Below are 72089 nucleotides of genomic sequence, written 5' to 3'. Positions count from 1 at the left end.
TGATCTTTTGAGAGCCTCAGACCCATTGGGAGAGGTCCAAATTCAACTTGGAAATGGCACTGTCAAAATTTGACTCAGGATAATTAGTCAGCAAAGACCTATTTGTTTCACTACTACTGAAAATTCTTCAGTTTATTCTGCAAGGAAAAAAACTAAAGAAGGATGATTGAACTAAGAAAACTCAATTGGTTGCCTAAAACCTGAAGCAGCCAGTCAGTTGGAGTGTCTGAAATAAAATCATAAGAGGGCAGAGAGTTGCCAAGTCTGCTTAGAGAAATACATACCTTCCTGTCCACCCAACCCCACAGGGCTTTTCTGTTGTCTGATTGATGGAGTTAACTTTATAAAGACAGAATCTTTTTAATTAAGTGACTTTTATTGAGAGTCTGTTGTGTCCTCACAACAGGTGGGCAATGTCATTATCCTCATTTTACAGAACAAAATCGATCTTTATGAACTGATAAGGAAAGGTCTCCAAGACACATCATTGCATGAAGAAAGGCAATTTGCAAAACCACTGATGTAGTGTGACATCACTTACAGGAAAATCCAGCATCACAAAAAAAGATGTCTGATACTTTCCATAGATGTATGTGTAAAGGCTTGCCAATTAAAAATACAAAAGATATTTAAAATAAAAAGCTCACAGATTACGAAGTTTATCAAGGTTGCACCTGTTCATTCATGATGAAAAACCAATAATTATACTGAATGCTTATCACAGCCAGAAAGTTCATGACACATCCTCAAATCTCAGCATGGTAAAACTCATGGATAAAGATGGTTTTGCTAAGGATTACAGGCTTACAGAAAGGGATTAACGTTTTATCATTTGGGAACCAGGACTAGGCAGGGTGGCCCTGTTACATTTGGCTCATCTCAAGGTACATATTAATTACTCTTCCTGACTATGTCATGCCATGAATGTGACAATTTTGCTTCCATGTGTATTGCTTATATAATATACAGTGGTACCTCAGTTTTCTAATGTAATCTGTTCCTGAAGACCGTTTGAGTTCTGAAACATTCAAAAACCGAGGCAGAGTTTCCCCATAGAAAGTAATACAAAATGGATTAATCCGTTCCAGACCTTTAAAATCAACCCCTAAAACTGCAAATTTAGCATGAATTTTACTATCTAACGACACCATAGATCCATAAAATTTACAGCGTTTGTAAACCGACATGTTCGTCAACGGGACGTTCGAAAACCAAGGTACCACTGTAGTTAAAATCTTAAAGAAGAAACAAACTTTAAAAATCCAAAGATATTGATGATTTTAAAGCATATTTCAGAGAGGTTAGAATGCAAAAAATAAAACAAAATAAAAAGTACACCTTAGCATCAATGAAATATGACATATAGATTAAATTATTATAATTTATTCAATAACAATAATGCAGATCTCACAGTAAGAGGCTCATACACATATGGTATTGTAATTATGGGATGGGTACTATTAGCTGGGCTAATTCTACGGATAAGAAAAGTGGGGCTCAGAATTAATGCATTCATTTCCAGATGTGCAAACACAAATTACATCTATTTCTACAGGCACAGATACACACGTAAATGAAAAGGAAAAGTGCCCCCCAGAAAACTTCAAATCCACAACAGTCACTCACCTCTAGAGCAGAGATGAGTTGAACACTGAGATTGGCAGCAAATCTTGCTTTATCGATTTGTTTTGACCTTTGACAAAGAAAATGTATTTACTTATGAACTATTGAGAAATAAAACAAAGTATTAATTTTTAAAAAAAGGAATCAGATAAGAAGGTTAGCCCCCCTCTGAGAGGTGAGATGTGAATTGTTTTGCTCACCGCTGATTCCCAATGGCTGGTAGGCAGCAGGCACCATTCACACAGCCAGTGTGAGCAATCGTGATTCAGACCTGAGACCAACTGGTTCTAAAGCCTGCCCTTGTCCTGCTTCGCGGGCAGGCAGCTGAATTCTGAAGGCTTCTCAGCACCAGGAGAGACATCCCTCCCCATCCCAGTCAGAGATGGGAGCTGGAGGAGGGATTAGGGGGGCAGTATCAGATTCCTTCTGCCGGTTCCCTTGGTGGTCACTGGACTCCTCTTCTCTGAGAGGATCCAGATGCCTTCTAGGGCAGGCAGAACTGTCTCTTCTTAACATCCTTGAGAGATGGTTGATTGCCAGGGAAACTCACACTGCCCTCCTGGGGATCCAGACCACCACCCAGGGGAAAGACAGTCCCACCCTTCCCTGTTTGCTGGCCCTCTTAGGATCAGATGAGATGCATGTGTGTGCACATGTCTGTGTGTGAACACCTACAGCATTTCTTGAAGGCTCCAAAAGAGACTGATAATTGTGGTTGCCAGAAGAGAACCACTTTATTTTTGTCGTATATTATTTTGTCCCTTTTGAGTGCTTTTATGAAATAAGCTTTTAAGTGAATGATGAATAAATAAAGGGGGGAAATGGGTAAATTTTTTAAAGGATAAGGATAAAACAAACAAATGGGAAAGAATTGGGATACAATGTTAACATGAGATGTACAGTGGCTTCAAACTTCTTTTTAAAATCAGAAGTCATGTACCCACGTAGTTAAAAAGAATCAAATAGTTCTGAGTGGTAAACACATGGGAGGCAAGCTGTCTTACTTGCTATACTGTCCTGTAAGCTTGCAATGTTTTGTCATTCCTTTTTGAAAGTTCTCAGTTTCAGGTCTGTTCTGTCTCTCCCACTGAAACATTTCAATAAATTAGTAACCTGTACAGAAGTAGGAGCCAGTCCAAGTAATCACCGACAACTAGCATCCTTTTAGTGATATGTAGGAGGGGACATGGCAGGGGTCAGGGCTTTCAGCCAGCAGCCATTTACCAACTTACACAGAAATATCTCAATAGATTAACAATATACAGAAGTAGTAGTGTTCTTTATACTACTGTGTATGTGTGTGTGTGTGTGTGTGTATAACTTTTAAAGAACACAAATGAGAATGTACAATATATACTGTTGTCAATTGTTGTTTGTTTTTTATTTAATGCTGTAACTCAGAGCTCCTCCCATGTCAGTGTATTAAACTCTTTCTTACCATTTCTTTTTTTTCCTCAAATTTTTAAATTAGTTTCAGGTGTACAAAGCAACATAATAATTAGACATTTAAACCCCTCATAAAGTGATAACCACCCCCCAAGTCCTACCTCTCTGACATCTTCTTACATAGCTGTTACAATACCATCGACCACCTTCCCTATGTTGTACTCCACATTCCACGACTATATATACCTATATATTTAGTTATAGTTGACATTCAGTATTATTCTACTTCAGCTTCAGATGCATAGAGCATTGGACACAGTACATGAAGTGATCCCTGATAAGTCTAGTGCACATATGGCACCTTATATGATCTGTACAACATTGTTGATTATATTCCTCATACTACATTAGCTACCAATGTGTATTTCTTACTACCTTCACTTTTTTCCCCCTGTCCCCAACCTCATTCCCATCTATCACCCTGATAGATCTAGTACCTATCTGGCACCATACCTAGTTATTACAATATTGTTGACTATATTTCTTATGTTATAACCTACATCCCCATGACTACTGTGTAACAAAAAATTCATACTGCTTAATCCCTTCCCCTTTCACCCATCCTTAACCCCCCTCCCATCTTAAAGAAGGCCCTCTAAGAGTCCTTGTAATAACTGCTTTGGTGGTGATGAACTCCTTCAGCTTTTTCATGTCTGGGAAGCTCCTTATCTGTCCTTCAATTCTAAATGATAGCTTTGCTGGGTAGAGTAATCTTGGTTGTATGTCATTGCTTTTCATCACTTGGAATATTTCCTGCCACTCCCTTCTGGCCTGCAAAGTTTCTGTTGAGAAATCAGCTGATAGTCTTATGAGGGCTCCCTTGTAGGTAACTAACTGCTTTTCTCTTGCTGCTTTAAAGATTCTCTCTTTGTCTTTAACCTTTGGCATTTTAATTATAATGTGTCTTGGTGTGGGCCTCTTTGGGTTTATCTTGTTTGGGACTCTCTGAGCTTTCTGGGCTTGTATGTCCATTTCCTTCACCAGGTTAGGGAAGTTTTCTGTCATTATTTCTTCAAATAGGTTTTCATATTTTTGCTCTCTCTCTTCTCCTGGTACCCATGCAATGTGAATGTTGGTACGCTTGATATTGTCTCAAAAGCCCCTTAAACTCTCCTCAAATTTTGAATTCTTTTTTCTTTTTGCTGTTTTTGGTTGGGTTTTTTCTGCTACCTTATCTTCAACATCACTGGTTGGATCCTCTGCTTCATCTAATGTACTGTTGACTCCTTGTAAAAATTCTTTATTTTCATTATTATATCCTTTATTTCTGACTGGATCTTTTTAAGGATTTCCATCCCCATTTTCATGCTTCCTATAGATGCATAGATCTTCTCTTTGCTAGCTGGAGCTCTGCTCCAATGTCACCTGCTTAGAGAGGTCCTCCCTGACTGCCAAAGCTGAGATAGCCTCTCCTTTCACTCTCTACCTCATCACCTTTGATCATGCTCGGAAGTTATTAATAGCAGTGGGAGCTCCATGACACAAGGGGCTTTGGTTCACTCACTGCTGGATCTTCAACACCTGGAACAGTGTCTGGCACAGAGGAGGCACTCACATATTTATTGAATGAATGATTCCCTGTTCACCCTGAAGCCTCTTGTCTCTTGAGATTCCTGCTTCTCAAAGGATGCAGAAATTCTAGGTGTTCACATGTGAGGCATCCACTTTCTTATTTCTCCTCTCCTCACCACTAAGGGGGAAGCCTCTCCTCACCACTTAGGACAGCCTCTCCTCACCACTAAGGGGGAAGAAAAGAAACAACTCAGGCTCCTTGTTGACCGAATTCCCTCCTCCCGCTTTCCTCTCCTCTCCTCACCACTTAGGACAGCCTCTCCTCACCACTAAGGGGGAAGAAAAGAAACAACTCAGGCTCCTTGTTGACCGAATTCCCTCCTCCCGCTTTCCACACATGTCTGTTACATCAACCTCCCTGTGCCATGCTGAACGCAGCAGTAAAAAAAACACCAAGTTCACACCTGCTTCCCTGTCGTGTGGGGGACCCTGCTCTCTGCGCCATTTGTCGTGCGGGGCTGCATGCGGGGTCTCTGTTCCCGCTCCCCACATAAGAATGCAGGACACGGTGAGGCCAAAAAGGAAGACCGACGGAGCCATAGGTAGGGAAGCCATACTACTATACTCTCACTGGAAGTTGGGTTGGAGACACAGGAACCAGCAGCAACACAATCCGCAACCCACCATCCACTTGTCTCTGCCAACCAACCTCACTTGCTAGCTGCAATCCGCCCTGCTAACTGCAATCCACTCTTGCCAGCTCAGCCACCATCTTCTTGCTAGCTCCCATTTTCTGTTAGCGTAGCCACAGCAGTTATATTAGTGGCTAATGGCTCACTAGCCACAGCTGATGGCCATCCAGTCACAATTGATGGCCATTTACTACCTGAGCCAGCACATTTCTACGTGAGGCCGAGAGCCTGGAAACTGCGCTCCTGGCTCTGTCCCCACACTCCCCTTCTCCTCCACTTCTTTCCACCTCTCTGGAAAGCAGATGACCACCTATAAATAAGCATTCTCTCTATCTAGGCAGCTCTTTACAGAAACTTAAGCAAAAGGAAAATTCCGCCTATGAATTTTCATGCCTTGGAAAATGTTTATTGGGCTAAGGAGTATCAATGATGAAGGAGATGGAAAATCTATTGAGACTCCTGGTGGGCTGGGGGGGTGGGGTTAGGGGGAGCTGAATGGATATAATTTCCTGCTAATATTTCTCCCTGGTCTTGGGAGACCAAGAAGCCCCAGGGAAATTTGTTCTGATCACAGGCCTGGAGCATGGTTGTATTTAAACCTCACATCAATCTTAGGAAGTGATTATAATATTATTATAATGATGACGCATAATAGAACTTCCTATGTGCCAAGAACTGTTTTACATGCTTCCATGTATTATTAGTTCATGTGTTCTTCACAAAACACTATAAGGCAGATATTGTCCTTATCCCCATTACACAGATTAGGAAACTGAGGTGCAGAGAACATAAGTCACTTTCCCAAGATTCCGTAAGAAGGGAATGGCCAAACCAGAATTTGGATGTAGCAGTCCACCCCTGAAAGCTATCACCTGGTGCTGCCATTTGCGCCTTGTTGGTCAGGACCTAGTCACATGGCAAAACCAGGCTGCAAAGGAAATGAAGCTAAACTTAGGGTTTCTAGAGCTATGGAAGAAGAGGAGACAAGTTTGGGGGAACGATGAGCCCTCTTCATATAGTTAAGATCCCCAAACTCAGTAGTGTACAGACACTCCCCATGTTGGGCCAGGTAGCAGTTAAGACAGGCTCTTATACATTGGTAATGGTAATGCCAGTAGGAAGATCATCAGGGAAGGTGTATTGGTTAGCTGTTGCTAATAGCTGATGCTATTTCCGGGTAGGTAGTGTCTCCACCACCCAGCTGGTGTTGAAGGATTGCTTAGTGGAATTGGCGTCAGAATCAGAAGATCTAACCTCCAAAATCCTACAACATCACTGCTGCCATATTCTTCTATTCGTCAACACAAGCCACAAGGACAACACAGATTCAAGTACTGGGAAAACAGAGTGCAGCTCCAGAGAGCAGGAGCTGCAAAAAACGCATGATAGTTTTTAATATCCAAAATGAGAAAAAATTGTAAAGTGAAAGGAAAGTGGGGAGGGCGAAAGGAAGAGAAAGGAGTAATGAAGAAAAACAGAACAAAACCAGCTTATACATCGGTGGTGCTGCCCAGGAGGTGGCTGCAGCCTCAGAATACGCACATTCTGCTCTGGCCATCCCTTTTCCAGAAGCTGCATGATTTTCTAGCTCAGATCCAAGTAGAGACAAAAACGCATCCACGTGCTACCCCCATGGTACTGACCCTGTCCTGTGGCCTTTCTCTCCTCCTGAAGTTAAATGACATAGTATGTGAGTCAAGAGTTTCTCAGGGGGCCTGGCACATAGTGCATGCTCAATAAATGCTAGTAACAGTAAGCGTTGTTACATACAGTGAGAGGGCCTGCCGGCCGAGTATTCACAGAACTAATCCACGCCAAGTACTTGGGACAGCCCTGGCACTTAAAAAAGACCAAATAAGTGTTGCTAGTGCTATTATTGTTGCTGTGGCTTTTAAGAGGATGCATCACACTGTTAGAAAATACAACGGAAGCTTAGTATATATAGTAAATAGCTAAGGCTTTAGAGATGCACCGTCCAATGCAGCAGCCAGTAGCCACAGGTAACCATGAACTTTTAAATTAATTAAAATTAAACACAACTAAAAATTCAGTTCCGTGGCCACACTAGCCACATGTCAAGTGCTCAACAGCCACACATAGCCAGTGGCCACCACATTGGACAGTGCTCCTTTAGAGGGTCCCAACTCCTGTTGTAAGAACTTTATGTGAATTAACTCATGTAACCGACACAACAACTCTATGGGACCGGTTTCCTTACAATCTCTTTACAGATGAGGAAACCAAGGATCAGAAAATGACCACATTGGGCCAAGGACACAGAGCTGGCATTGGAACTCCGGCAGAACCGGCGGCAGAGTTTCTGCTCTCAAAGCAGTTCTAATCAATCACCTTCTACTTGCTGATCTTTTCAGTACTGTTTAGGTGATTCCCCTTTCTCATCCCCTCATCTTCCCCCTACTCCTCTTTCCCCTCTCCTCCCTCCTCTTCCCTCCTTGCTTCACCCTCCACCTCTCTTCTTTTTCACCCCTCTCCTCTACCCTATCCTTTCTTGCTTCCCCTTCTCCTTCCTTCTCTCTCCTAGCTTTTCTCACCCCCACCCCCTCTTCCCTCTTTACTTTCCTCCTAGCGTCTTTCTTTCCTCCCACTCCTCTCTCCAAGCTCCTCCCGCCTCCCCTTCCCTCCTCCCCACTCATCCCCTTCCCTCTTCCCCACTCTTTCCCCGTTCTCCCTAGGTTCCCACCCCCTTTACCTCGCCCTCCCCATCCCGCGCTAGTGCGTAGAGGCTTCTGGGAGCACGGAGGTGGGCGTGGCCTCCGAGGCGAGGGGGCGGGGCGGGAGCCTCCAGGCTGCGCAGGCGCAGATTGTGCTCTCTCCGGGACCGACCGCGGTCCGAGTCAAGCTGCAGTTGCGTGGCCGCCGGTGAGTCCGCCCCGCACGCCGGGTTCACTGGCCTGTGGCGTGTTCGTGGTGGGGGAGGGCCACGCATCCCAGATCGCGAGGAGGGCGCTGAAGCCCCGCCCTTTCCCTCCGTGCCTCAGTTTCCCTGCCGGGACAGGCAGGGGTCCGCGGGACTCCACCTTCGGAGCTGCGTTTGCTCTTGCTGTGTTTTAGGTAACAGTAATGGCAGTAACGGCCGTTCGGAGCATGTATCTCCTCTGCGGGAGCTGGACAGGAGCCGGGTCACTGTGTCCACCCCGCGCCCACACTGCCAGCGTCGCCCCAGCTCGTCACATGCAGATTCCCGGGCCGCCCCGGAAAGACTGCTCATATTCACAGGCTGGGCCGGGTGGTGCTGAAGTTGCAGAGACCCCACTCCTACCCCTTCGTTAAACCCTTGCAGGAGCCCCGTCTGGTACGCGCTACGATCCCCTTCCCCGTTTTTGCAGATGAGGAAACTGAGGCACCAAAAAGCAAAGGCCCCACACCTGTGGGAGAGTTAGTGCAACTTAATAAGACCTCACAACAACCCCACAAGCTCTTCACCTTACAGATGAGGAAACCAAGAGGTATAGTGACCTGCTGAGGGACACACAGCGAAGGAGTGGCAGAGCCGGGATTCAAACCCAGTCAGTAGGGATCCACGGTCTGGGCGCTGTCAGAACAGTGGTCACCAAGGCCATGCAATGAGGGGGAACCAGGGAATGTTAGCGCTTGTGATTCTGGGTCTGAACTGAAAGAGCCGTGATTCAACTTTACTCCTTAATTCTGACATGCATTTCTTTCACAGTTTAACATCTCCGAAATTAGGATGTGTCTTACCACTAATGGTATGTTGTGGTTTAATTGGCAGATTATTTTTTCCTTAGTGAGCTAAAATCATGGTTTCTTTCAATCGTTGGTCTCTTGGAGTCAATGAAATAAAGTATTTAGTAGAGGACTCGTATATATCAGTTCTTGGTGTGGTTACGTGTATTAGTGTAATTATGGTATTTAATATGAGTGTATACATACACCTTATATACAGGTATATATAGTATTTAGTATATGTTCATATATATACTTTATTTACAAGGGTACACGGTATTTACTGATTGCACACCTCATATACATTTATATATGGTATTTGTTGTGTGTAAAGTTTGTATGCCCATGTATATAATATCCAGAATGTTAATTTATGTATAATCTGTTTACATATATCTTTTATGCATGTATATATATAGTATTTAGGGTTCAAGACTACACGTTACATCCTGGTATACACTGTGTTTAGTACCATAGCACACAGATCACATATATCTTATATGCACATATATGTGGTATTTAGTGTGTGATTGGGCCACTTATATGCATGATATTTAGTGTGTGTACATCTTATTTACAAGTGATGTATATAAGTTCACATGTATCTTATATGTACAAGTATGTATATACATTTAGTGTGTGATTACATCTCATACACACATGTATATGGCATTTAGCGTGTGTGTACTTGTAAACATGTTATAGTGTGTGTGTGTCCACACATGTGTGCCTTATATACCTGTATATTCAGTATTTAGTATTATCTAGTACATGCATATGGGGTACCCACATTTTATACATAGATATGTTCTCTATTTTGTATCATGAGCATACGGTGCTTTCTACTGTGGTACTTGTATATCACTTGGAAATAAACACCCAGAAGTTGCCACTGGGCTCCATTTTCTTTTTTTAAATTGGGGTGTGTGATCACAGGAGTTTGACGGGAACCTGGAGCCATATCAGGGTCCCTGGCGGGAAGGGGGCATAGTTAAAAATGAAGGTTCTCAGACCCCAAATCTGACTGGGATGGGGCAGGTACCCTAAAAGTTCCTGTCCCCCTCGACTTTTGTATTTCCAGTTTCTTTTTGTAACTTAAAAAGGCCTGTTATCTCTACAGAAACTCAGTTTGGCAGTTCTTTACTAAGTTGACACAGAATTACCACAGGACCCAGAAATTCCACCCAGAGGTCTAGATCCCAAAGAACTGGAAACGGACTCAAATAAGTGCTTGACCACACATATTCATTGCAGCGTTCCTCACAGTAGCCAAAAGGAGGAAACGACCCACATGTCCAGTCCAGCAGCTGATGAATAGACAATAAAATGTGGCCTGTTCACACAGTGGAATATTATTCAGCCATGAAAAGGAAGGAAGCCCTGATATGCTACCACACAGATAAACTTCAAAAATGTGCTCAGTGAGAGAAGCCAGACACAGAAGTCCACAGGTATAAGATTCCATTTGTATGAAATGTCCAGAACAGGCAGATCCATGCAGATAGAAAGCAGACTGGTGGTTGCCAGGGAATGTGGGGGATGGAGAATGGGGAAGGGCAGTGTTTAATGGGTATGGGGTTTCCTTTTGGGGTGATCAGAAAGTTTTGGATCTAGATAGAGGTGGTTATCCAATATTGTGAATGTGCTCAATGCCACCGAATTGCACACTTCAAAATGGTTACAATGCTAAATTTTATGTTATGTGTATTTGACCATAATAGAAAAGAGGGGGGCTTGTCATGGGCCAAATCCCATGCAGAATCTTGAGATAAAGGCTAAAAAAAGGGAACCGGAGTTTAGTGGAGGAAACATCAAAATACAGATGCTGTCAAGTAAAAAATAACAGTAATAATAAAACATGTATATATCCCTTACCATATGGCAGGTGTGGTTTTAAGTGTTTTACTTATACTCACTTGTTGAAACCTTATAACATCCCCATGAGGTGGGTACCTTATCCGCATTTTCCAGGTGTGAAAACGGCACAGAGAGGTTAAGTCAATTGTCCAAAGCCATACAGCATTTAAGTGGCAGAGCTGTGATTAGAACCCAGTTATCTGGCTTCTGCAGCCTCACAGTTCACCAGCCCAGGTGAAAAGTGTCAAAGGATGGTCACAGGCAAGTCACAGGCAAGCCCCAGGTCAGCACAGAGGAAAGAGGACTTTGTTCTGTCCAGAGCCCCAAAAGCTGGGTCAGGGATGACGGTCACCCCACATCTCAACCAGGAAGCTGAGGCATCATGGGGTGGATTCCCCAGCTGGGAATTGGTTTTCCTGTTGCTGGACCTTCGTCTGCAGGGAACTTTTCATCTGGTAGTGGAGCTGGACGCCAAGTGTAAGCCAGGCCCTGGGGCAGTGGCAGGGACTCGGCCACTTGGGCCTGGGGATGGATCCTGTTTCCAGGCCTGGTGGTCTATGTAGGCAGAGTGGGCCTGGGTCTGGTCCCACCTAGGAGAGGCACCCCACTCCCCACTTCCTCAGCCACACTGGGGGTAAGTAGGTGGTGTGAGCCCATGTGGTATGTCTGCTGGTCTCTGTATTTCTGTGGATGAGAACGGTGGGGTGTGGGGGAGGTTGTGTGTGTGTGTGTCTGTGTAAGCATCCAGAGGCAGGGCTAGGCCTGGTCCCTCACTGTCCTTTCTTTCTGTATCTCTCTTCCCTCCTCAGCCGCATCGGCCCCCCCAGACTCGGCCACTGTCTCCCGGTCACCATGGGCAGAGGAAGGATGGCTGTCCAGCTGCTGGCTGATGAGGCTCTGGTGAGTAGTGTCGTCCCCTGGTCCTTCTTGTGGGTGGCTCAGGCTGGAGGCCAGAGAGTCGAATGAGCCTCTTCCTGCCCGAGTTCCCTCCAGGGCCTGTGTCCCTGTCTCTGTCACCTGGAGTGTGTGTGTGTGTGTGTGTGAGTGTGTGTGTTGGTTGTGGTGGGGTTCAGTACAAAACAGCAAAGCCTAAACTTAGAGACAGACAAACATCGGTAAATGTTGATCCAATTGCTGGACACTTCAAGTGTTTTCAGCCTAAAAGTAGAGGAATATCGCAAAATCAAATCACAAGCAGCAGGTTTATAATTCTGAAACCTACTGACTTGAAACAGAAGGTCCCCTCAAAATGGAAAACATTTATCCACAACCAGTGAGGCTGGGTTAACCTCCACGGTACACACAAGTTTATAAAAACGGACATGAAAAGTGGAGAGCACCAAGAGGTCAGTGGGGAAAAGGGCATGGACATGCTGAAAACTCGAATCACATTTGAAAAGAATTTCTTTTACTTCTAATCAACTAAACGTAAGGAAACACACCGGTGTGACCCATTTCCCACTCTCCCGTTAGCCAAGATCTCTGAGAAGGAGATCTGGGGATAATGGAGACAAAAGGTCATTTTCACACTCCATGTGTCAGAAACCCTACTGGCTTTGCACAGCTTTGGGGGGACCTGGGAGAAGGGTACACAGGATCTCTCTGTAATATTTCGAACAACAGTGATCTCAAAATACACATTTAAACAAAAATCTTAACAGCCTTTGTCTGTTCTAACCTGTAATTTCCCTTCTAAGACCTGATGGAAGGAAACCAAAATGCAGACAAGTGTACCAATTAATATCCTAGTTGGGAAAAGTCATCCTGAGACAGGATTCAAGGTCCAAACACAGATCTGTCCTCAGGCAATTTCTCATTTATAGCAATGAGAACCTGGAAATGGTCCAGATGTAAAAAAAAAAATCAGGCCTGGTAAAGCACTGGTGAAGCTGCCTGCAGCAGCTTCCTCCACAGGGACAGAGCAGAGGCGCCTGTTCACTCAGTCATCACATGTGGGACTCTGGGCTCAGCCTCCCCTTTGGGGAGGAGTGCCATATAAAACCATAGGACTGGACTTATCTGCTATTTGCTTTATCTCCTCTCCTTCCTTTCTTACTTACAAATATGATTGTTTAATACTATGCCTGGTTACCCCTTTGTTTAGCTCTGCGCTTCTTTCTTTGCTTTATTTACTTATCCGTTGGTTTAATGTGCATGGACTCTATACACACAGTGTATGCGTATGCCTTTATTTATTTATTTTTGGATTAAGAAGCTTGAATTTAATACACATGCACCACATTTATTAAAGCAATAGAATAATTGAAATTTGCTGCTGCAGCCGTCCAATCTGTTTAAATAATTATGAGTGTCTTGTTGTGATAAAAGATTATCTAGAATTCTATTAAAGGCTGCATATGCCTTTAAATGTCTACAATTTATCTGCTGTGTTTCAAAGTATGGGACATGCCAGCTCTAGTGGGTACTGTTATCCCCACTGAACAGATGAAGAAATTGAGGCCCAAAGAGGCTGGTAGGTATGTCTCCCTGGAGGTTGATGTGTACCTGCTACCTCTGTTATGGGAGGGCTCATGGAAATCACGCAGCCGCTCACCAGGAGCAGAAAGAATGTATGAACAAATGCATGGTGGTCTTTTCACACAAGGGAACGACCCATAGCAACGAGGACCAACAAGCCTCATACACAGTGATCTGGATGGGTATCAAAAACATCCTGTGGAGGGAAGGACATACCACTGCTTCTGGGAGCCTGCGGGTAACCCTTTGTCGGACCATCTGCAGAGAGGTTAGGTCACTAGATTTAGACCCAGGCAGCCTGGCCCCAGAGCTGGTGTTCTCAGCTCCTACATGTCACCATCTTTCTGTGCTTAAAAAAAAAAGAAAAAAAAGAAAATGTGGGGAGGGGCGTCAGGGTGGGCTGCTTTAGCCCACAGATATTTACTCCACAGAGAAGCATTGTAGTGTAGGGGTTCAGAGTATGACTCCGCCCAGACCAGCTGCCTGCCTTTGAATGTCAATGCCACCACCTTCCTGCTGTGGGATTCTGTGCAAGTTAAGCCACTTCTCTGGGTCTATCTGTACAATGGGGAAATTCATAGGACCCACCTGGTAGGGTTGTTGGGAGAATGCAATGTGTTAACGTGTACCTGTGGCCTGGAATGGCACCCAGTGTGGAGGAAGTGTTCAATCAGTGGTAGCTGCTGTTCGCAACATTCATTATTACTTTTCTTGTGCCCTGGTTGATGTCCAGACCTGAGACTGCTTGTCCTTGAGAGGCTGACCCTTGGCTGGCATCTGGGGACCTGGATTTTGGGAGAGTTCCCACCATTCCATTGGGAGAGGATTCTGGTGGCTTTGCCCCACACTTTGTCACTTTGCTAATGGTTCTTTGTATCCTTCCCTGCAATAAGTCACAGCTGTGAGTAGACTTTATCCTGCAAGTCCTCATTGAGAATCACTGAACCTGGGGTGTCTTTGGGGGTCCCGATGCAGCCCTTAAACCCCGAACCAAATCAGACTCAGTCCTGTAAAGTGATGGTCATCATAATCACAGCCGATGTTCCTTGAGCACCTACTATGTGCCGGGCGCTGTGCTGGGGATGGGTGGGGGGTTCTTCCCTGGGGTGACCCCCTGAAGCTGGCTCCCTGCCCTCCTCCTCTGCTCCTTCAGTCCAGGACCTGGGTGATCTAGGCATCTTTGTGGTGGCAGGAGTTGGTGACATTCAGAGATGTGGCGGTGGACTTAACCCAGGAGGAGTGGCAGCACCTGGCGACGGCTCAGAGGGCCCTGTAGAGGAAGTGATGCTGGAGAACTTAGAGAACTTAAGGAACCTGAGTTCGCTGGGTAAGGCGGGGCTCTGGGAGGTCCCTTTCCTGGTTCACAGCCCTAGCCTTCTCCTCTGTCCTCACACGGGGGAAAGGGCGAAAGGGCGAGGAAGCTTTCTGGGGTCCCTTTTGTAAGAGTACTGATTCCCGTCATGATGGCTCCACCCTGATGACCTCCCCAAGGCCCCACCTCCAGGTACCATTACCTGGGGGTTAGGAGTTCAACACATGAATTTGGGGTGGCGACAGAAGTCTGTAGCACCAGGCCTTAGTCTAGAGCCCTGGGGAAGTGCTTGAGGGGCTTCTCTGCGTTCTCAACCTCCAGCCCTCACCTCTCCCAGCTCCGAGAGCAGGCGACGAGGGTTAAGTCCTGTTTTTTGTCTCTTTCAGATTTGGAGTCCAGGCCTGAGTGGGACCACCTACCGGAATCTGTTCCTGCAGGAGCTCCCCGTGGGCTGGCCCTGGAAAAGCCCCTAGGTGGCTGCCCCTGGCGCTCTGCGTCCGGAAAGGCCGGGAGGCGTTCAGGAAGGGTCCCTAGAGACCCCCAGTCAGGAACTGCAGAAGGGAGGAGACCCCACAAGTGTGACCCGCAGAATCCCGATGGGGAGAGCCCCGGGAGAGCCCCTGGGGGCGGCAAGGAGCCCTGCGTGTGTGGGGAGTGTGGGGGTGCCTCCGCGCGGGGCGCCGCTGGCGCAGCACCACGGCGTACATGCCCGGGACAAGCCGTTTGCATGCGCTGAATGCGGGAGGCGGTTCGGCTGGAACGCCACGCTTGCTTTGCACCGGCGCGTCCACACCCGTGAGAAGCCGTTGGCGTGTGCCGAGTGCAGCCAGGCTTTCAGCCAGCGCGCCAACCTCACGGTGCCCCGCGCATCCACACAGGCGAGTGGCCCTTCATCTGCGCCAAGTGCGGCCGCTCCTTCGTGCAAAACATTCAGCTGGTCGAGCACCACCGCACGCACACCGGCGAGCGGCCCTTCAAGTGCTACGACTGCGGCAAGGCCTTGGAGCAGAGCACGACGCTGGTGGAGCAACAGAAGACACACCCCGGGAAGAGGGCATTCGCGTGCGGCCATTGCGGGAAGCGCTTCACCAAGTCGTCCGCGCTGATCCTGAACGAGAGGATCCACACGGGTGAGAGGCCCTTCGAGTGCCACGAGTGTGGCAAGACCTTCAGCCAGAAGGTGCACCTCTCCATCCATCTGTGGATCCACACGGGTGAGAAGCCATACCACTGCAGCGCGTGTGGGAGAACCTTCCGGAAGGTGTCCTTTTTGCTCCAGCATCAGGCCATTTACAGTGAGGAGAGGCCCTTCCAGTGTGGTGTGTGCGGCAAGGCCTTCGTGCGCAAGTCGACGCTTGTCTCGCACAGCCGAATCCACAGGGGCGAGAAGCCCTACCAGTGCGTGCAGTGCAGGAAGGCCTTCCGGCATCAGCCCTGGCTGACGGCGCACCGGAGGATCCACACTGGGGAGAAGCCCTACAAGTGCAAGGCGTGTGGCAAGGCCTTCAGGTGGATGGGGAATCTCACCTGCCACCAGAAGACCCACGTGGCTGAGGACAGTGCAGGGAGACTGCCTTCCCCCCACCGATATAACCGCCCAGATAACTGCCAACGGATCCGTGGATAATGGGCCTGAGGTCGTGGCCAAGTTTCAGCCTTTATTTTCCTGAGAGGTGCTAAGGGACATCATGAGATGACCACAAGGTTGGTGCCATGTTCCTGAGAATTCTGTGAGGACAGACAACAGCACAGACAGCTTCAAGGCTGTACAACCATACAAGGCCCACTCGCTTTCATGCTCTTCTGTCACCCTCTTGAAATTAATCTCTGAACCAAGGGCCCCATATTTTCGTTTTTCATCAGGCCCCTAAAATTATTGTGGGTTCCAGTGGTAGAGATTGAATCAGGTGCCAGCAAACCACAGCCCACAGGGCCAGACCTGCTTTTGCGTGGCCTGAAAGGTAAGGGTGTTTTTACATTTTGGAAGTGTAAAATAAACTGAAAAGAATGTGAGACAGGTGGTATGACCTGCAAAGCATAAAATATTTACGATTTGGCCCTTCTCAGAAAAAGCTTGCCAACCCTAGCCATCAACAAGCCGTTATTTGTGGGAATTCCAGTCTCCTTGGAGAGCTCTGGCAAAGTCCCTGTGTGGTCTCATGATCCCTCTGTGCTTCCATCAAGGTAGGCTCCTCTGTGCTAAGTGGAGGGATTCTGGGATAGGAAGGCGCTCCATGTTTCGTTCATCTGCAGGTGGCGCGGACAGACCAGCCACTGTCCTTGGTCCTGAATCCCACCTGCTTCAGGCCCACCGGGATCTGTGTGTCTGGCATTTATGGAGAACGAAATAAACCTGATTCTCTGTTCAGTGGTTGCCTGTTCACTACACGACCTGTGCGTCTCATGCCAGTAAGGTTTGCCCAGTGGGACCTTTTTGAACCTTACTCTGTTCACTGTATTTGTTCACTTGGGCTGCCATGGACTGGGCGGCTTAAACAACAGAAATATATTTTTCTCACTGTTCTGGAGGCTAGAATTCTGAGGTCAGGGTGTCAGGACGGTTGCTTTCTCCTGAGGCCTCTCTCCTTGGTTTGCAGATGGCCACCCTCTCACTGCCTTTTCACGCATTTGTCCCTAGTGCCCAGTGCACCCCTGGTGTCTCTCTTCTTATCAGGACACCAGTCACTGGATTAGGGCCCACCTATATGACCTCCTTTAACCTTCATTACCCCTTTTAAAAGCCCTATATCCAAATGCAGTCACATGTTGAAGTTAACTGAGTGTTAGGATTTCAAGATGTGAATTTGTGGGGAACACGTTCAATCTATGACATCCCCAAATGGCTAGAAATTTGACCTTTTATAACTGTAGTGATGTTTGGCAAGCATACACTGAGCTCCCACTATGCGTTTTGTTTCGGTGGCAGGGAGGGCCAGCGCCCCCCAGATGCCTCACTGTCCTACCTTCCTGGTGTGGTTGGTCCTGGGACGCAGCCATCCTGCCAGAGACCACATTTCCCACTTCCATCTAGGAGGGCGTGTAGACCGTACAGAAAGTGAGGGGAGGGATGATCCAGAAATGGTTGAGCCTTTGCCACTGCCCTTCTCGACCCCCCAGGCATCTCCAGAAGTGGTGGGTTGAAGATGGCGTGGGTTGAAGCTTGGATTCCTGAGTCACCCCGTGGAGTAGGCACTCCTGCTGATTGGCTGGAATAAAGCACCAGGTCTGTGGGTTTTGTCACCGCATTTGGTCTGTGCTGACCCAGGTCTGTGACCTGACCCATGGTCTCTACCCCGTGCTGGAGGACAGGCATCATCCCCATATAACAGACGGGGAGGTGCCGAGGAGCTCAGTGATCACCACCTGGTAAGTGGCGCAACCACTGCCTGAACCCAGGACCCACTGATCCCAGAGCCTGTGATTCTGCAGACTGCAGACCAGGTGTCGAATCAAATCTGTTTCTTCATGCAAGTGTAGTTTGTGTGGCCTCACTGGGCCTGCCCCAAATAGCATTTCTTAAATAAATATGGGAATTTTTGGTGCTGTTTAGAAAACAGAGACATTGCACATAAGAAGTCTGGCTATTCACTCCACGATCTCAAGCAAAATGCTCTAAGCCTTGATTTCCTCAGATGAAAATCTGGCTAATAGTGCTCTGAGTAATGATTAATTAGTCATTTATTAATTAATATTTTATGTATTATTTTATTCACAATAATAGAGTACCATCATTATATTTATTTGCTATTCATTATTGATAATAGAGCTCTATTATATTATCAATAGTAAAATAATAAGAAAAATATTACTAAGGGTGTGGTGAGGCATAATTGGATAATGTGCCTGCTTGACTGAAAGCACTTTATTTTCACAAGAATTCCACCTAGCATGGTTGGGGAGAGATACAGGGATTAGTCTGTGATCTAAGACAGTATTGTTCTCCTGTAATTCTTTTTTTTTTTAACAGTCTTTTTCTAATTTTTTTTCAGCACTTTATTGGGGAACAGTGTGTACTTCCAGGACTTTTTTCCAGGTCACGTTGTTGTCCTTTCAATCTTAGTTGTGGAGGGTGCCGTTCAGCTTCAAGTTGTTGTCCTTTCAGTCTTAGTTGTGGAGGGTGCAGCTCAGCTCCAGGTCCAGTCGCCGTTGCTAGTTGCAGGGGGTGCAGCCCACCATCCCTTGCGGGAGTCGAACTAGCAACCTTGTGATTGAGAGGACGCGCTCCAACCAACTGAGCCATCCAGGAGCTCTGCAGCAGCTCAGCTCAAGGTGCCTTGTTCAATCTTAGTTGCAAGGGGCACTGTTGAACTGGCAACCTTGTGGTTGAGAGCCTGTGCTCTAACCAACTGAGCCATCCAGGAGGCAGCTCAGCTAAAGGTGCTGTGTTCAATCTGAGTTGCAGGGGCCACAGCCCACCATCCCTTGCGGGACTAGAGGAACTGAACCTCCAACCTTGTGGTTGAGAGCCCACTGGCCCATGTGGGAATCGAACCGGCAGCCTTCGGAGTTAGGAGCACGGAGCTCCAAGCGCCTGAGCCACCGGGCTGGTCCTTTCTCCTGTAATTCTGAAACAGCCCTGCCTGGGGGACTCCTGCTGTCTTACAGGGTTTCTGCAGGAGGGGCCTTCTCCCCCATCCCTGAGGCTGTGGGTTGAGGCCCAGCCTCATGGTGTGACCATTTCCAGGCCAGGAATCTGGGGCTGTCAGGGGCAGGTAGCCTGATATTCTGGGGCTGGTGCGCTGAGTTCCTGGGGTTCCCGGGGTTCCCATGGGTGGGACAGCAGCCAAACAGGAGTGTCCTGGGGCTGCTGCTTGGCCAAACACTGGTGAGGAGCCTTCTCCAGGCACCCACAGAGGCCAGTGGGAAAGACAGGCTCGGGCTGGGGCAATGGTGTGTTAACAGTGGCTTTTACTTTCTGATGCTTTGACATTTTGGGGCCTTGCTGATCCTGGAGAGACCTCCCCTCTCAGGGCCAGCCAATCCCTAGAGACAGGAAACCACACAACTGTCTGGAAGCATGCTGTTCAGATGCAAACCAAACCATCCAGAGCCCACAGCCCACCCACCTCCTCTGTCTCACACTCCAGCCACTGTCCCCCTCCACCCAGCCATCCTCCCTGGGCAGGTACCAGACAACTTGGGGCAGTCCCTGTGCCCTAGAGCCCTGAGATCTGCTAATCTTCAGCCTGCTCACCCTGCCTCCCCATTCCAGGGGGCTGTGGGTGGGGGGCTGAGGGATCCAAGTGGGATCCAGGTCACCATGGAATATGTTAGGTCTGGAATGTAATGGGCTGGTGCCTGGGAAAGCCCACTGGCTTATCCGTAATCCAGTCGGCTAGCACTTATGGAGTGCCTGCTGCTGATTCATTAATTCAAAAACTCTTACAGAGCACTACTGTGCTCTTCTAAGTCCTAGGGAAACTAAGTGAGCCAAACTGACAAGGTCCAAAGGTTGGTTCTCATTCTAGTGAAGGAAACAGGTGACAAAGAAAGATCAGTATTCAGACAGCCTGCAGTCTGCACATTGGCGAAATATGGTGTGTGTGTGTGGGGGGGGGGGGGCGGAGGCTGCAATTTCAGAGTGTGATCGGAGAAGGAAATGTTTAAATACAAACCTTAAACAGACTGTCAGGGTGCTCCAGAGAAACAAGCTATATCTTCCTTTACACATATATCCTATTATATATCTTGTATAAATATCTTATTTATACATATATGTCCTAATTTGTGTTTATATATAGACACATATAAGTACATATATTCAAGTATACTTATGTACGACTATAAGTCCTAGAGATTTTGTTTATTTAAATTAGCTCCTGCAATTGTGGGTCTGGCAAGTCCAAAATCCATAGGGCAGGCCAGTAGCCAGGAAACCAAGGCGGGAGTTGATGCTGTAATCCTAAACTAGAATTTTTTTCTTCTCTGGGAAACCTCAGTCTTTACTCTTAAGTCCTGCAACTGATTGAGTGAAGCCCACCCACACTAACATTAATGAAAATAATCTTTATAGTCAGCTATTGGTAGATATTAGCTTCACAGCCAGCCCTGGACTCTGGTGTGATTAAATTACTGAGCACTAGAGCCCAGCCAAATTGACATGTAAAACTCACCATCACAGCCCCTGAGGCTCAGAGAGGTTAGGAAACTTGCCCAAAGTCACACAGCAAGTACGGTCAGAGTCTGGGTCTGAACGCAGTCTGGCTCCAGAGCCTCTGTTCTTACTGGCTCCATATCCTGCCCCTTTTTCTTTATTTATCAAATGAGGTCATCGTCCTTGGTTGTAGTAGTAAGAGTAAAGGCACGTACTCACTATGATGGAATATTGAGTATAGGTGACCCTTGAACAACACGGGTTTGAACTGCACAGCTCCACTTACATGCGGGGTTTTTTCAATAAATACAGTAAATGTATTTTTCTTATGATTTTCTTAATAACGTTAAGATGCAGCCCCACGCTCCAATCCCAGCCCCATCGCTGTGTGACCTCACTCAGGTCTCTGAGCCTCTCTGAACCTCAGCTTCCCCATCCCCGATGGGGATGGTGTGAAGAAAACACAACTGTGTGTGTAAAGTCCTTGCACGCCTAGGCACTCAGTAACTGCTGTGATAAGGTGTTCCTTCCAACCCCCTTATGAAGAATGGCTTTGAACTTCCCACCACCCCTCCTGGCGCCTTTGGGGTGAATCCCACCCACCCGCCCAGTCGCGAACTGTCCCCCTCACTTCTTTCTGCCTCTGTCCACTCGTCTGCTCCTGCCAGGACTTCCTGACCACCCAACCTCAGAGCCTCATGCCACACCTGGCTCGATGGCCCGTATGTTTCGCTCCGTTGCCTCATTTACTGCCTGTCCCCTGGCACTAGAATGTAAGCTCCACCACAGAGGACCCTCACTTACTTCTGTTTGGCGCTGAGCCCCCACCACCAGCTTCCAGAACTGTGTCCAGGTACTTGGTAAATGCTGCTAGACAACTGGTCACTGGAGCCTCTGGGCACTCCCCCGGGCTTGTCTCTGCCCGGTCTCAGTTACTTCCATCCTGCCCCAGCTTCCTAAGGGATCAGGTGGCAATGAGTGACACAGGAGCTGACGTCCCTTCCCGTCTCATCCCTTCTCTCCCTGTCCATTCCGAATTGTGCAGAGAGACCTGGGCAGGATGTGGAAGGTGCAGCAGGAAGAGTGTCACCTCAGGAGTAAGGCTGAAGATGCCAGCAGAAGGTGCACACAGGATACGACTCAGGCGACAAGAAAAGGAAGCACAGGCATGTGGAGACAGTGGCTGTTGGACAGGCTGTCAGAGATGTGGCCTCTTAGCTCTCAGAAGTGCTTGGAAGGTTACAAACTTCCACGTGCTTATCGAATGACCCATGTCTCCTGCCCCTTCTCTAGAGAGAATGGGAGAGAGAAGGGAAAAGGGGCTTTGTTCTGTAGTTTTTTGTGTCACTGGGTCCACTTGTGACAGCAGCTTAGCTTTCACTGAGTAACCTATCCATAGACTCTCATTGTCCCCATTTTAAAGGTAAGGAAACCACAGCGCACACGGGTTAGATGAAACATGCTCAGGGTCACACAGCTGGGGCTCACCTTCTGCCCAACCTTTCACACGTGTCATCACTTATCACGAAGTCCTCGCATGTGCTGCTGTGGATTTCAGTCACTACCAAAGTTTATAATCTCTCCAGCCACCCCCTAGCAGGCAGCCTGGCTGACATGTTTTGATGACAGGAGTGGACTGTGAAGATGAAGACACAGTAGCCATGTCGGTACAAGCAGCCATGAGGTGGGACCTCTCAGCAAGTCTGGGCACCCTCTGGCCAGCCCCAGGGAACCCTGGCCTGTGGCCCTTTGCTGTCCCCACCCCATGGTTGGGTCGAGGGAGTACAGAAGACACAGGGGATGACCACAACAATGACGGGACTTCCCAAAGATAACGTCACATGCAGCAAGACCTCACTTTCAGGATGAAATCCAAGCAGCCATCTCATTTTAAATCATGTTAACCCCTCAGGGCTGTGTTCTCCATCTCCTCCCACCTCTCCCCAATTGCCATCTGGGTAGAATCAACTCCATACCCCATCAAGGATGTACAGCAGCTCCGGGCTGAGCTGGGGAGTCATTGCCCTTCCCTTTCCACAGCTGCTGTATCAGGGACAAGGGCAGGACCCAGCCCTAAGCACATGGTACTTATGGGGTTCTGGAGATCAGTTCGTGGGTGAACCCAACAGAATGAAGCTTGGGGCTTTTTTTCAATGAGTGGAGGATGTGACAGAAATCGTGCTATCGAGAGGAGATTATGGAGCCCACCCTGTAATGATGAGGGAGGGCAGCTGAGGCAGAGGCTGGCACACGAAAGGGAGCAGAGAGCCAGAGCTATGGTGCTGATGCCATGCCTGGATCAAACCCACCCTGATTCCCACATGGCTGCCAGACAGGGGAAAACCGTCCTGTCCATGCTTGCCCAAGCGATGTTGTCCCCACTTACAACATAGGTGTGTTTACCGACATAAATGATTTTGAAAACAATTTATTCTTCGTGCATACCCATGTCAGCATTCAGGAACACCAGGACCTTAGCAATGAGGAGCATCAAGTGTTACAATAACAAGGGTGGCATAAAAAGCCCCAGAGAAAGGAGACTCTGGGGGAAACTATGTGGAAACAAAGCTTCAGGTTGGCCTTAGGAAACTCGGCGGGAGGAGACTCTGGGGGAAACTATGTGGAAACAAAGCTTCAGGTTGGCCTTAGGAAACTCGGCGGGAGCTACCTTCCGGTTTCACAGCAAAAATAAAACAAAGCAGACGCTCCGTGCTCAGATGTGCACACTTACCGAATCCAAGAAGTATTCAAACCTGGATATCAAACCTGCTGTATTTGTACACTCTCCCCTTCTCCCGCTCGCCCCACAAGTGTTGACACTGATTTTGACAGGACAACTGGCACCGGTATCTTTTGCACCTGACAACTGTTTAAAATGACACTGGTCTCCCTTAATTAAGTTTCATGGAAAAAAGTTTCATTTAAAAAATTAACAGATCACTACGAGAAACTTTGGCATCTGAAGTGCTTACTGTCATGTGCTAACTCTGAAAAAGAACTATTTTTCCCACGAACAACTTGCCAACTCCTACCACCTATTAGCTTGGGGGCTTCCAGCAGGTGTTGTAGGGAGACTGGGGGCTGGATGTGGGAAAGTTGGAAACTCACAGATGGTGACAACCTGACCTCTGGACTAGATCCAGGATACGTGTGACAAAGGGAGAATGTCCCCATGTTCACTTGAGTCCTCTCCCACTCCTCCGTTTTACAATTGAGGAAACAGAGACCCAGAGAACAGCGAATCTGTTGTCCAAGCTCTTAAGACAATTTTTGCAGAGCTCGGTCTGGAGTCCTGACGTTCGAGGTCCCTGGAGCCACAGTGAACCTCACCATGTCCCCAGATACGAAACTTGTAGGGGCTTGCTCTCTACGTGGCTGCGCAGACGCTGCAGAAAGAAGGAGCTCCTGGGAACAGCAAGGCCTGTCCCCAGCGCCCACATTCCCAAGACCCGTCTGGGCAGGACTTGTCTTGACACTGCGTTACCGGGGCCCCAGTATCAGAACTTCTTGGGCTGTCACAGGCGCTCAGGGTCCCGCCCGCCTGGTGTGGATTCTGACGTCCCACGCCCCCGCTACGTGTGGATCCTCAGGTGTCGCGTGAGGTTGGTGTTGCGGCTGAAGGTCTTCCCGCACTCGCCGCACTTGTACGGCTTCTCTCCCGTGTGGATCCGCTGGTGGACGGTGAGCGAGGAGTTCTTGATGAAGGCCTTGCCGCACTGGGCGCACTTGTAGGGCTTCTCCCCGGTGTGGATGCGCTGGTGCTCGATGAGGTAGGCGCTCTGGCTGAAGGCCTTGCCGCACTGGCCGCAGGCGAAGGGCCGCTCCCCCGTGTGGCCGAGCTGGTGCACCACCAGGGACGAGCGCCCGGTGAAGTGCTTCCTGCAGACGGAGCACTCGTAGGGCTTCTCCCCGGTGTGGATGCGCTGGTGCTGGGTGAGCGAGGAGTTCTTGCTGAAGGCCTTGCCGCATGTGCTGCACTCGAAGGGCTTCACCCCGATGTGGAAGCGCTGGTGCTGGATGAGGTAGGCGCTCTGGCTGAAGGCCTTGCCGCACTGGCCGCAGGCGTAGGGCCGCTCGCCCGTGTGGTTCCTCAGGTGCAGCGTGAGGGACGAGCTTTTGTTGAAGGCCTTGCCGCACTCCGGGCACGCGTACGGCCGCTCGCCCGTGTGCGTCCGCTGGTGCTCCGTCAGGTGCATGTTCTGGCTGAAGGCGCGCCCGCACTGGCCGCACGCGTAGGGCTTCTCCCCGGTGTGCGTGCGCTGGTGCACGACCAGGTGCATGTTCTGGCTGAAGGCCTTGCCGCAGTCCCCGCACGCGTAGGGCTTCTCCCCCGTGTGGATCCTCTCGTGCTGCACCAGGGACGACGTCTTCCGGAAGGCCTTCCCGCACACGTCGCACGCGTAGGGCTTCTCCCCGGTGTGCGTGCGCTGGTGCACGACCAGGTTCATGCGCTGGCTGAAGGCCTTGCCGCAGTCCCCGCACCCATAGGGCTTCTCCCCCGTGTGCACGCGCTGGTGGATGGTGAGGGAAGACCGCTCGATGAAGTGCTTCCCGCACACGTCGCACGCGAAGGGCTTCTCCCCGGTGTGGATCCGCTGGTGCTTCATCAGGGAGGAGCTCCGGCCGAAAGCCTTGCCACACTCCCTGCAGTGGTAGGATTTCTTCTCCGCGCAGACCTTAGACGGTGGACTGAGGGCTGCAGTACCTGAGAGGTTCTTCCCACGCATGACAAACGGGTGGGTCCCCTCTGTTCTGGGCCCTTCTGATCTCGGTGGGAGCAGCCTGGAGCTTTGGTGGACGAAAGCCTTAAATGCACAAGGCTCAGAGGCTAACTCCTGGGAAATGTCCAAGCGCTCCAGGCAGGCCCCTGCGTCCCCCTGCTGCCTCCCCACCCAGTCACCCTGTGTCCCCGCTTCTTCAAAGGCAGAACGCCAGGCACCATTCCTCGTGGGTCCTTCCACGACCACCCCAGCGGATGGTCTGCTTTCTGAAATGCCCTCCTTTAGGTCCGATTCTTTCACGTCAGGTTTAGTCTCCAAGTCTGGGTGGGGAGGGGGGAGAGAAGACCAAACACACGTAGTTAAGAGGGGGGAGGAACTTCCCAAGACTGGACGAAGCACAGACTGAGGAGGAAGAGGCAGCCTGTCGCTGGCACAGGAGGGAGAAGGGAAGCAGTGACCTGACACCAGCGTGGATTACGGAGGTGAGCAGAGGACTAGATAGGTCCCTTCGGGGGGGGGGGGGGTGCAAACGGTGGCCAGCAGCCGGAGCTCAGAGGACAGACCCCTGAAAAGGGACAACAGGAGGATGGCAGGCTGAGAGGATCGGACTGGAGGTGGACTGAAGTCTCTCCTTCCAGGGCTCCTTCTGTATACCCTCATCCAGCTATGTTCTCGCAGCGCTGATTTTTATCAGAAACGATCAAATAAGAGCCGACATTCACGTGGTGCTGTGTGCTGGCTGTCCTCCATCTCCCCAGTGGCAGCCGAGCTCCCTCCTTCCCCACCCCTCCCAGTGGGCGCCCCTCACTGACCTTTTTCACTGTCTAGTCCTGGAGCGGCACTGTCCCTTGCGGCTGACTGCAGACCCGTTCCCTTCTCTTTGCACACCCATTCCTCCCTGATCACAGCCATATGGCAGCTCGAATCCCTTTCTACGTGTGGCCTGTGAATTTCTCAATCTCTATTTCCAGTCTAGGGGGCTCGCCTGAGTTTAGACTCTGTTTCATGGACCTAATGGCTTTATCCCAAACATATAAAAATTGTGAGATCTTACACAAAAATTTCATTAAAAAATGTGAAAATCCAGCCCTTCTTCCTATGAGGCAACAAAAAGCAGGAATAGAGGAACAGCTGTTCCCCCTTCTGCATTTAGCTCCCACCATCCCCTCTGACCCCTCAGTTTGAGACTGCTCCCCTAAGCCATGCCAGCTTCCTCTGCCACCGTACGAGAGCCTGGATTTCAGTCTCTCCTCTATGGTGGTGCCCCTAAATTGAAGCCCCCAGCACAGACCTCCTCTCTGTGCTCTGCTGAGGAATGTTCAAAAGTCTATTGGGTGTCCCTCTTGCAAACCTAACACATTTGATGTGAAACTTGTGATTTTGGAACCCCTGCCACCCCCAAAAATGATAGAAAGACTCATCAGAGAAACTTAGCAAAATAAGTCAGACACAGAAGGACTGATACTGTATGATTCCACTCATATGAGGTCCCTAGAATCATCAAATTCATGGGGACAGAAAGTAGGACAGGGAAGGAATGGAGAGCTGTTTAATGGGGACAGAGTTCCAGTTTGGGATGATGAAAAGACTTCTGGAGACAGATGAAGTGATGGTCGCATGACAATATGAATGTAGTTAACACCACCAAACTATACACTTAAAAATGGTTAAAACAGTAAATTTTGTTATGTATATTTTACAATTTTTAAAAAATAAATTTTTTTTATTAAAAAAAAGATTCAGCAGTCATCTTTGACTCACCCCTTCCCTCCCACTGTCCAACCTATTAACAAGTGCCACTGGATGTGCAAAACCGCTTGAACTGGCCCAAATCTCTCCATACACCACTGCCAACAATCCAGCCGCACCCTGGATTTTGTGCCTGAAGTGCCACAACAGCCTCCACCCTCACTACTCCACAACGCACCTTCCATTCAGCGGGAAAAGGGACTCGAGTCAGAGCAAACCCTCCAGGGGCTTCCCCATGTCCTGGGGTAAGAGCCCATGCCTTGCCACAGACTGTGGGCGGCCTCTCTGGACTCCTCTCCACCATCTACCCACACTCGCCCTTTCGTTCCCTTGTCTGTGCCAAGTTCTTCCTGCCCCAGGGCCTTTGCATCTGCTATCCCAGACCTTACCATGGGTATTCATCCTTCAGGCCTCAGCATTTATCCCTCACAGGAGGCTGTCACCCTACAGTGGAAAGGAAGAGCCATCCCACGGTTCTCTCGCCTGCTTCATTGTGAGTGCGCATTACCAGCTCCCCCAGTGGAAAGTGAGCTACATGAAGCCAAGGGCCTCTCTGGTCCCCAGTTCTCCAGCCGTGCCTGGCACACAGAAGGTACCCGACAGCATCTGCTACGTGCCCGGCGTCGTGCCAAGCAGCCTGCATGGGTCATTTCATGCAACCCTGGTGCCCAAATGTGAGTAGGTGCTGTTAAGGTTGCACCCATTTTACAGTCAGGGAAACCAAGGCTCTGAGAATGAAGTCACACCCTCAAGGTCACACAGCACATTCGATTAGGCGGTCTGGTCCCGGAGTCACTATTTGGCTGTGTCTCGCTGTCCCATTCCAGAGGAAAGGATTTGAGAACTACTCAAGGTGAGAGAATGACCCTGGTATGGGCGTGACACTCAAATGTCAGGGCAGCTGGTGGCATGGGGTGTGAAGGCCCTAGGGCGGGTGAGGGTAGCTTCTCAGGGGGAGAAGGGAAGCAAAGGTAATGGTGGATTTGGTTTGGGGCCACATTAGGGACATAAACCGGCATGTGGTTACAGACGTCAGAGGGGGCACAGTCTGGGTTGTGAATATGGTTGGAAGTCTTTTGGAATAAACTAACCCAAAAAGTCAGGAGAACTGGAGGCAGAATGCCAGCAGAACCCGTAATTAAGGAGTGGGGGAAAGGAGGCAGCCTCCTTTTCATGGATTAAAATCCTTCGTCTGCAGAAAAAGCAAACACCCAGCTCTTCACCCTGAAAAGCTGTGGCAACACAGCTCCACATCAGCCAAGTTAAAATGAGCCTGCCACGCAGCTTTTCACCAATCAGATCGGTAAGGAGCAAAGCATCTGATGACATGCTTGGCATTCTTGCCCAAGGTCCAGGGAAATGTCAACAGTACAAGGTCCAGAAAGGCCATTTTGGCAAAAAACTATGAATGTGCAAAATGGTATTCTTTCCTTTTGGTCTAAATGTGGATGAGGCTTGTTTTCATGGTGCTAGATTTCTTGTCCTTCATAGTTTCTTTCTCCATATTGTACCGATTTCTATGATCGTTTCTTTTTTTAATCTTTATAAGAGTTTATTTGAGCCAAACTGACCACATAAGCCAAGGGGCAAGATTTCAAATGCTCCTACAATTGTTTCTAATCACAAAGTAATTCAAGCTTGTTATTAAAACATCCAACATCAAAAAATAATTTATAAAATGGAAGTCTCCTGCAATCTCACCCATTTGAGTTAACAATTTGTTGTATATTTTTAGAATATTTTCCCCAGTGCATACCTTTTTAAAAAATACACACAACATGTCTGTATGCACACACACATGAACGCACACCTTTTCCTCCCTAAAATGAGGCTTCTGGCCAAGACATAGCATCAGGGATAACACTTCCCTGTAGCCTAAAGCAGTGTGGGGGGCAGGGACAAAATATATAGAATAAAGGTTTTCAAGACACTGGCTATCAGGCAATGAAGGGCACTAATTCCTAGAGGTGGGTGTCAAAAGATGCCCTACAACCTGGGAAGTTTGCAGGCTGCGGCCCAGAGGGGAAACTGAGGCAAAGCCCAGCAGACTCCGGGTTGAGGAGATGGGACCGAGGGAGCAGGGCAGGCGGAGTTCACCAGACAGAGCCAGAGCGCTGGAGAGGGAAGCCCTTCACAGAATGTGCTGGGGGTCGGTGAGATCCTCCCTCCAGTTTCCAGATCAGAGGTATGTGAAATCGGGGAAACCTCTTGAAAGGACCTGGAAAAGGTCACCCGAGCTGACGGGTGCCTTCTCACACTGGCCAGCCATTTAACTTGCACCGGGTAAACTCATAGGTCATCGGGCAGAATACCCAGGGGGTCTTGTAGAGAGTAAGTCATCCTACACTGAGCGCGGGTCAAAAGGCAAAGCCTGAGAGCAGATCGAATGACATGATGCTGGTGTCAAGACACACAAATGGATGGATGGACACAACAGAGCCCAGAATCAGAGCCACACATACATGGACAACTAACTGACTTTTGACAAAATCTCAAAGGCAATTCAATGGAGAAAATTCCGGGGAAATTTTTTGATGGAAAAATTTAGTCTTTTCAACAAATGGTGGAATAACATTTGATTAAAAAAAAATGGACTTGAACACTCTGCATCATTACTCTGAAGGGGTCAGAACAAAAATATAAAGCCTAAAACTCTATAGCTTATACCAGAAGAAAATCTTTGTGGCCTTGAGCTAAGCAAAGATTTCCTAGATGTGACACTAAAAGTACAATCCCCAAAGAAAATAACTGATGAACTGGACTTCATCAAATTAAAAACATCTACTCTTCAGCAAATGATGTTGGCACCTGGGTATCCACATTCAAGAGTGACATTAGCCCCCTTTCTTTACATCGTTTACAAAAAAAAATAACTCAAAATGGACCAAAGACCGGAACAAAAAGCTAAAAGTATAAAACTCTTAGAAGAAAACACAGGAGTAACTCTTTGTGGCCTCAGGTCAGGCAATGGTTTCTCAGATATGACACCAAAAGCACAAGCAACAACAACAAAATAAATAAACTGGACCACGTCAAAACTAAAAACATTTGTGTTTTAAATGGTGCTGTCAAGAAATAGAAAAGACTACCCACAGAATAGGAGAAAATAGTTGCAAAGCATCTATACGATAAAGGACTTTGGTCTAGAACTTTAAAAAAAAAAGACTATATACAGGACTTTCAAAACTCGACAATAAGGAAACAAACAACCCAATGTAAAACACAGGCAAAAGACTTGAACAGATATCTCACCGAAGAGAATAAACAGGTGGCAAATACACACATGAAAAGAGTCTTAATGTCAAATGAAAACTGTCATGTGATAAGATTGCAACCAACGAGAATGGCTAAAATATTCTGTTCTGAGAAGCCCACAGACCAACTGAGACCGCTGGTGGAAATGTAAAATGGGACAACCTCTCTGAAAAAAGTTTGGCAGTTCCTTAAAAAGTTAAATAGACACCTACCCTATGACCCAACCACTGTGCTTCTTGGTGTTCACTCAAGAGAAAGGAAAGCACACGTCTGCAGAAAAACTTGTACACGCATGCTCATGGCAGCTTTATCTGTAATAGTTCAGACTGGGAACAACTCAAACATTCGTCAACAAGTAAATGCATGAACAAACTGTGGTCTATCCATGAAGTAGACTATTACTCAGCAATAAAAAGAAGTGAACTATCAATACCCAGGGACAACATGAGTGAACCAGGAAAATGATGTTGAGTGTAGGAAGTCTGACCCCAAAAAGGAGTATATGCTGTATGACTTCACGTATGTAAAATCCTACAATATGGAAACTAAAGCACAGGGATATAAAGCAGCCCAGCAGCTGCCTGGGAGTAGAGGGTGGGTGTAGGGAGGGGGAGGTATTAAGAAGGGGCACGAGAAACTTTCTGGGCTAATGGGTACGCTCATTATCTGCATCATGGCGATGGTTTCCCAGGTGGACTCATATACAGATGTCAAAATGCGTCAAACTGTTCACTTTAAATATGGGCTTAACTGTAGGTCAATTACACCTCCACAAAAGCTGTTAAACAAGTGGGACCTTCCTCTGGTTCGGAAGTTACGTGCTTTTACTGAACAGTATTGTCCAGGGACATCTTTTCATGTCAGTGCCTACAAAGAGTGCTCATCTTTGCAGAGCTGCACTGCGTCCATCATACTGTTACACCTTGACATGTTCAGTCCTTCTTGCAGAGGTGGGCATCCAGGTTGTTTCTCTTTATTTTTCATCCTGTGAAAAACTTTGCACACTTACAGGAAGATTTCTAAAGGACAGATCCCACAAAATGCAATTGTTCGAAATTTGGTTGATGATACCAAACCATCTTCCAAAGGAGATGTCCCAACTTTATGCTCCTAAAACGAGAGTCCCTTTCCCTACACCCTCATAATACAGGCAATTATTATCCTTTTTCATCTCTGTGTGTCTCATGGGCAAGCACTGTATTTCTTTGCCTCAATTTGTATTTCTTTGACTATTAGTAAGGTTTAAAAGTCTTTTATAGGGGCGGCCGGTTGGCTCAATTGGTTAAAGCACAGTGCTCATAACACCCAGGTCGCTAGTTTGATTCCCACATGGGCCAGTGAGCTGCGGTCTCCACAACTAGATTGAAAAAAAAACAACGACTTGCCTTAGAGCTGATAGGTCCTGGAAAAACACACTGTTCCCCAATTAAAAAAAAAGAAAAAAAATTTAAAAAAAAAAGTAAAATCTTTTATAAAGTGGAACTCCATGTATTTCTGCATCTATGAATTCCCAGCTCATAAGTTTGGTCCATCTTTCTATCATTCGCTTTTTTTTTTACTTATTCCTAGGAGCTCGTTATACAGTTATAATCCTTTGACTGTTACACATGTGCTAATACTATTCCCATTTCATCACCTACCATCACCTATCATCTACTTGAAGCTGCTTTATTTTAAGCTTCAAGTAGAGTAATGTAAACTTTCTACATAGTCAGATCTGTCCATCTTTTTTCTCATTTCTTTGCAGTCCTCAAGTGACAAGCTGATGGTAACTCAGCGAAGCTGCCCCCTTACCCAGCGAGACCAGGTTCCTGTAGGTCTCCAGCATCACATCTCTGTACAGGTCCTTCTGGGCGGGCTCCAGCTGCTGCCACTCCTCCTGGGTGAAGTCCACAGTCACATCCCTGAGCGTCACTGACTCCTGAAAGAGGAAACCCACAACCACTCACTGCAGGGCTCTTCTCACAGAGGTCTGCAGAAATGACCAGAAGAGCTGAGGGGATTAGGGAAGGCAGACGGGATGTATCTGAAGTGATTTCAACACAGTGCAGATTCTGAAGGGCCTGACCACTCACAGTGTTCTTGGTGACTAAGTATACCAAGAACATACTTAGGCACCAAGGGTGGTCCTCTGACAGAGAAATAAAACAAATATGAGACTGTTTAGCGCAGAAATTCACAGATTTGAGAAACAAAGGGCAGTGCTTAAGAGTGTGGGCTCGGGAGCCTGGCAGCCTGCGACAAAATCCTGGCTTTGCCACTCCCTGGCAATGTTCCCTTGAGCAACTGTCTTAACCTTTCTGAGCCTGTCTGTTCTATGGACTTCACAATAACAATGTCTCCCTCTGTAGCCATTGTGGGGTTAAATGAGGTAATACATATATGAGTCCAGCACTGTAAGGCATGGCTGGAGAAAGGTCTCAATAAATACCAACTACTGCTATCATCATTGATTAATTTGACATTTCATACATATCATATCTATTTATTAATAATACTTATCACATTATATTATTATTATTATTTGATTGTCTGGCCCCGTACATCCTTTGGCCAGTCCAGCTAATGATTTCTGTTTTTTTAAACCACTTTATTGAGGTATGACAGGCATACAAAATGTTGCCCGCATTTAATGGATACAACTTGGTAAATGTGAAAGTAAGTACACATCTTTGAAACCATCACCACAATTGAGGCCACAAACTCACCCATCATCTGTTAAAGTTTCCCCCTGATCCCCTTTTGTTTTAATTTTTAAAATATAATTTCTCTGAAAGTCTCCCCTGAGTTTGTCCCACTGCAGTGAAATACTTACTGAGCAGGCTCCATGGGCTGGCATGGGGATGGACTGAAACCAAAACAGGTGGTCCTGGAAGTCTTCGAGCCCACCCTGTATAGCAAGGATGTGGGAGGGCAGACGCAGGGGTGTGGAGACACCAGAGAGGGAGAAACTGCCAGCTTTGATTGTAACGGTCGGGGAGAGTTCAGGGAGAGTCCCGTAAGAGTAGGGCTTCACGCCCAGTAAGCTGCACCTGAGGTCTCTGTGTGCACGTGTCTGAGGCCATTCACGCTAGGGTTTCATCTATTCTGGTTTCCTGTCTAATGGCACACAAACCATTTCGCCACAAGGAAAACCTCACCCACTTCCAAAGAGCTGAAATCAGATAGGCTCTGTTTTTTAAAAAATCAGAATGTAATTACACTGGAAGTGATTAAGAAAAAAATGACCCCCAAATCCCAACCATAATGAAACGACAACTGACAAATCCTGCTGAGTAAAGTCGGTAAAAGAAGAAATCAAGGCGACAATCACAGAAGTTAAAAATCAAGACATCCAGGGGCAGACAAGTTGGAAAATAAACCTTAAATGGTTAAACAGAGAGTTATCAAAGGACCAGAAATTCCACACTTACACCTAAGAGAAATGAGAACACAAGTTCAAACAAAACACTTGTACACTAATGTTCACAGCAGTATTACTAATAACCAAAAAGTGGAGTTAGCCCAAATGTCTGCCACCTGGTGAATGGATAAACAACACACACTCTATCCACACAATGGAATATTATTCATCCATGAAAACGAATGAAGCACCAACACTTAATACAATGGAGGTGAACGTCAAAAACATGATGGTCAGTGAGAGAAGCCAGACATAAAAGACCACATATTGTCTGATTCCATTTATACGAAATGTCCAGAATAGGCCAATCCAGAGACAAAGAGTAAATTAGTGGTTGCCAGGAGCTGGAAGTTATTGGGGGAGAAAGGGGGGTGAGTGGTGATAGGTATACGGTTCCTTTTTGGGGTGATGAAAATATTTTTAAATTGACCATGGTCATGGTGGCATAACTCTGTGACTATACCAAAAATGAATGAGTCGTACACTTTGTGACGTGGGGTGTATCGCAATAAAGATGTTAATGAGGACACGACAAACCAAAACTCACGGGTAAGTGAACTGACACGTTTATACAGCAAGACAAATTCCAGGTGGATACGAAAGATTCAAAAGTTCACTCTTAACACCCAAATGATAAGTGGAATAAAGGAAGATACGTCGGTGACGTGCGACCTGTGGATGGAGAAACCCTTTTACAGCTTGAAGACAATGGGAAGCACCAGACTGGGAGAGAATGAAAGACTGTATTTTAAAAACATGCAATGCTTTTGTACTTACAAAATGTAAATAAAATAAATTGAGAAACGAAAAACAAACCGGGAAGAATATTTGCCACAAATATGTACACACACACACACACACACACACACATACTCTTCTTTAAAACTTTCGAGAATGCTAAGATTTCTGTACACTGGCAAAGCACAGGATAATTTACCCACCTGCAGAAATGGCTAAGACACATTTTCTCAAAATCAAACCTCACTAATAATACAAAGGATGCTACTCAGAAAGAGGTCACGTGATGCCAGTTGTCACGTACTCCAGGTTTATACCATTTGTCACTCAGAGCCAATGAGCAGAAGAAACACCCAACTACGGCCAGCAGTGTAAACCAGTGCTAGCGTCTCCTGCACCCTGGTGGGAGTATAAACTGCCCCACCAACTGGGAAAGAACTGTAAAGACTCACGAATCACTCCTAAAGAACTCACTAAATGCACTCCTAAAAATGCAGGGCAAGATTTATGCCCAGCCATGTGTAGATTTTTTATAACGAAATATTTCTTGCATCAAAGAATATTTCTTGCATGAAAGAAAGTTTAGAGAAAAATACCACAAATAGCCACATACATACCACCCACTAACACATCATAAAACACAGCGAAAGCCGGAGACGCGCACGTGCCCCTCCCCACAGGCGTCCTCCTCCTTCTCCTGGGACATTAGTGCTGTCTGTCACTTCTGAAGGTCACGCATCCAGCACTGTGCTATCTGGGCCCCTCTGCAGGGGCCTTTTTCACACTTGATGTAACATGTTTAAGCCACCACTTCCCAGGTGCCCATCTGTCTCCTGACAGCCCCGGGGCAGGACAAGTCACTCCTGAGCTGCCCTGTCCCCCTTGCTTGACTGAGCCAGTGTCAGGGCACTACCCTCCTTCCTCAGGGCAGACACAGCCCCCAGGAGACTGGGCCGGAGCCCTGTCGGGGCCTTGGGTGGGCAGTGGGTCATCCCCGGGCAGAAGCTCGATCCTTTGGGTCTGAGCCTCAGGAAGGGAGTGAGAGAGTGACGTGACTCACCAGGGGCTTGTCGATCAGCGGCTGGGCGGCCATCCCTCCAGGGCCCACAGTGACGGGGGGACGGGAGGGCTGTGGGGTGGGGGGAGAAAGAGGGAGGCACAGTGAGAGACCAGGCCTAGGCCTGCCTCACAATGGGGGCAGGACAGACAGACACAACCCCACAGAGAGGCAGAGAGGGTCATGCAGACACGTTAGTAGCAAACACATAAGGGGCCTATCAGGGGTTTATCGCACGCCAAGCACTGGACAAACGTCTCACTGAATCCTCCTAACACCCTACAGAGTGGGTGCTATTTCCACCCACCCCATTTCACAGATGAGGAAATGGAGGCCCAAAGAGATAAGCCGTTCCCCAAGGTTACAGAGCTGGGACTGGAGATGGGCTGAGAACATCCGGGTCCGCGTTCGCTGTCTCTCCAAGGCACGCCCGGACTCCCACGGCACCGATACTACCCCAACACACACACGCGCACGCACACACTGCCAGGCCCACAGGCTGGAGGGAGCAACAGGACCCTGTGCACACTCCCTGGGTCTGAGTACTGGACCAAGGCCCCACCAGACGCCCCAACTCTGTCCCCACCCCTCCCCAGATCTCATGGGGTTACTGCGAGGTTCAACTAACAGATACACATGAGGAGCACACGGAAAGAACTCAATACATATCCGCTGTTATTATGACTGTTGTTGTTAGTGGAGTGTGTTCGCGTGGGACGCGGTCACCTGGGGGCCTCGCAGGAGCAGAACTGAGATGACCATTTTGGATTGTGTCCCCTGCATCTAGGACAACGTCCGGGACACCGGATATTCCCACACATTGAATAAATGAATAAATTATGAATAAATGAGCCAATTTCTAGCGCTGCCAAAGGAACAAAATGAAGGAACAACTGCCTCTCAACCTTTCCAGATAGTGAGCTGGCAAAGGACAGACCCATCACCCATCGACCCTGGTGCGGGGACTCTGCCTGTGGCAACAACAGCTCCACGTGAAAGGTTATGCACGGACCAGAGACGTTTACTGTAGCACTGTTCCTCGGGGCAAAGCACAAACCAACCCACCAACAGAAAAAACCCTGGAGACAACATCAGTACTCATCAGATAAACGGCCAGGCATCCAGTCTTAAATGCCAGGTCACCTCTAGGGGGCAGGAGTTAGTTGTGCACCTGCGGACGTGTCTGTGACGTCGTTAAATGAGGACAGCAAGTCGCACAGTTGTGCACATAACTCTAATGCCTCTGAGTGAAAACAATTAACATGCGTGGCTGTGTGTGCTTCTGAGCAGTGTTTCCAAGCCTGGGGAAGGCTGTGGAATGACAAACACCGGGTGGTGTCCTGAGGGAACGAAGTGGGAAGGCAAAGGGGGTGTTAATTTTCTTCCCTTTGTATTCGTGTCCCTGGGTGCAGTGACTTCACATTATTTCATAATTTTTAAACACAATTTAATTTTTAAAAACGTATTCTTTTTGGACTAGCAGTCTCTGACTCTTATCCCTGCAGCCTAAGGTCAACAACAACCACTCCTTTTGCCGCATGTGGAAGCGACCAAAGCTGACTCGCCCCGGGCCCCTGATACCTGTAGTGGCCCCATGAGAAAGTCTTCATTTCTTTTAAAATTATGAGAAAAAATGGTGAATCTAATCCAGGCTGGGTTGTATTTGCCTTTATAGCAATGTAATCACTAACTATAATTTTTAATTTTCTTTCTTTTATTTATTTTTTAATTTTTATTTTTTAAGAAAAGAGGCCAGGAAGGCACAGTGGCCCTGGAAATGACATGTGCGTGGGGCTGGTGACCACTGAACTCAGTGTGGCCCGAGATTTGTGTGGCTGAAAAGTCAGGAGCTCCCTCATTCCTCTTCTTCCTCCATTTGAGCTTTCTGGCATTTGCTTCCTTCCTTGTCTCTAAGGGGAAATCCCAACAGGGAAAAATCCTACAGCTTTGTATCAGAGGAGCCAAAGGAAACAAGGATTTCCCATCTGTCAGGGTGGTTAGGTGTGGGGGCTCTGGAACCTGGATACCTGGGTGTAGAGTTGGGTGATTCACTTCAAAGTCTCTGAGCCTCAGTTTCCCCATCTGTAAAATGGGGATGATGAGGGTGACTGCCTCAGAGTTACTGGGAGGTCTATAAATGAGGTAGTCTGTGAGTGCCCAACACACATGCCTTCAACAAATCAACCCCTGGTCAGGATGGGACAAAGGTCTCTGGCTCCCCTACCCCCGTTAAGAAGGCCCTATGGGAAGCCCCATACCCTGTCACCAGACAGGGCTCTGAAGAGCAGGAAGGAGCTGGGGAATTTGGGGGCAAGAAGGGAGGCCCACCTGTGCAGGTGTGCACAGTGTTTTGCACATGCTTTTGGGAGGGCATACCCGATGCACCCATATGCTTACACTCACCCCAACAGCCACACACGAACACTCCTCAACAGCCAGAGACAGAGACACAGGTGGACACACAGAGACAGGTAGACACAGACAGGAGAGACACACCTCCATGCTCACAGACACACTCACACCCAGAGACACATACAGAGGAAAAGACTAGACACAGGTGGACACCTGGATGGCACCTCACGCACACACGTGTACCAACAGACATGGGCACTGGGCAGTCACCCAGAGAGACCTCCCAGAGACAGGCAAACACAACCTACTGGTGGACACCTTCCACAGACAGACCCCCAGGGACCAAAACAGGTGGCATCCACACACACGCCGAGGCCAGGGTACAGGAGGCCACCCAGACACACTCACACACACACACACACGCGGTGACAAGCACACTCACAATAGAGACAGACCTGGAGCATCAGCCCAACACAAACACACAGTCCCAGGCACATACAGATTCACCATCTTCCCCATCCAGTCAGATTCGGTCTGTAAACAGCTTTCCTCTCCTCAGCCCCTAAACTCTCTCCCTGAGGCGCACACCTTCCCCTCAGTCCGCACGCCCCTTACTGGGGCCCGCACACCCCACCCCTCAGCCCGCCCCTTCCCCCTCTCCTCCCGTCCCAGCCCCGCCCGCAGCCGGACTCACCGTACGGTTCTGTCAGGACAATGACCGGTGCCGCTAGGCCCACCCGGCAACACTGCGCCCGCGCCACGGGCCGACTACACTTCCCAGAATCCCGCGCGCCGCCGCCTCCAACCGAGCGGAGCCGAACGGACCCGAGCGGACCCGAACCCGAGACCCGACCGCGCGCCTCCATCTCCCAGAGGCCCCCGAGGCACTGCGGCCCAGGGGGCGGGGAAGGGTGCGCAGGAGGGTGGGGGAGAGGGGAGAGGAAGAGAGAGGGGCAGGAACAGGGAGGGCGATGAGGAGGAGGGGGAGAGAGGTCCGGGAAGGGGGCAGGGAGGGGAGGGAAGATGGAGAGAGAGTAAAGGAAAAGAATAGAAGGGGGATAGGAGGGGGAGGACAGGGGAAGAGGGATGAGAAGGACAGGGAGGGAGAGTGACCGGAGGAAGGGGGCTGGAAGAAATAACAAGTGAGAAGAGGGATGAGGAGGAAGGAAGAACTGTAAGAAGAAAAGGGTCAGAGGAGGAAGAGAGTAGAAATAGGGTTGGGGTGGGAGGATGGACAGGAAGGAGCGGAGGGAGGACTGCTTAGGGAGGAAGGAGGGGAGGAGGGAAAATTCCAGAAAAGGAGGGGGCGGCTGGTGGAGGTGGAGAAAAGAAGCTATAGCGCATCTGCAGACATTCTACAGTCCAGCCAAGGCAACCAGGCAACTTTCTTGAATCTGATAATCATGCTGATTTGTGGAAAATTGGCAAAGCGTACAGACATGCCAAGAAGCGAATGATCATTATAAGAAACAAATAATTAACCCCTCGTATTATGAGTTGCCTACATGCCAGCTCCTGTTCTTGGCATCTTACGATGTACAAACTCCTTTAATCCTCATAACCAACCAAGCTACTTTCCAGCTGAGGAAAGTGGTGCAGACGAGAGGTCACAAGAGAGGAAAGTGGAGGGTCAGGGAGGCTTCTTACACCATAAACCACAAAGCCAAGTTCAAAAGCATCTGCTGAATGAGTGACCACAAAAAACACAAACAGCAGCTTGCCTCAGGTTTTGAATAATGATTTTTAAATTATTTTATTTTGAGACAAATGTAAATTCACATGCCGTTGTAACAAATAATAAATTCACTATACAGAGAGACCCCATGTGCCACTGAGCGAGTTCCCTGAAAAATGGCATCTTACAATACCAATGTAAATAGCATATTAACATCGATATTGTTAAGATAGAGAACCGTTCCATCACCACCAGGCTTTCTCATGTGGCCCTTTCACACCCACTTTCCTCCAGACCCCATCCTTCCTCAATCCCCGATTGTCACCAATTTGTCCTCCACACCTATAATTTTGTCATTTCAAAAATGTTATACTATAGACATTTTATTCACTGAACACAATTCTCAAAATTTCCCCAAGATATTTCCTGTATCAATGGTCCAGTATTTTATTGCTAAGGGCTATTTCACAGTATTAATGTACCACAATTTGGGTACCTCATCTAGGATGTTTCCAGTTTAGGGCTATTCCAGGTTTCTTTTCATTTCATTGTAGTGAAAGCACTGAACATGAGATCTACCCTCCTAACAAATTTCTAAGTGTACAATACTGTATTAAGTGTAGGCACGATGTTGTACAGATTTCTAGAACTTACTCATCTTGCATAACTGAAAGTTTGTACCTATTGAACAATCACTCCCCACTTACCCCTCCCCCCAGACACTGCCAACTAGTACTCTTTATTTCTATGTGTTTGACTATTTTAGATACCTCATACAAATGCACTATTTGTCTTTCTGTGTCTGGTTTCTTTCACTTACCACAGTGTCCTCAAGGTTTACTCATGTTGTTGCACGTAGCAGGATTTCCTTCTTTTTTAAGGCTGGAAAATACTGCATTGTATGTGTGAACCACATTTTCTTTATCCAGGTTCCGTTGATGGACACTTGGGTTGCTTCCACGTCTTGGCTGTGAATAATGCTGTGAACCATGCAGTGGAAATATCTATTTGAGATCCTGATTTCAGTCCTTTTGGGTAAATACCCAGAAGTGAGATTATTGGATAATATGGTAGTTCTATTTTTAATTTTTTGGAGGAACCTTGTACTGTTTTCCCTAGTGGCTGCATTCCCTCCTGCACCCAAATTTTACATTCCCACTTGCAGTGTATAAAGATTGCAATTTCTCCACATCCTGTCTAACACTTGTTTTTTTGATAATAACCATTCTAACAGGTTAGAAGTGACATCTCACTGTGGTTTGATTTGCATTTCCCTGATGATGAGTGACATTGAGCATCTTTTCATGTACCCACCGGTTGGTCACCTATATGTCTTCTTTGGCGAAATGTCTATTCAATTCAAGTCCTTTGCTGTTTTTTTTACTTTTTTTTTTTTTTTGGAAGGAGTTCCGTACATATTTTGGATGTTAACCTCTTATCAGATATTTGGTTTGTAAATATTTCCTCTCATTCCATAGGTTGCCCTTTCACTGTTGTTTCCTTTTCACAGATTTTTTTGTGTGAACACAAATCTTATTTTTCTGGGACAAATGCCCAGAGATGCAGTTTACAGGTGGGATGGCATTTACTTCTCTATTTTTGGTTTTTGTTTCTTTAAAATGAACTTCCAAACGTTTGACAGTGACAGTACCATTTTACAATCCTACAGCCCTTATGAGATATCCAGTTTCTCTAAATCCTTAATATTTAATGTTATTATATATACTTTTATTCTATCCTCTCTGATTATGTAGTGATATCTCATTGTTGGTTTTTTGTTTTGTTTTCATTTTTACTAGCAGACTTTACTTTTTAGAACAGTTTTACATTTGCAGAAAAATTGAACAGGTAGTGCAAAGAGAGCTCACAGACCCACTTCCCTGCACACAATTTCCCCTATTATTAAACATTTGCATGAGTTACATTTGTTACAATTAATGAACTGACATTGATACATCATTACTAATTAAACAACACAGTTTACACTAAGGTTACTCTTTGTATTGCTAACTTCTGTGGGTAGATAAATGCATAATAATCTGTACCCACCACCACAGTGGCATACAGAATAATTTCACTGCCCTAAAAATGCTCTGGGCTCCATCTGCTCTACCCCCTCCATCTTCATCAACCCTTCCAGCCACTTTCTGCTCCCATGGTTTTGCCTTTTCCAGCATGTCCTATGATTAGAATCAGACAATACATAGCCTTTTCAGACTGGCTTCTTTCACTTAACATTCAATATGCATTTATGTTTCCTCCTTTTTTTTTTTACTTGATAGCTCATTTCTTTTTATAACTGAATAATAATAATAATAATAAATGTTCCACAGTCTGTTTATCCATTCATCTATTAAAGGACATCTAAGTGGTTGTATAAAATTGCTATAAACATCCATGTGCAGCTTTCTGTGTGTGGACAAAAGTCTTCAACTCATGTGAGTAAACACCTCACATGGAGCGTGATTGCTGGACAGTATGGTAAGACTAGCCCTGTAAGAAACGGCCAAACTGTCACCCAAAGTGGCTGCATCATTTTGCATTCCCACCAGGAACCAATGAGAACCTCCTTGCCCCACATCCTCTCCAGCGTTTGGTGTTGTCAGTTCCTTCTGGATTTTTGCCATTTTAATAGGTGTGTAGTTTGCAGTTCTCTAATGACATGGGATGGGAAGCATCTTCTATGCTTATTTGCCATCTGTGTATCTTCTTTGGTGAGGTGTCTGTTAGGATCCTTTGCCCATTTTTCAATTGGGTTGTTTTCTTATTGTTGAGCTTTTAGAGTTCATTGTATATTTTGTATGAACGTCCTTTATCAGACACGTGTTGTCTCTGCCTACAAAATGTGGAGGATTCAAATGAGAATTCCTAGTCCCAGGAGAGTGATGGATGGGTCCTGCATTCCTGAGAGAGTGAGTGAAGCAGAGTCCCCAGTCCTTGTTGCCTGTGATCAACTTTTACTGGGATCTTAACTTGTATCCAAGACATCTCAGAGACCTTGAAATCTGGTGTTAAGGGCTGATTTGCATCCCACCCCTCAATTTATATATTGAAGCCCTAACCCTCAGGACCTCAGAATGTAACCCTGTTTGGAGATAAAGTCTTTGAAAAGGTGGCTGAGTTAAAATGAGGCCATTTGGATGGGTCCTAATCCAATCTGAGAGGTGTCCTCATAAGCGATTAGGACGCAGACATGCACAGAGGATGACCATTTGAGGATACAGGGAGAAGACGGCTGTCTAAAAGCCAGGAAGAGAGGTCTCAGGAGGAACCAACCTGCCCACATCTTGATCTTGCCTCCAGAACCGCGAGAAGACAAATCTGTGTTTAAGCCACCCATGCTGTGGGATTTTGTAATGGCAGACTAGTGCCTCTCAGGCCGGTGCACCTGGAGCGGTGGGACCAGAGGGCCTTCCAGAGCTGCCCAACCCCTGAGGCCTATGGGACTGAAGTTCCTGTTCTGGGCACAGTCGCCACCCCAACTTCACCCAGCAGCTTCCAGCTGGGCTTTCACTCTTTGCTGCTCCTCTGGAAACCAGGTGGTAGCGAGGCAAGTACCTGGCTCCTCCCACATAAAGGCCCACTGCTCTGTCTGTCTGGCCCAAGGGAGGGGGGACAGGGAGAGGCTACAGGGGGTTCAGGCTTGTTTCTCCCAGAGCACCAGGCTCAGGACCCAAAATTCCAGCCGGCGGTGTGGGAGTTGGGTGGTGCCGGAGGTGGGTCTGTGTGTCCAGGTGTCCTGCATCTCCACGCATCCCCCAGGATGTCTTGACTGGTCCGAGCCCAGCTCATGAGTACTGGTTCCATGATGGGGCTCATTTCTATTTGAATGATCCACTGGCCACAAATGACCCAGCCCCCAAAGCACAGGAGGACACCCAGAACCAATTTGCCTGCTGGGGGACCCCCAAGCATCAGGGATGCCCAGATGGGGGACATGGGGACATACTACTTTCAGGGAGAGAGAAAGAGGACCTACTGCCATGTAGTATTACCAATATGATGGGCTTTCAGTGCATGTCCCAGATATGCAGTTGGTTTCAGGGAGGGTACAAGGCATGGAGTATGGCCCCCACTTTGTAGGCTGGACTGGTATCCCATTCATGAGGGCTCTCCACCTCCCAGACCCCACCTTCTAATGCCGTCACTTTGGGGATTAGAGCTCAACATATAAATCTGGGGGCGACACACCCAGTCCACAGCACTGTCCCTGTGGCCCCAGGTCCTCACCTTGCTCAGCAGTCTGGTTTCTTTGTCACCTGCAGCCCGTCTGATCTACACCCGATAAGCAGACCCTTCCCCTCCCTAGGACTCTTTCCAGCCTTCCAAATCTCAGAGGTAGGACCTGTGTGCCTGCATCCAGTAATCAACTGCCACTCTGTGACCTCTCCTGAGGCAGAGACTCGGCAAGAGCACAGTGTAGGAGCCAGGCTGAGCCTCATCCCCCATCTTCAGGCCCAGGAGCCCAGCTGGGACCCTATTTTTACACACACTTCTCTTTTTTTCTTTCTTTTTTCTTCTTCTTTTTAAATTAGGTTCTGATCATTTCTTTTCCTTTGTCACTTTCTGGAAGTCTGGAATGATTGGCAACTTTTTATGCATTTAGCTATTTACACAATATTCATGCATTTTAAAAGATCACTTCATCACTTCATCTTCTTGTTCTACATATTGGAGCAACGGTTTCAGGATACCTACATTTTTGTTCCCCCAAAAAGGAAATACTCAGAGCAGATTTTAAAAAATAAATAGTTCCAACTGATAAGTTTACATAACTGATTGATTTTATGGACCACCCCCCCGCCAAGAAAACCTTACATGTTTCACATGTTTTCAAAACAATGTGTTCTTTCTACATTATTTTGATTTTTTGACATTAACATTCACTTTAAGCCACTATGTCTAAGGTATTTAACCTTAGTTGAGTCAATTTTCTCTCTTTTGATCACCTTTCCTTTAACGTTATTTGCAATTTGATTAAAGTCTCTTATTTCTCTTATTTGAAAAACACCACATTTTAAAATGCCAATAATGATATTAATTAAAAACTCAGGGGATGGTGCCAGTCCCGATATGAATTACTCTGTATCGTTTGTAAATCAGATTGTCTCCTTTTGGGAATCATATTCACAGTGTGTAGTGGCAAGAAGAGCAGTCCCCAGAGACCACTTACTGCCCTTACGAGGAGTGTTCCGGAACATTCCGTGAGGTACATGCCCTCTGAGTTCCAGGTTCCTTGGCTACAGGACTCATGTGAAGGCTGCATCTGCAGAGGGCAATGGGCAGTCTTCCTGCTGTGATCTAGGAATGCTGACTCCCTCAACTTATGCCACATCTCCAGACCAACTTCCTGTAAAGGTCAGTCCTTCTGGGAAAAATCGCCAGACACATTTCTCAGTTGTCACAACTTCTCTCAGTAGGTCTAGTGTCTCTTCCCCTTCTTATAAGGACACCAGTCCTATCAGATTAGGACCCCATCCATATCACATCATTTAACCCTAATTTCCTCCCTAAAGACCCCATCTCCAAATATAGTCACATTGGGGTTTAGGGCTTTAACATATGAATTTGGGGGGAGGGTACAATTCAGTCCATAACAACCAATTCCATGATAAAATATGGAATTTAACAAGCACCCTATTTTATTAGCAACCCATAAAAGGAGTCTCTCAATTTGATTTTGAGCAATCTTAACCCCATGACTTTAAACAGTATAAGACATCCTTCAACAATATCATACAAAGACCTTTAGTTTAAATTTTTTGCCTTGATGCTAGAAGTTCATGATTAGAGTTTTAAATTACCCAAAGCAGTTAGATACCAGCATCATATACTCTCTCTGGACTTGGCATTCCTCTTCCTCTTAAAACTGTCATTATGCAGGACCCTCAGGTGACTCCAGCTAATAACTCACTTGTTCGTTTGCCCAGTATACACGAGTTGTTCCTTTCCTAGGTTAGAAAAGAAACAGGCGTCTTACTTGCCCCATCTCCCCCCAAACCAACCCCTAATGCCTCAGATCGCCCCAAGACTGTGTTGCCTATCACCCAATCTTCACACCTGTTTCTGTGCTGGCTAAGTCTCTTTAACTGCTGGCAAATAAGCAATATAAGCCCAAAATGAAGAACTGGAAGGATAACGGGTAGTTTGAGGAAAGCACAAAATCTAGGGTGGGTCCAAAGATCACAACCACGACAACACCCAGCGTCATCCCTTCAGGGAGCTGTCACTGGATGACACAGACCCACTGCCTTTCAAACTCCAGAGAATTTGACTGGCCAGGTCCATCAAAACCATACGCCAGTTACTCAGTGGAAAAGAAGAGATGGTGTCCTCAAAAGGAAGAGGCAAGGAAAACTGGGCAGGGAAAAACAGAAAAATATACTTTAGGTTTTATTTTTGATATTACAATTATGAATTTAAACTAGAATACAGGTCTGAAAATTTTTTCATTTATTATAGCACAGTCATCTCTCTATGGCTATACACACATTTATATTTTTTTTCAACAACTATGTATAATTCTATGAAGTGAATACACCATAATTAACTTACCACTGACCCATTACCCCTAATAGTTTACCATTAGAAAAAAAAATTTTTTTTTTTGCCATTATGCATTTACCTACCTTTGTATACTTTGGTTTCTGAGGAATATTGATTCAAATGGTATGTACATAAGGCAAGTTATATAAATGACAATGGAATAAATTGTCTCATTTTTCACATATTCATCAAAACTGGGTATTATCACTCTTCTATGATTTAAAACCAAGCTATTGGGGGTGGGGTGGGGTAGAAATAGGTATATCATCACTTTATTTTGCATTTTCCTGATTACTGGTGATATTCAGTAATTTTCATTAGCTGTTTTTATTTCATCTTTGAACTGCCTGTTAGCTTTGTCCAATTTTCTACTGAGTTGCAGATGTTACTATTACTGATTTGTAATAGTACTTTGAATATCAGGGCTTATCCTTTATTTGTTGCAAACATTTTGTTTTAGTCTCTCATTTGTCTATTAACTTTGACTCTGATGTTTTCCACACATAAATGTTATTTAGTTTAACGTCAGCTCCTGGGTTATGTGTAATGCTTCAGAAAGTCTGCCTCAAGCCAGGGTTATAAAAACATTCGAAGTTTTTCTTGTACCTTAACATCTTACATTTAGATCTTTAATCTTTCAGAGCTTCCTCAGTGTGCCAGGGATCAATCCACAGCTTTCCTAATGTCATTTGATCACTCCATCTTTTCCCCAATGCAATGAAGAATCCTTTTTGTCATATATAAGGAGAGTCTAGAAGCTCCACATACTCTGGATAAGACTGCCCGTCTCCTAGTTTCTATGCCAAAGGAAAGATGGAGCCCCAAAGCTCCACTTTCTAGCAGTCGTGTCCTCTGGTCAAGAGATCCTCTCACGTGGTCCTCTATACTGCCACTGGAGCAGTCATGAGAAGAACCCAAGAGCTCTGGTGCTTCAGGTAAGAGTACTCCTCCAGAGTACTCCTCCAGGGGTACTCCAGGGGTACTGCTAAAAAACGGGATTTCTTTTTGGGTGATGAAAATGTAAAATGAACTGTAGTGATGGTTGCACAACTCTGAACATAAAAGTCATTGAATCGTATACTATAAATTGGTGAATTGTATGATATGTGAATTATATCTCAAATAAGGCTGTTATATAAAAAAAAAAAATACCCTCCACCAGCCTCTAAATCACTATTGATAAAGAGTGAATAGAAGTCTCACGATCCTGTTAAACCCTCAGTTCTGTCTGCCACACTGAAAGTGTCATAACTACCTACCTTGGGACTTCTCCTACCATGACTTGTCCTCACGCCCTGGTTACCTCTTGTTCTTCCCCCACTTCCACTGCCCACATATACTGGGGGTAGTAAGGCACTCTCCCAGAACTCCCTGGCTCCTTTTTGAAATCATTTCTTGTCATGATACATATCATGTACTTACCACACAGCATGGATTTCCCCGTTTTTGTCTTCTCCCACTAGATCTGTGAGGGCAAAATTTTTTTGTACGTTTTGCATCCTGTTGTCTCTCCAACACCTAAAACGGTGCCTGGCACATTAGTAAATGCTCAACTAATGTTAATTGAATGAGTGCTACCTTCCCAATGGAATGCTGTATCACAATTCTACAGATGGTCAGAATGAGACTGTCAACTTGGAAATACATTGGGATTTTTATGGAATATTAGTGAATTTACATATTTAATGTGGGGAGAAATAACTTTGCCAGACAGAGTCCTTCTATACAAAGACATGTCTACCTTCCATTTACTCTATTTTTTAATAGTTAAAAAATAAGTTTAAGTATGTTTTAACATGTCCATTCGTAAGCTAATTGCAGTACCTATGGTTTTGTTTTTGTATCAGCCTTCAGTTTCTGAACAAGAAGGGAAGCTTTACTGTATTTCATGCTCTGAAACAATATAAATATCACAGGAATTGTCTGTGGTGTGTGTCCACAGGAGAAAGTATTAAAGTATCTTTTACAGTTGATTTCATGGCTATTAATATAGTAGAGCTTCCTAGCTTATTTATTTTAATTTGTTTTTAATACTGTCCCCTGGCTAGTCCTATATCCTGCCAAACTCTTTTGCTCTAATTGGCCAATTCTCACTTCTAGGTGCCAGGTAGAGGGAGAGTTCCTCATCAACAGTGCTCGGTGTCCTTATATTTATTCATAGAGGGATTTGTAAGCCACCATGTTACCCTGCATATCATACACCCTTCAACTCTGAATGTATCCGTCTGTCCTGCTTACTGGGAGAGTAGAGTCCTCTGTCTGCTCTAAAATCTGTAGGTTTCTTAGTCTTGACCTCTACTGGCTCACCGTCCTTACAGCTGAACAACTGTGAGGAAAACTTTACCTAATGGCACTAATTATATGCCAAGGATTATGTGCTAAGCCCCTTAAATGGATTATCCAACATGTTCTTCAAAATATGTGCTTCGAATGGAAAAGTTCCATGGATATAAATTTTTAAGAGATTAAGCTGCTACCGTGTGAAAAAGGAACTGGAGGGGAGCCAGAGAGAAAATGGCTGTGATATTACTGCAGAAATCCAAGCTATATGGTTGCATCTTGGATGATGGCGGTGGGACATGGGAAAAAGTGGATGGGTTCTAGAGGTATTCAGAAGATTGAATCTAGAGGACTTGGTGGTACAGTGCTGAGGAGGAAGGAAGAATTGAGGACGACTCTCCGGTATGAACTCGCTGATGATGAGTGAGATGTACACTCTGCCTGAAGGCTTTTCCACATTCCTTACATTCATAGGGCCTTTCTCCAGTATGGATTCTCTTATGGAGCGTAAGATGGGCAATCTGGCTGAAGGCTTTGCTACATTCCTGACACTCATAAGGTTTCTCTCCAGTATGAATTCTTTGATGTAGAGTAAGGGATTTACGGTGGCTAAAGGCTTTCCCACACACATTACATTCATAAGGTTTCTCACCCGTATGACACCTTTGGTGACAAATCAGGGAGGCCCTCTGTCTGAACGCCTTCCCACATTCACGACACTCATACGGTCTTTTGCCCGTGTGGAGCCTCTGATGTTGAACAAGATAGGAGCCATCACTGAAGGCCTTCCCACACTCCACACATTCGTAAGGCTTCTCACCAGTGTGGACCCTCTGGTGCTGAACAAGGTGTGCTGTCTGGCTGAAGGTCTTACCGCACTCCTTACATTCATAAGGTTTCTCTCCTGTGTGTATTTTCTGATGTTGTGCAAGGTGTGCATTCTGGCTGAAGGCTTTGCTGCACTCCTTACACTCATAAGGTTTCTCTCCAGTATGAATTCTCTGATGATGAGCGAGGTGTGTGCTCTGCCGAAAAGCTTTCCCACATTCCTTACATTCATAGGGTTTCTCTCCAGTATGAACTCTTTGATGAAGAGTAAGTGAGCCACGATGGCTAAAGGCTTTCCCACAGAGCATACATTCATAAGGTCTCTCTCCTGTGTGAATTCTCTGATGTACAGTCAGTGATGAGCCATGGCTAAAAGCCTTCCCACACACGTTGCATTTGTAGGGTCTCTCTCCAGTATGAATTCTCTTATGCTGAATAAGTCCTATGTGATCTGTGAAAGCCTTTCCACAATCGATACAGTCAAAGGGCTTCTCTCCAGTGTGATAATATCTCCGATGACGTATGAGAGAAGCATTCTGCCTGAAGGCTTTCCCACAGTCAACACATTCATAGGGTCTTTTTCCAGTGTGAATCCTCCGATGATGAGCTAGGGAAGAACAATCACTAAAGGCCTTCCCACATTCAATACATTCATAGGGCTTCTCTCCAGTATGGACTCTCTGATGCTGAGCGAGGTGTGCAAGCTGGCTGAAGGCTTTCGTGCACTGCTTACACTGATAAGGTTTCTCTCCAGTATGAACTCTCTGATGTTGAATTAGATGAGCATTCTGGCTGAAGGCTTTTCCACATTCAGTACATCCAAAAGGTTTTTCCCCTGTGTGAACTCTCTGATGTTGAGCAAGGTGGGCACTCTGGCTGAAGGCTTTCCCACACTCAATACATTCATAGGGTTTCTCTCCAGTATGAATTCTTTGATGAAGAGTAAGGGTTGAGATTTTGCTGAAAGTTTTCTCACAGTCGTCACATTTCAAAAGTTTCTTTGCTCCACAGACTTGCTTCTGCTTTTTTACAAATGAATGTGTTTTTAAGCTTTTCTCATCTATGTCAAAATTATACATTCTCTCTTCAATGGGAAATAACTGCTTTATATAAGATAATGTATTCAGATGAAAAATTGTCCCAGACTTGTTAGAGTGGTCTCTTTTCTCAATAAGTGCATCTATATGAGTGACTGTCTCTTGCCTAAAATGTGGCTTTGGACTTACCGGCTCTCTCTCACACAGGTCTTCACATTTCCAGTTTCTCCCTAATGTGGAACATTCAAGGTCGTAGGTAGTAAGTCTTTCCATTATCATTGCCTGGGATAATTTTTCTTCATAAATGTCAAGGTTTGGAGATAATTCCTTGGTCATCCACACATACTCCATGTCTGAAAGATATTAAGAAGGCAAATGTCTCCTTTATTTAATGCCAGAAGAATGGATACTTCCAAAATAAAACCATGGGAATCAAACATTTACTGAAGGCCACAGAGGTTAATGTTTTTGATAGTTTTCAGACAAAGGTAGGCAATGCAACTACCTTTGTATTTCTGGAATAAACCCTCTTGGCTATGGTATGTTATTTCAACATGATTTTTTTATTTAAGATTTTACACCAACATTTATAATTGAGATTTGTCTGTAATTTCCTTTTTTTGGTGGTTTTGGTAAGACTTTGGTACCAAGTGTTATGCTGTCTTGATAAACACATTTTTAAAATTGTCCGTCACAAAACATCTTAAACAATGCTGATAACATTTTTCCTTAAAAGTTTTATAGAATTTATTTGTGAAATATTTGGCATTGTTACTTTCCTAGAGGGAGGGAATTCTTAGATAACTTTCTATATTCCTTCAACGGTAATGGGTCTGCTGAAATTTTCTTTCTCTCTTCTGGTGTCAATTATGGTTATTTATATTCTCCTAAAATATCATTAATTTCATCCAAGTTTTCAAATTATTGACAGAAAGTTGATAAAAACAGACTTTGATGATTCTTTCAAGTACTTATGCATCAGAGGTTATTTACTATTCTTTTACTTCTTGTTTTCTCTCATTTGTCCTGACAGTTTATATATTTTATTGATTTTTTAAAGAAGCACCTATTTGATTTAATTAAGAACCTATGTGACCTATTGTTTTCTAATTCATGTATTCCTATTTTTTTCTCTAACAGTATAAATCACTATACATGACTTATTTGGGTTTTCTTTAAGATTCATTTTGGTCTTTTCCTAATATCTTGAATTGGATACCGATTTCATTTATCTTTTATTTCTTATTTATTAATGTACATCGTTAGGGCTTTCAGTGACCTAGCAACAATCCTCTTCTTGAAAATACAAGAACTAAGAGTACGAAAAGGCCACACTACAGTCACAGAACAAACTCCAACCATCTCACGTGAGGCTCATTTACCTGCAACATACTGTTAACTTGTTTCCTAAACCAGAAAAACAGCTTTCAAGCAAGGCAGGGAAAAAAAAAAAATTACATTTGAAGAAAATAAACTGGGCCAAAAATCTTAATGACTGCAATAAAAGTGGAGAGATTATAAATGATAAGAGGAAGGAGGTAACATCAGTGAGCTAATTTCTTCATCTTTCAAATGGGTGTCAAAAGATGATCTTTTGAAACTCAAGCAGATAAACTTTAAAATACGGATTTTAAAATATATAAAGACATAAAGGTAAAAACTTGTGGGACTAACAACCTTTCCAATTCAAGGGGTGGGATGATGTGAGGGGGGAAAAACATACATAAACAACAAAGCAAGAATACATAACAACAACAGAAAGCACTAAAGAGAACAATAATGAAAAGCAGAGGGAAGAATATAGCTATAAAACTTGTTAACCCAATAAACTCACATTTTAAAGAAAGGAAAATATTTAAACCAGTTCAAAAAATTAAACACAAATTTGTCTAAAGAATTCAGAAATGTTGGGCCGGCCCGGTGGCTCAGGCAGTTAGAGCTCCATGCTCCTAACTCCGAAGGCTGCCGGTTCGATTCCCACATGGGCCAGTAGGCTCTCAACCACAAGGTTGCCGGTTCAATTCCTTGAGTCCCACAAGGGATGGTGGGCTCCGCCCCCTGCAACTAAGATTGAACACGGCACCTTGAGCTGAGCTGCCTCCCGGATGGCTCAGTTGGTTGGAGCACGGGCTCTCAACCACAAGGTTGCCAGTTCGATCCCTCGACTCCCTCAAGGGATGGTGGGCTCCGCCCCCTGCAACTAAGATTGAACACGGCACCTTGAGCTGAGCTGCCGCTGAGCTCCCGGATGGCTCAGTTGGTTGGAGCGCGTCCTCTCAACCACAAGGTTGCTGGTTCAACTCCCGCAACGGATGGTGGGCTGTGCCCCCTGCAACTAGCAACGGCAACTGGACCTGGAGCTGAGCTTCGCCCGACACAACTAAGACTGAAAGGACAACAACTTGAAGCTGAACGGCACCCTCCACAACTAAGATTGAAAGGACAACAACTTGACTTGGAAAAACAGGCCTGGAAGTACACACTGTTCCCCAATAAAAAGTCCTGTTCCACTTCCCCAATAAAATCTTTAAAAAAAAAGAAAAAAGAATTCAGAAATGTTGAAAATCAGGAATGATTAAAACAATATGGTACTTGAGCAAAACTAGGTAAATATCAATGGACAATAACAGAGTTCAGAAATGTTCCATGGGATTTGTAGGAAATCAATAAAGGTAAAGGTTGTAGGTCATACCAGTGGGAAAGAGAAGGTCCATTTAAAAATGATGTTAGAACAAGAAGGTTCAATTTGGGAAAGATTTTTCATAAAACAAGAGAAAAAACGAATTGCTTTTACCGTCTGAGTCATAGGGATCATGTTGAGAGAACTAAGTCATTTGCTAAACAGTGCCAATCTCATCATGCATGGGCAGGCCCACATGTTCAGAAAGCCCCATATTAAAACAAAAAAAAAAGGAGGGGGGAGGGATTTTGAGAGGTGTTTTCCAATAAGTCTTCAAGAGAAGAAATATCTTGAGAACAGTCTTCCCAGCTCCAGTAATCCTGTACTTACCTGGGCACAGGACTCCTTTCATCTCTTCATTCGTTACCCAGGGCTCTTTATCTTGCTCCAATAAGGAGATCACATCTGGTTTAAAAATGCAAAGACCTGCAATTAAGATAAGAAAATTGGCTACGCTATGGCCATTCCAGAGCTATGACCCAGTCCAAATGTTATTGAGAGAAGAGGGATACTGTAGGAAAATGCTGATACAGGCAGGAACGATGGCTGAGGTGGAAAAACTCCTATAAGGAGGTGGAAGGAGAAAGATGCTCTTACCCACTGACACCAGGTTTCTGTAGTTTTCCAACATCACCTTCTTGTACAAAGTCCTCTGAGCAAGATTCAGCCATTGCCACTCATCTTGGGAGAAGTCTATGGCCACATCTGTGAAAGTCACTGAATCCTGAAATGACACAAACATAATTTTGCTCAAACAGTGTTCATGCCCCCATTTAGCTGGACCTACAGTAAAGGATTATGCTATTCACACTTTGGGAAAAAAAACAAACATTGTGTGTAAGTAATTGTACTGGCGGTCTAAATGATCCAGGTGAGGTAGTTAGTTACTGGACAACTTTTCTGCCTAGTTATACATACATATTAGGAAAAAAGATATGACAGATGCTCTCTGCTTTTGGAGTATTTACAATTCTATGAAATTTATGAGCATTTGTGAAAAAATGTTGACTGCCTTCAAAACAGTATCAAGTACTAAATTATTTTATCTATGTTAGGAGCTATATCACTTTTCCACATGGAGAAATTAAAGAGCTTTGGTACTGTGAAGGAAAGTTTCAAGGAAGGACGCTGACCTGATGAACATGATTTCAATCTCCACAATATATTCTAAGAAATCTTAGTGTTTTTGAGATGTTAAGAGGTGTGCCTAACACAGGACAGTTAAGAGGAATGGCATCAGAATTCTTTAAAATTGAGAAAAAGACCAAAAAGATAGGAAATTGGGCAAAAGAATAAAGAGAAAATTCACAAAAGAGATGAAAAGGTAACCCTGAATCATATTAATATTATGTATGGCAAGTCATTCAATTAGTTATTTATCGAGATTGGTTCAGATATTCTATATTTTTTGCATTTTGATAGTATTGTTAGAATACGCTTGCCAAATTCAAAAACGGCTAAAAACAATGACAATACCAGCAGGATGGGATCACATGATTAAGATTTGTCAACTGTCTGCTTATAGATCAACTAGGGGCGTTTGTTAAAGGGTACATGGGATAAAGGGCACATGGGAAAGGGTACATGGGAAATCTCTATGCCTTCCTCTCAATTTTGCTGTCAACCTAAAATTGCTCTAAATAATAAAATTGGCGAACACACAATGTGATATATAGATGATCTTTACAGAATTGTACACTTGAAACCTATGTAACTTTACTAACCATTGTCACCCCCAATAAACTTTAATTAAAAAAAAAGGTGTGCCTAAAAAAATGAGAGAAAAATGTCTAGCAACATTCTTTTCTTTTGAAATAAAAATATATTTGGATTAGGAGAGAAGAACACCTTTGGATAGTTAGTTTTTGATGATCTGCTAGAAACTATTCGGAGAGATCATATGAGCTAAGCACATGTCAAGCAACCTGTGTTTTGTTACATGGGCTGAATTTCCTAACCAACCAGCAAGTGGTGTCAGGCATTCATTCTGAGGTGGCTGGCAGATTTTCCATTTCTTATTTTGTGATTTCACTTATATCAACATCTAAGGAAGAGTTTTAAATAAGGACTAGAGAAAAAGGTCAGATTACTCTAAAGAATTCAGACTCTGGTACCGACCAGCTGGGTGATCTTGGCCAAGTTAATTAACTCACTCGTGCCTCAGTTTACCCACCTGAAATGGGAATGATTTTAGTACCCACCTTGTAGCAGCATTGTGAGAATTAAATGAATTAACAGGCACAGTACCTGCCTAAGTGCTCAAGAATTGTCACCTATGATAATGACGAAGGAAGGATGGGAAAGAAGAAAAGAAGGGGGAGGCTGAGATGGGTGAAACATTTCATTGGTTTAATACTTCAATAAGTTTCACTTATATATTATCTAATTTCAGTATACTACAGTAGTTAAGCACATGGTCTCTGAAGCCAGACCACCTATGCTCAAATCCTGTTCTGTTCAGGAAACCTAAGCTATAAGTTTTGTTTTCAACCGTTGAGGATATTTTAAATAACTCAAAAGAACAGTCTGTTGTATTTACATATACACAGTTACCATTTCTGCTGCACTTCTTCCTTCATTCCTGATGTTTCAAGTTCCCTTCTGGTATAATTTCTATGTGAAAAAATTCCTTTAGCAATTCTTTCAGAAATCTGTCAAAGAAAATTCTTAGTTTTCCTTCATATGAGCAACTATTTCACCTCCATTTTTGAAAGCTATTTTTACTGGACATAGAATTCTAAGTTGACAGTTCTTTTCTTTGAGTGCTTTATAAAAGTATTTCTACTTCCTTCTGACTTTTATGGTTTCTGATGAGAAATCCAGTTATTCAAATCCTGTTGCTCTTTATGTTAAGCATTATTTTTCTCTGGCTGCTTTCGAGAATTTCTTTTTCCTTGTCTTTAGTTTTCAGGAGGGGATTTCTTTTAGTTTAATCACACTGGAGTTTGCAGAGCTTCATGCATCCACAAGTTTATGTCTTTCACTAAAGTTGGAAATTTTTCAGCCATTATTTTTTCAAATATTTTTTCTACACTCCACTTTTTCCTCTTTTTTGGGACTCAATGATATAAATGTCAAACATCTTGGTATTGTCCCACAGGGCCCTGAGGCTCTATTTAATATTTTTTCTGTTATTCAGATTAGTTTCTATTTGTCTTCAAGTTCACTAACTATTTCCTTTGTCATGTCCACTGACATGACAATAAGCTCCCATCCAGTGAGCTTATTTTGGCTGTTATAGTTATCATTTCTTGATCTTTATATTTCTTGACTGAGACTATCTTTCCATTTGTTTCAAGAGTGTTCACCCTTTCTTGTTGGAGCATTTTTCTAATAGCTGCTTCAAAATCATTACCAGATAATGCCAATATCTGTGTCTCATCAATGTTAGTGTTTGGTGATTGTCTCGTCCCTTGTGAATTGAAATTTCCCTAGCTTTTCATTAGCTAAGTAAGTTTGGATTGTATCCTTGACATTTGGATGTTATAAGACTCTATGTCTTGTTTAAAATGTTGCGTTCAGGTTGCACATTCTAACTAGTCTTCTGTGAGCTGTTTTTCAAAAGCAGTTGCATTTTCAAAGCCTTTGCAGTGATATTAACCTGTCCTACTGTGTACCACTCATGAACAGTGGTCTAATCCTTAGTTTTAGGGTCAGATACATGCATGAGCAGCTCAGAGTAAGCCTCGGAGTTCAAAAACAACTTTATGTGGTTGATTTCCAAAACTCCACCCTCTCTGTGATCTCTCCAGTATTTTCCATTTCCCAGGAGCTCCCCTTTTTAGTCTTCTGGCCAGGTAATTGGGAGCTTATTTATTCCATTCCATTGTGCACTTGCCATGACTGTACCCAGCCCCTGGAGCCAAGCAGGGTGAGGACAGAAGCAGAAAAAAAAGCAGCAAGGGTTTCTCCCACCCTCTGGGGAACACAGGTTCTCCAACCACAGAGAAAACTTCTCCTCCCTCTGAGTTTTACACTCCTGAAGACCCCCACTGCCACTGTCAGGGCACAAAAAACAGAGAAACTTTTTTTTAAAGGGAGACCCCCACTGCCACTCTCTGAGCATTAGATCCCTTATCCACCTCCTGAGCCTGAAATTAGAATGTTTCTCTTGTAGATCTTTCTATCCATGCCAATACCACTTCTATGTTTTATGCTTGCTGAATCCATGCTATGAGATATTGGGAGGGGGAAAAAATGCAAACCCACCACATGTTTGGCGGCACTCCACATTTTGGGCTTCTTCGCCAATCTGCCTGCTACTATTCACCTTTTAGAGGCCTCTAACCACTTCTCCAGGAATGTTGTTGTGGTTTTACAGAAGCTTCACTGGGGAAGACAGAGTGCAGTGTGCTCAGCCCATCTTACCCAGAACCAGGACTCTCCCAAATTCAGTATAAATTATTATTTTTTTTAAAATTAATATTTCATTGGAAATAAAATGAGTCCTGGTATTCAGTGCTTCTTGTGCCTTAAACATCATATTGTAGTCTTCAACATGTGTGTGTGTGTGTGTGTAACTACATGGGCACATAGGCAAACAGGAGCTACACAGGCAAATAGTGGCACAGATAGCTGATGCTTATGTAATCCCTATTATGTGCCAGGTCCTTCTCTAAACACTTAAAATATATTAACATAAATCCTCACAAAAATCCTATAAATTAGTATTATTCTCATTTTATGGCTGAGGAAACTGAAATTAAGATGATATATCTAGCATATATTTGTACCCAGGCAATCTGGTTCAAGAGTCCATGTTACTAACCTTTATGCCATATTCTGCCACTCTTTCCTCTGACAACAATAATGCTTTTGTAGCAAATGTTTAAATGCTCAAAGGAACACATTCTACTGGTAGACCATGTTTTATGGCATTATATCTTGCTAAGAAAAGGTGTTTGGTTTTGATATAAACTGCTCATTGTGTCTTTGATGTAAAATAAAAACAATTTTACTATTTAAAATTATTTTTGATTCCCTCCACTTCCTTCAAGATGCAACTCAGGAATCACTTCCTCTGTGATTCAATTCCTCCCACCACCCACCCCCCTCCAACAATGAGTATGACTGTGCAGGCTACATCCTGTACAAGGATCTCTTGCCAAGGAGGCAAAAACGAGCTCAAATAAAGATTTCCTCTTGCCACACTGTGGCCTGTAACAGAGCTTCAGTCAACAGGAAGGGACACTTTTTCCTAATTCACCCAAAGGTGCTCATATGAGCTATTAATGGCCCTCCCCCACCACTCCACAGGAAGCCTACTCTCCACATGCAGCACTGATCACAGATCGCAAGCTTTCTGAGAGCCAGGAGGGGGACTTAGGGACCAGGCAGATCATGGCTCTCAAATTTACTCTAAGGACTGCATTTCTGCATAGTTTGATGATTATGAAAAGACTGAGCAGAGGGAAAGGCTTGTGTGGATCATTTCTTGCATGAAGAGTAAACACCAAACAGGAAGAAGCACAAGCTCTGAGAGATCACTGGGCTGTTTGAGTCTCTCCCTGTGACTCCACCACTTATCAGAAAGGGAAGAAATAGGACTCAGGTCCCAGGGTAGAACTTGTAAGCAGACAGTTCTCAGAAGGAAACAAACATTACCAAACCCTGAAAAGCAAAACCGTATTGTGAGGAGGAGAGAGGGACTAACTCACCAGGGACATAGCTTGGAAGAGTTCGATCCCCATCACCTCCTCCTCTTCCTGGCCCCTCATTTGAAGGGCTTTACCCTGAGAGGGCAGAGCTGGGGGAGGAGAAAGGAGTAGTGACATGAGCATCACGACCTGGGAACTCTTTCTTCCCTTCAGCTCCCTGTTCACTCTCCCACTCCCACCAACCCAACCACCCCTCACAGTCCAGGCACTCGCTGTAAGACCCACAATTTACAGCTGGGGTTCTGCTCTGCTCTGGGTGTTCAGGCTGACCACACTCCTCTCCATCAAAGCCACCACTCATTAGCTAGAGATGAACCAGGTATGCTACAGATATCATTACTACTCTGACTTAACCTTCGCAATCTTCAATGAAAATAGGAACTACTATTAACATTTCACACATGAAAGCTCTGGGAAGTGAAGCCTTTGTATAAGTCATACTGCTTGCAAATAATGGAGCCCAGTCACCACCCTGGTCTGCCTGACTCCAGTACCCAAGTTATTTGCTCAAGCAGACACCAGAATATAACAGGAAATACGTCCCCTAACTAGCCAGGATTCATATAGATTCAATGAGACTCGGAAAAAGCCATCTTCCCTAAAGAGAGTCCACGTGGCTTGCAGATAACTGAACCAAAAAACCATTAGGAGACCCAGTTTCTCATTTTGCTTTGTGACAAACTACAGTTTTGAAGAAGTCCCTTGCCCCCCAAGCCAAGTTTCTTCTATTTGCAAGAGGATACAAGTATTTGACTTAATTCTGGTTTCTTCCCTATAAACTCCACTGCTTTCTGAAAGTATTATTATAATGATAATGATAATGATAAGAATGAACACTTACTATGTGGCAGGGACTCCACCAACTACTTTACAGGTATGAGTCCATTTAATCCTTGTAACAACCTTATGAGGTACCTGTTACTCCATTTTACATAAGAGAAACTAGGTCAGAAAATTAAAAAAAAAAAAACTTGCTCAGTGGAGGTTTTGTGATATGTACTCCTGAAGTTATTTAACCCTTTCAGAGTTGGTTTCTTCAACAGTAAAAAGTGGGTAAGAATACCTATCTCAAGACTTTGTTGAGGGGATTACATGACAGCCAGTGCACAGAGGGACTCGCAGTCAGCCTGTCCTGGATCTGAATCCTCGCTCCTTTACTTCCTGGCAATTACTCCTCCTCTCTATGCTTCAAGGTCCTCGTCTTTGAAAAGGAGGTAAGGTAGTTTCCACTTCATAACGTTGTGAGGTTTCCTGTTGATACGCCCCAAAGGTCTTAGAACTGCGTCTGGCCCAAAATAAGCAGGCAGGAAACATTAGCTATTACTATAGCATGCACTGAAACAAGCCAGGAACACTATGTACTACATCACTTTTTTCCATCCCTTACCCACTGCGCGCGGGGGAGGGGGTTAGGTCGGAAAGAGAGAGAACTGTGAGGGAGGTACGGGAACGTTTTGGTTTACTTACTAGAAGGTAGGTGACTAAGCCATAAAAGCTGAGATCTTTCAGCACTGCCAGAAGAAGCTGTGAATCTCGCCTTCCTCCCAAGTCCCATTCCACAGTGATATGTGGGACACGACTCTGACACGTAAAAACGTAAACACCGAGGTCCTTCTTGAAGAGCAGCAGGGCACCCAGAGGTGATGTTCTAATGGGTAAGGGAAGGCTCTCTCCCCTGGGTCCTTGGAGATACCCACGAAGACTGGGAAGGAGAGTGTCTGATAAGATCCTTCCCTGAATTCAGCTCTATACTCTAGCCCAAGGTGACCTTCCAATCCTTTGGACTCCTGGGTCCGCCAGCCTCTGAGGCCAGGGACATCCTCCTCCAACACTTGGGCCCCGAGGCACAGCAGCCCCAAATCTTAATTTCCACGCTTGCAGCCGCACACCTGCCACCTGTCACTCTTACCTCGGTACTCAGTCCCATGGATGTTTGGACGTGTGCGGAGTTTTGCTCCCTCCAGGTGGGGCAGGAGACGTGTTGGCCGCCCCGCCCCAATCGGGCACTTGGCCAGGACTCTAGGGTTTGGCCCACGCTAACTTCTTGGTGGTTGGGTCTGCGTGTGGGTTGGTGCGGGGTGATATCCTCCGGGAGGGTTCCAGCTCTCAGCCCCCTAAACCCCTCATTAATTCCAATACACACCGTCTCTCACATGCTCCTGGGATGGGCACAGACGCACCGAAACGCGCGCCAGTCTTAGGCGCCGCGCCCTCCCTACCAGTCACACCCTACACTTGCACACGCTCCCCATCACACACGCACCCGCCTCCTCCTCGCAGCCACGTCCTCTTATACAGACATATACCACGCACCCTCGCACCCTCGGTCACGGTCGCCAAGTCACTCGCGCACGTTCACGTTCTGCCCCGCATCTTTCCAGGCTGCCCAGTCAAGCCCCACGCCCCTCGCGGCTTCCTCCTCAGAACCCGCCCCACTCGCCCGCACTTCAAAGCATCTCCGGAAGTGGGCGTGTCTTCCTGCCGCAACGGCCTCTGTGAAATGTAGTTCCTACAGGGGCAGCAATGGCGTCCTGAAATCAGACGGTGAGGCTGCCAGGCACAGCTCCTTTCCCCGACTGGTGATCACTGTCCTCTGTCCCTTATAGGTGCCACCTGGTCGGGAACAGAGCAGCCTAGAAGCCTCTGAGGCCTGGCTCTGGGTCCCAGAAATACAGACCGCCTCCAAGCCAGCCGACCCCGGGGGCTTCTGAGAGCCCTCACCAGGTTCCCAGTGCGCAGGCGCAGCTCTCGTGCTTGACAAACGAAGCGAGCTCGGCAAACTGGAAGCAGGCTCAGGGGACGACTCCGCTGGGGTCCAAGAGGCCATCAGTGCCCTGGGGCATTGTGCCTGCCCGTAAAAGGCAATGGGCAGGTAGTGAGGCGGGTCTAGGGGCGGAGATTTTAGGATAGGAGTGATTTAGAATTCGCCTGGTGTTTTGTGCTTGTGTGGTTTGTGACTTTCTAAATCTGTGTGGGGCACTGCCTTATTTCATACCTACCACTTCTCCCTCTTTAATATAATCTACTCCCCTAACCCATTTTATCGCTCCTTCATGGAACCAGGGTCCCAGAAAGACACAGCTTCTTAATCCTGACTAGGGTTGTATACCCACTCAGTGAAAAAGTGTTTGGCATATACAGTCATGTGTAGCTTTACGAGAGGGATGCATTCTCAGAAATGTGTTGTTAGGCAATTTCGTCGTTGTCGGAACATGATGGTGCACTTACACAAATCTAGACGGTCTAGCCTGCCCCACACCTGGGCTGTATGGTACTGCCTATTGCTCCTGGGCTAAAAGCCTGTACAGTGTGTTACAGTACTGAATATGTAGGCAACTATAACACAATGGTAAGTATCTGTGTATCTAAATATATCCAAACATAGAAAAGGTACAGTAAAAATATGGTATAAAAAATAAAAAATGGCAGACCGGTATAGAGCACTTACCATTGATCTTGCAGGACTGGAAGTTGCTTTGGGTGAGTCATGAGTGGTGAGTGAATGTGACAGCCTAGGACATGACTGTACACTACTGTAGGCTTTATAAACACTGTATACTTAGACTACACTAAATTTATTTTAAAAATTTCTTCAATGATAAATTAACCTTAGCTTACTGTAACATTTTTACAACTTTTCCACTCTTTTGTAATACACTTATCTTAAAACAAATACATTGTACAACTGTACAAAAATGCTTTCTTTATATACTTATTGTATAAATAAACTTTCTATTAGATTTTTTTTTTTTTTACTTTTTAAACTTTTTTGTTAAAAACTAAGACACAAACACACACATTAGCCTAGGCCTACACAGGGTCAGGTTGATCAGCATCACTGACTTCCACCTCCACATCTTGTCCCACGGGAAGGTCTTCCGGGGCAATAACACATGTGGAGCTGTTGTCTGTGGTAACAATGCTTTCTTCTGGAACGCCTCCTGAAGGACTTGCCTGAGGCTCTTCTTGAGGTGTCCCTCTTTTCTGCAATATGCCCACCGTGGTTTGCTTGATTTATTTCATCATAGATTTGCTTGTAAGCAGATAATGCACCATGAACGTCCCTCTCTATTAATGAAAAACTTTCAGTGTTGGGGGTCCATGTTTTCAAACATTTTAAGGAGCTTGGTGAGGTCTGCAAAAGCTTCTGCTAAACCCTTCACTGTGAATTTTTTTGGGGGTTCTTCTTTTGTTCTTGCCTCCTCTTCAGCTATGCGTTCCTGTCCAGTTCCAACAACTCCTCATCAGTCAGTCCCTCAGGAACCACCTCTAGGAGCTCCCCAATGTCACCTTCATCCACACCCAGATTAAAGTCCTTCGTTTGCCATCTCAACCACAGCCTTGTTGATTTTTGCCAAATCCTCACCCTTGGCAAATCCTTTGAAGTCATGGATAAATCTCTTGAGTGTCTTTTTCCAGATGCTTTCCATACACTCCTTGGTGACATCACCCCAAGTCCAAGCAAGGTTCTTGCTGCAATCATAGATAGTTCCAGAATTGCATCAGTGTCTTCCTCAATTGCAGCAATAGCCTGGGCAAAGGTCCTCTTCAGGTAGTGGGCCTTCAAAGCTGCTACAACTCCTTGATCCATTGGTTGAATCAAAGAGGTGGTGTTTGGAGGGAGAAACATCACTTTGATATTGGGATGAAGGTCACCTATAAAAGGAGTGTGTCCAGGAGCATTATCAACAATAAGCAAAATCTTGAAAGGTATGTTATTCTCCAAACAGTACTTTTCCATTTCGTGGGCACAGCAATTCAGGAGGGCATCAAGGAAGATGAGTTGTGTCATCCATAACTTCCTATTGCTCCTGTAGCACACTGGCAATGTGCTCTTACTGACATGTTTGAAGGCCCTGGGGTTCTCACTGTGCCAGATCACAAAGGGTTGCAATTTGTAGCCTGCAACATTGCCCCCAAGTAAGACTGTTATCCTGTCCTTAAAGCCTTGAAACCTGGCATTAACTTGGCCTCCTTAAGGATACAAGTCCTTTCAGGCATTCATTTCCAGAATAGGGAGGTTTCATCCATATTGCATATTTGCTCTGGCAAGTAATTTTCCTCCACAATCAGCTTATCTAGAGTTTCCAAGAATTGTTCAGCTGCTTTCACATCAGCAGACTCACGACTTACTTTCACGTTATGTAATGAATAACGATCTTGAATCATTTAAACCACCCAGAGCTAGCAGTATATTCAACATTGTAGTTGGGTATGGCCTTTTCTTTCAACATTGCAAACAAACTTTTTGCTTTGGCCGTGATCATCATGGTGCTGATAGGGATACGCTTCTGTGCCTGGTCTTCAATCCAGGTTATTAGAAGTTTCTCCATGTCTGATATAGGCCCTTCTCGAATTTTTGTTAGTCTTGTTGTCTTCAATGAAGCAGGTCCTTTAACAGCTTCCGTCACTTTGTTCTTGTTCTTCAAGATTGTTGCTATGATGGAGTGGGACATACCTGACTGGCGAGCTATTACCATCACTGATTTTCCACCTTCATAGTCCTTAATCACATTTAATTTCATTTTCAGGTAAATTGCTCGACGTGGCCTCTTACTGGCAACATTGGCAGGTTTTGTATACTTAGAGGCTATGACGAACAAAACACACCAGATTAAATCAAGCACAAGAGAAAATGATGCAATCAAGAGATGCAATAAACACAAGATATATGAAACCGCCGGCATAACATGGCATACTGCTTTATAGCAAACATTTTTTTTATAAGTAGAAAGAGTACACTCTAAAATAACAAAATTATAGTAAATACGTCAACTAGTAACGTAGTCATTTATTATCATTCTCAAGTATAACGTACTATATGTAATTATATGTGCTATGCTTTTAGACGACTGGCAGAACAGAAAGTTTACACCAGCATCACTACTAACATATGAGTAACGCATTGTGCTACAATGTCACTAGGTGATAGCAATTTTACACCTCCATTATAATCTTATGGGACTGTTGTATATGGGGGTCCATCGTTGACTGAAATGTCATTATGTGGCACATGACTATACTAAGTGCTCAGTAAAAAAAAAAAAATACTTACTTTAGCATTAGCAGTCTCATTGTGACACAGCTACAGAAACTGGTCTACCATTTGTCACCTAAAAATTAAGTCACTCGGATATAACCAATCAAAGCCACAAAGCCACCTCTGGACTCTGCCTTCCCAGGACCCAATTTCTCAGACTTCATGTACTCCATAATCAAGCTAATTCTAGCTGTGAAGATGCTGTCTCTAAGGAATTGAAAATGAAATCTTAAGTGTTTGTAACATTTTGTGGTTCGTTATTTGGGTCGGATAAAAACAATACTGGTACTTTCCGTTTTAGAACATATAGAGCTTAGAGACTTTCACTCGCATCTTCACAACAAGAAAAACATTCGACCAACTGACAATCAAAAACTTTAAAAGAAATCCATCAGGGAATTGAGGTCACAAAGGAAATACCACTACAATGTTTGGAGAATCACGGGAATACAGAAAGTCATAGCAAATATCAGCTTACCTGAAGCAGAAGCTGCGAGAGCCATAAACTGATACAAATTCTTAACTGGTAATTTTGGTGAACTGTTGGAGGTGTAGTGTAGACTAGCTCATGAGTTAAAAATTCCTGAGGGCTCCCCCACATGCATGAATTTACCTCCAGAAACTCCAAGTTCTCACACTAAAGATTGGGGTGTGTTTAGCGGGGAGGACCTCCTCATGTTTTTGGGCAGGGGAAGGGTTAAAGTAAATATTTTGAAGTACACTCACAGCACTCTCCATAACAAACTCCTGCATTCCAAGGAAAACTACATACTAGAGCCTTTTTGGACCTGGAGGAGGGCCAGTTGGGCAGCTCTAGTTTCTCTAGCCTTCCTATCTTAGTAAGGGCTAAGGACTTCTGAAGGTCACAGCCCAAGCCCACTGCAAACTAAGACTTACTAAGATTTCAGACTGCTTCTTCTTCTGAATTCTTTACTACCACCACATCAGCAGGGTTTCAGTATAATAACAGCAGATTACAACAAGCAGCAAGACACATTCTATTGAAGGAGTTCTCAGGGAGACCCAAAGATAACAAAGGAAGAAAAAAAAGCAAGGGATCTAGAGGAAACCAAAGCCTCTGGCAGCTACAGCTACAGTAAACATTAAACCTAGCTGGATCCTAGCCAGATTAACATAAGACTTCACCTAAAAACCTAATTACGTTAGTTTCTATTACCTAGTATATCATGTCCAGCTTTCAACAAAAAAAATTACAAGACATGCACAAGAAAAAACACAGTATGAAGAGGCAAAGCAAGCATCAAAAAATAGGCTCAGATACAGCACAGATTTTAGAATTTTCATACTAGGAATTTAAAATAACTATGGTTGCTATGTTAAGGTCACTAATGGGAAAAGCAGACAACATGCAAAAATGGAGGGATAATGTAAGCAGAGAGATGGAAGTCCTTAAGAAAGAACCAAAAGAAAATGCTAGAAATTTAACAGAAATAACGTCTTTGATAGGCTTATCAATAGATGACACAGGTGAACAAAGAATGAGCTTGAAGATACATGTCAACAGAAACTTCCCAAATTACACAGAGAAAAAACACACACAAAAAAGCCTCAGAATATCTGAGAATTGTGAGACAAAAGCGTTAACTGGGGCTGGCCTAGTGGCTCAGGCGGTTAGAGCTCCATGATCCTAACTCCGAAGGCTGCCGGTTCGATTCCCACATGGGCCAGTGGGCTGTCAACCACAAGGCTGCCAGTTCAATTCCTTGAGTCCCACACAGGATGGTGGGAGGTGCCCCCTACAACAAACAAGGGTAACTGGACCTGGAGCTGAGCTGCACCCTCCACAACTAAGATTGAAAGGACAACTTGACTTGGGGAAAAAAAAAAGTCCTGGAAGTACACACTGTTCCCCAATAAAGTCCTGTTCCCCTTCCCCAATAAAATCTTAAAAAAAAAAAAAAGTGTTAACTTATGCACAACTGGAATATCAGAAAAAGAGAGAAAGCAAAAGAAATATTTGAAGTATTAAAGGCTGAGAATTTTCCAAGGTTAATGACAGACACCAAACCAAAGATCCAGGAAGCAGAGAATACCAAACAGGACAAATATAAATATACAAATATAAACCTAGGTATATTATCTTCAGGATGCAAAAAATCAAACACAAAGAAAATCTTGAAGTCTGGGGGCATAGATGGAGGGGAGAGAGAGGGAACCTAAGAGAGGAAAAAAATAAACCAAACCCAGAATATAAAATTCTCAATTAAAATCAGAGATGGCATAGAGGGAGAAACAAAATATTGTGTAAGTTGACTGGCAATCTGGCAATCTTGCTCTCTTACAAGTTCTAGCTGGTTTTTATAGGTAAGGGTTCACACCATCTACCAATAATGACAATTATATTTACTCTCGTCCTATCATTATATCTTAATTCCTTTTCTTTCCAGAGGGTAGTGGACCTCCAGCACTATGTCAAATAGTAACAACACTGGATGATTCTTAGTATCAAAGTGAAAGCGTGGAGAACCACTGTACTTAATGCACATTGTATTATTAAGTATAATGTTTTCTTGTAGTTTAACTGGTGCTTTTCTACATTAAGGTAATCATGATTTTTCTCTTTTATGCTATTAATGTGGTGATGGACTGATAGATTTACTGTTAAGCCATCCCTACCTTTTCTGAAAAAGCACTATGTGTTAATTATTAAGAAACTGGTGAATATATAGTTACCTAATACTTTCTTTAAAAATTTAGCATTTATGTTCATAAGTGAAATGGACCTTTTCATTATCTTATATTGTTCTTGTCTTATTTTGGAATCAAGATTATAGATTCTTATAAAATGAACTGGGCAACTTTTACTTTTTTTGGGGGGGGGTGTTATAATTTCTATAAGATAGAAATAAACCATTTCTTGGTAGTTTCGTAGAGCTCACCTTTAAAGCATTCTGAATGGTATTCTTCTAGGATAAGTGGTCTCTGAGATTTTGCCTCATTTATTCTCTATATTCCTTGTGCAATTACACATATTTTCAATGAATTTATCCCCTACATTTAGATATATAGTTGGTTAATTCTGTTGTGTCCAAAGTTGTTGTCTTTTCTTTTCTGCATTTTTGTTTCTCTTGTTGTTCAGTTAGTTTTTTTAAAAAAATCACCCCTCTTGTACTCTCTTATCAGGCAATTTGATATATTATGAACCTTTTCAAAGATAGAACTTCAGATACTGTTAATCTTCTATGTCCTGCATTTCATTCATTTTCTCTCCTCTTGTCTCTGTGTATGTCCAATTGCTCTTTACTTGAATACACACTTTGTTCTTAACCTGTTTTCTAATTTCATGATGAACATAGTTAAAACTTCATTTTCCCACAATTTCAGCCATGTAGTGTTTAAGTCTTTAATTCTCACCCATTTTATCCATTTTTTTAAAAAGATTTTACTGGGGAAGGGGAACAGGACTTTATTGGGGAACAGTGTATACTTCCGGGACTTTTCCAAGTCAAGTTGTTGTCCTTTCAATCTTAGTTGTGGAGGGTGCAACTCAGCTCCAGGTCCAGTTGTCGTTGTTAGTTGCAGGTGGTGCAGCCCACCATCCCTTGCTGGACTTGAGGAATCGAACTGGCAACCTTGTGGTTGAGAGCTGGCGCTCCAACCAACTGAGCCATCCGGGAGGCAGCTCAGCTCAAGGTGCCGTGTTCAATCTTAGTTGCAGGGGGCAGAGCCCACCATCCCTTGTGGGACTCGAGGAGTTGAACCCGCAACCTTGTGGTTGAGAGCCCACTGGTCCATGTGGGAATCAAACCGGCAGCCTTTGGAGTTAGGAGCACAGAGCTCCAACTGCCTGAGCCACCGCGCCGGCCCCCTTTAGTGTTTCTTGTCAGGTAGATTTGCTAGCAACAAATTCATAGCTTTTGTTTATCTAAAAAAGTCTATTTCACCTCCATTTTTGAAGGACTTTTTCTCTGAATATGGAATTCTAAGTTGAAAGGTTTTCTTTTTTCTCCCAGCACTTAAAAAAGTGTCATCCCATTGTTCTGTTTTTGATTATGAAAAGCCAGCCATCATTCATATCATGGTTCCTACCTGTAATGCATCATTTTGTTTGGATACTTCCCAGGTTTTTTTTTTTTTAATCTTTGGGTTTCAGCATATCACAATGATGTGCCCAGGTGTGCTTTCCTTTGTATTTATCCTGCTTGGGGTTTTATGACACTCGAATGTGGAAATATGTATCTTTCACCAAATTTGGGGAATTTCTGGACATTATTCAAACAGGTTTTCTATTTCATCCCTTTTCCTCCCTTTTGTAATTCTAATTACATTTGTTAGACCTTTTGATATTCTCATACGTCACTGAAGCACTATCCATTCTCTTTTAAGCCTTTCTTCTCTGTATTTTAACATATCTATATTCACCTTCATTGAATCTTCTTCTACCTCCAATTTGCTGCTAAACCTATCCACTTAATTTTTACTTCTAAATATTGTATTTCTAATTTTTACAAATCCCATTTCCAAATTGTTTTTATTCTTTGGATGAAATTCCCATCTGCTCACTCATTAATTCCATTTTCCTTTATATCCTTCAGAATAATTATAATAGCTGCTTTAAGTTTCTTGTTTGCTAACATCAATATCTGGGTTATCTCAGGACTTGTCTAAGTTGCTTTTTCTCTTGAATGTAGCTTATGTTTTCTTGTTTTTCATATATCTAATAACTTTTATTGCATTCTATATGTTCTGAATAATACATTGTAGAGAGACTGTTAACATTCCTGTGAAGAATATTGACTTTTGTTTTAGTAGGCTGTTCATTTGGTTGAACTCAATCTCCAAAGTTTCTCTCCTGAGATAGGTAGAAGTTGAAGCCTTTACTCAGTTCTTTCAGTCGTAGCTGGAATGCTTGGAATTTGTCCAACACTTGCATATATACAGGATTAGTCAGAAAGTTTGGACTTTATGTGCTGGCGTAGGCTTAAAGAAAAGTGAGAAAAACCTTATCAGAAATTGGAGGAAAGGGGCTCTTGTTAAGTAGTGGCAGTAAGTTCAGCACCCTATTATTTGTAGTTAGTGTTACAAATAGAACTGGGTGATCTAGCTAAGGAGACTTTCACCAATTTTTTTTTTTTTTTAACTGCTTACAGACACAGGCAAAAGGAGAGATAAAAATTGAGGGAAGACTTAACGAGTAAGGACTTGATGGTTTTGAAAATCCATAGCCTCCATTGATGGCAGATGATACTAAAATCAATAAAAGGCTTCTAGGCAAAGACGAAATCCAGGGTACTGCTAAGAAACTGGTCTAGAGAGAAAACTAAGGGTATGACTGTAAAATATTTTGTTAGAACCTTAGAAAAATCAAAGCTCGTGTCTCAGAGTACGATTTAATCAAAAAAACGCTTTGGTAAGAGATTAAAGAGGACACTCACAGATACTTTGATTTACATGACAAGACGTCTAAGCAGCTTATCTTCATGAGATTCATGGCTATGGCTTTTGCCTGATGAGATTCACACAAAGTCCACAAAATTTTCAACAGAATTAGCTCAGCGGAAAACTGCCAACTTGGAGTGACAGGGACAGAGACTACAAAATGAAGAGACCAATGGATTCCCAAAATTCGAATGCCAGTCAGCAAGATTAGAAAACTACTGGACTGCAAACACACAGCAGAACCAAGTGTTCAGAGGGTGGAGAATTATTTCCAGGCCTTGGGACCGAATCAAGGAATTTTCAAATATTTTTCTGGCCAGATTTCAGAATTACTGTGCACCAGTGACTTTACTCTGCTGGCTGTGGGGGTTGGGGTAGATAATTTCTTCTCTAGTTCCAAAGTTCTACAAATCAAGAGGAACTGTATTTAAGAAACTACAGCTTATGAGCCTCATCAGCATCCAGACCTGATTTAATTGATAATATTCTTGACTTTGAGCTAATGCTATGAGACGAGACTTTGGGAGGACCTATGGGTAAGGTATGTTGCACGTGGAAGGGACACGAATCATTAAGGACCACAGGGCAGACTGTAATAGGCAGGCATTAAGACGGTTCCCCCAATGATTCCTGCTTGCTCTTACTCATCCCTTTTATAATCCTCTCCACTTAGAAGTGAGCTGGGTCTACTGACCCATTTCTAATGAACCAACGATCAGGGGATGTCACTTGTAATACTAGGTTACAAAAAGACTCTGACTTCCATTTTGGGTACCCTCTCTTGCCTGCTCACTTTCAAGAAAGCCAGCTGCCATGATGTGAGCTGCCCACATGGAAAGGAATTAACGTGTCCAGCCAAGTCATTGAGGACCTGAGATGAGCCAGTTTAAACGAGTGTTTGGAAGACGATTCTCCAACAAAGACTTCAGGTGACTACAGCCTAGTGAGAAACCCTGGGAATCAGAGGCACACAGCTAAGCCATGCCTGGATTCTTTACAAAAAGAAACTATGAGATAATAAATGCATGTTTGTTTTAAACCACTAGGCTTTAGGGTAACTTGTTATACAATAGCTAACTAACACACCATCACAGCTTTTACTCCATGATCAGTGAGTTAAAATAGGTATTCTGTCAGTAGTCAAAAGATACCACATTGATTAAAATTGCAATAGCTACTATTAAGGTTAAAACCTAAGTGTCATTACCTTCATACATATGTTTATTTTTCAATGATATAACACTCCGTTGCTGGTGTTCCTGGGTGACTGATGGCTTTTTTCCAAGTAGTGGTTTAGGACCCAGAGTTCTTCCATCATGCAGCTTTGCCATTCCATACAATTAAGAGTCTTCTTTTCCCCGCTGGAGAGTATAACCTCTTTTTCATAACTGAGCCTTGAGTGATATAAGTCACCCCTATTCAAAACACACTGAAGAAAATTAACCTAATAGCCACAACTAGAAGCAGTAGTGGTTGAGTAATGTAGGCTGTCTGGACAGTCACGTTCCAGAATCATTTCCAGACAACAGAAAGGGAAGCACAAACGTTTGGTGGTCATCTAGCTATATTATACATAGAATTAACAAATACATACTCAGGACCTTGGAAAATAACCACAGTGTGGGTTTGTGGTCACTGGACCTGCTATATGCTAAATTATGTAAGAATTTCCCCATAAGCTCTCACTCCACATAAAGTCTCGTCTTTTAGGAATTCCAGTGGAAATGTTCACAGTGATTTTAATAACAATCATTCAAGAGTACTCAGTCCCCTTTCTATGGACTCAAGTCAATGTGGGACTTGGATACCATGCCATGGCGTGTTGTCAATTAAAACAAAACCCAGGTGTAGTTTCAACCATGAGGATCAATCACTAAGCACAGTGGAAATATCGATTATCAGAACATTCTTGGAGTTCTGAGGTTTAGTATGGCCATTTCAGTTTCTTCTCA

At 44.8% G+C, this 72089-nt stretch overlaps 2 protein-coding genes across 11 annotated transcripts; one reads left to right on the top strand and one right to left on the bottom strand.

Moving 5' to 3' along the window:
• Positions 1–15221: 15221 nt before the first annotated feature.
• On the top strand, positions 15222–16252 carry LOC117035441 (zinc finger protein 501). The gene is made up of 2 exons (XM_033129302.1): positions 15222–15420; positions 15504–16252. The coding sequence occupies exons 1-2, from the start codon at positions 15222–15224 to the stop codon at positions 16250–16252; spliced, it is 948 nt and encodes a 315-aa protein (XP_032985193.1).
• A 7071-nt stretch (positions 16253–23323) lies between these two features.
• Positions 23324–61093, bottom strand: ZNF470 (zinc finger protein 470). Of its 10 annotated transcripts, XM_033127676.1 has the most exons (7): positions 60607–61093; positions 60165–60278; positions 59761–59982; positions 58698–58786; positions 53638–53764; positions 53371–53466; positions 46116–50713 (listed from the first exon to the last, which is right to left on the bottom strand). In XM_033127676.1, exons 4-7 carry the CDS (start codon positions 58755–58757, stop codon positions 48840–48842), a joined length of 2157 nt encoding a protein of 718 aa, XP_032983567.1. In that variant the 5' UTR covers positions 58758–58786; positions 59761–59982; positions 60165–60278; positions 60607–61093; the 3' UTR covers positions 46116–48839. The 10 variants fall into 10 exon arrangements, with proteins under 10 accessions (XP_032983572.1, XP_032983573.1, XP_032983574.1 ...); XM_033127675.1 differs by lacking the exon at positions 60165–60278; XM_033127679.1 differs by lacking the exon at positions 60165–60278 and having other exon boundaries at positions 59761–59948.
• Positions 61094–72089: the final 10996 nt, after the last annotated feature.

This window comes from Rhinolophus ferrumequinum, chromosome 15 (genome assembly GCF_004115265.2).
Source record: "Rhinolophus ferrumequinum isolate MPI-CBG mRhiFer1 chromosome 15, mRhiFer1_v1.p, whole genome shotgun sequence".
In the NCBI taxonomy this organism is placed as follows: domain Eukaryota; kingdom Metazoa; phylum Chordata; class Mammalia; order Chiroptera; family Rhinolophidae; genus Rhinolophus; species Rhinolophus ferrumequinum.
This window is presented reverse-complemented; position numbering and strand designations above follow the sequence as displayed.

Coding starts and splice junctions, on each gene's coding strand:
- LOC117035441 (XM_033129302.1), top strand. CDS start 15,222: ATGGGGAGAGCCCCGGGAGAGCCCCTGGGGGCGGCAAGGAGCCCTGCG. Junction 15,421..15,503: donor GCACCGGCGCGTCCACACCC/GTGAGAAGCCGT, acceptor GCATCCACACAG/GCGAGTGGCCCTTCATCTGC.
- ZNF470 (XM_033127674.1), bottom strand. CDS start 60,252: ATGGGACTTGGGAGGAAGGCGAGATTCACAGCTTCTTCTGGCAGTGCT. Junction 58,787..60,164: donor GCTTAGTCACCTACCTTCTA/GTAAGTAAACCA, acceptor CTCCTCCCCCAG/CTCTGCCCTCTCAGGGTAAA. Junction 53,765..58,697: donor TCTTCCAAGCTATGTCCCTG/GTGAGTTAGTCC, acceptor GTGTCATTTCAG/GATTCAGTGACTTTCACAGA.